At 44.0% G+C, this 72089-nt stretch overlaps 1 protein-coding gene across 1 annotated transcript; it reads right to left on the bottom strand.

Annotated features, from left to right (window-relative positions):
- Positions 1-30210: 30210 nt before the first annotated feature.
- Positions 30211-43826, bottom strand: CAVIN2 (caveolae associated protein 2). Its single transcript, XM_032763327.2, has 2 exons — positions 43300-43826; positions 30211-32064 (listed from the first exon to the last, which is right to left on the bottom strand). The coding sequence occupies exons 1-2, from the start codon at positions 43777-43779 to the stop codon at positions 31273-31275; spliced, it is 1272 nt and encodes a 423-aa protein (XP_032619218.1). The 5' UTR covers positions 43780-43826; the 3' UTR covers positions 30211-31272.
- Positions 43827-72089: the final 28263 nt, after the last annotated feature.

The following is a 72089-nucleotide window of genomic DNA, read 5'->3' as shown; positions in this document are numbered from 1 at the left end:
TACACCTGTGCTATATTGGTGCCCAAGTATGTTAAGTGGCATATGAGATACTGTTGACCACACTATGGTTCTGACTCAACTGAGTAGACTGGTTGGTGTGATTTAGAGTTGCTCCATTTCATGTCTGTGGTAACGAATAATTGCTCAGTAGCTCTGAGGCCCATTCCCATATGGAGTGCTGCAGGGGTCAGTTCAGCCAACATTAATCAGTGTATATGTGATGCTGCTTGAAGAACTGAGATGGGGTGACGTGTCCCTAAATATCATCTGCATACAATGAATACCCAGCTTTGGATGTCTGTCTCGTCCAATCGTGGTGATTCCATCTGAGCCCTGTCTGACTGATATTGCTGAGTGGATGTTAGGTTGGTAAAGTCCCTCCTGGGGGGACTGGAGGTGTTACTTTGGGATAAGGGAAATGGGTCACCATCATTTTGGCGGGGTTTCTGTTAATAGAGGGGTTATTCCTCATGTAGGCTGGCAGGGTTTATGGTTTGGGGATAGGTTGTTTCTGGTTTTTGTTTTTGTTTTTGTTTAAATGTGAACAGAATGTGAAACCCCATGTCTTGGCTGTAATTAAGAGTGGGTTTTTTTCATCTGAAGTAACAGAAACTGCAACCTTCCTAACTGACAGACATGGGCAAAGTGGGGTTTCTGCTGGCTAGGTTTCCAGGTTGCTGTGTGACTCATAAATACCAGCTTGAGATGTTCCATCTGCTAAAAAGCAAAACAAATAAGTAACTCTTAAGGACAATATTTCAGTACATAAAATAGACAAAGTCATATGAAGAATCAGCTATTTAAAATACATCCTATTTCAAAACAATAACAAAATCCCTTCATTAATTCTGGATCTCAATTTACCAGATCATTGCAGAAAGTGGTTAAGGTCCAGCCCTATATCCCTGGTTCAGCCAAAACTCCAAATGAAGCAAGTTTGGAGTTGAGGGCATGCAAGAAAATATAGAATTAGTTCCTTGGTTATGGCTGTAGATAGTCATCAATATTTGATGTGTGCTCAGTATGGGACGTTACGACCTGGTCTGTGACCATGGGGTTCTCAGTGCATGAATTTCTGACTCTGGTTACAATTCTTAAGGGGAGACGGGAGGAGACACTTAAAAACAACTTTAAAAAACTGCTTTGGCCAAATCCTGTGATTTGTGGTCCATCACTCCAAAATTTTGACAAATATTTAGATTTCTGGGGTTGGGTATTTGGGTGTTACCATAATATCTATAGTAGTTACGATTCATTTAGTAATGAGAATAATGGTTTGGAACAAATAGGAAAAAATCTTTGCAAAACATAAGGGCCAAGATATTCAAAAGATTGGGGCATAAAGTTAGGCTGCCAAGGCCTTATATTTTAGCATACATGGATTTTCAAAATTGCTGACCACCTGCCAGCTCTCCTGCACTTAGTGGGAGCTGCGGAGTACTTGACACATTTGAAAATCAGGTCATTCACGTAGGCTCTGAAAGAAGGACTTAGCAGCCTGACTTAAGAAACCCACTTCTGCAGTCTTTCCCCAGAACTGTATAAATCCCTAAGGCAATGAATGACAAGGTAGGTGAGGTAACACCTCTTACTGTACCTGGTGTTCCTAATATCCTGGGGCTAACATGGCAACAGCAGCAGGCAAACAAGGCAGTGAATGTTGTTGACATTTCCTTGGGGCCACCAATACATTTTAACTCTTTTAAAATGTTTTACATTCCTGACAGAAGTAGGGTCTCTCACTGCAGTTTATCTTGTCTTGATTTGCATTATTCACCATTCTTATATATTGTTATATAGTGCAGAGATAGGAAGTAATCCTGAAAAGATAGGAAGATTTTTTTTTTAAATGCAACTTGAAAGAGGTGAGCATCTTTCTCTGAACCTTTCTAATGTCCCATGCAGCCCAGTGGATCCTGGATGGAGCCACATGGTGGCATATCTACACAGCAGCTGGGAATAACTCTTGTAGCCTGGGTTGTGAGACTTGTGTTCATGGGGCTCACTAGTGTGCTAAAAATAGCAATGTGGACGTTCTGGCCCAGGCTAGGAAGCAGGGTGGGCTTCAGAGGCGGGGCACCGGCCTGAGGCTGAAGATCAAAGCAATACCTACACAGCTATTTTTAGCACATGAGTCCTACTAATGCAAGTCTATCAACCAGGACTGAGAGACTCTTACACAGCAGCAGCGGCGACGCATGAGGGGGCATGCCGCATCTTGTGCCCCCATATTTGCTGCTTGGCTTGTACTAAGCTTGGTCAAGTAGACTGAGCATGCTCAATAACACTGCTGAAGCCAGCTGCCTTCACTCTGCCCCTCCCATAATTGGCCGGCACGGGTTGTTTGCCCAGCAGCTGTGTAGACAGACCCCTAGAGAGACTGGTTCCAGAACATATCCCCCTTCTTTTACCCCCAGATCTTATGGAAACCCTTTGGCTGGTGCTTTGTGAGTCTGAAGTTCTGTGGGGCCTGGGGTTGCTATGCCAGGAGTAGGAGGGGAGGAGCCACACTGTGGCCTTCTCACCTTCCCCCTACATCCCATGAGAAGCAGATCTCCTTCCATAAGTTGGTATTAAGTAGTACTGCAGGCTCTGTGCTTGCACCAGCTCTTCTGAGCTTTTCCAACACTGACCAGAAGATCCATTTCACAACTGCTCAAGTTCAGCTGTGGTGTACTGTACAGTATATGGTGGTCATCCACGGTGTAGGAGTTAAAGGCACAGAAAGAAAAACATCAGATGGCTCTCAGAGGGAATTTAGATAGGCCTGAATATGCAGAACTGTGTGATCTAAACTGGTACTTATTCACACACCAGGGATTTGCATGCCAGTTCATCGTGGGATCTGGAGAAGGTGGCCCATCCAATGACAGAGGGGCTGTGTAGGAGCTTTTGCAGCCAGGTGATGGATGGCAGAGAAACAATGCGGGGTTCCCATCCTTTGTAGGGTTCCTGGGTCTGCAAGGTTGGGAGTTCAGGCAACCTACATTTCCTGTGCCCCTTTCCCCTGCAGACCACTGCCTCCCAACTTCAGAGAAACTCGCTTCTTGTCTCTGTCTCTCGTCTCCCTTGTTCAAAGGCTCCAATACTCAAATCCTATCTTTGCCATAGAGACTCAGTGTGGCCTGGAGCAACTAAAGTAACAACCGATGTTTGATGGGCATGCAAAGCAACCCAGGTAATTAAAAGAGAAACCAGAAGTTCTGGAGCTTCTACCTAAATTGGGATTACCTGGAGATGAACTTTGGTGTACCTGGATGGGAAGAGATTTTCAGAGCCATGTGCTCCCAGTCCTGAGAGATGCCCTTCCTCTAGTCCATGCTCTGATTTTAGCTGTTGTGACAGGGTGGCAGTCCATTAGGTGCACTGATTCTGAGATTTCTATTATATATTTATGGTGCCCAGGGTTCTTCAGGCCAGGGTACCCACAAATTTAAATCCAAATTCTTATTACTATATAAAACTGAATCTCTGCTATATGCTGTAGAATGAGTCACTAAAGATCTCATGATGCAAATCTCTGGTGCATGGCTCAGTACCAGTCTGGATCATATAGTTCTCTATATTCAGGCCTGTGTAATAGCAATTTGATGTTTCCCTTTTCCTGCTCCTAGCTCTTACATTGTGGATGGGCAGCACATACTGTACACCATGGCTGAACTTGAGCAGTTGTGAAATGGATCTTCTGCTCAGCGTCTGGGAAGCTCTATGAGACCTTCTGCGGAGACCAGGTGCCAATCTCATTTATTTCCTTCTAGAACTTAATTTACTTGTGGTGCAAAGGATATGGGTCTCACCTCCACTGCATGGGAGGATCAGCCAACTCAGTGGCACCTTCCCTCCCCACCCCCACCTCTAGACCCCCTGGAGGGCATTCTGTGACTTCAGAGTCCATGCAGGGGCAGGTGGCAGAGGTTGAGCAGGCCACATGAGCATTGGGAAGATGCAGGGCTCCTTAAGACCGTCAAAATTTAGGTGCAAAAGGAAGTACAACTTGGGTTTCTGTTACCCTTTCTGTGGATCCCTGCCCCCCTCAAACTGTATTCTCAAGAGCAGCCATGGCCAACGGCAGTGTCTGCTAAGATGGCTCCACTGGAGTCACCCTGCCCAGAATTAGGGGAGAGGCAAGAGCCAACATGGAGGCCTTTTATGGATCCCACAGGATTCACCAGATGCAGGAGCCACCTGCGTGGCAAACCCTGTCTCCGGACAGAATAACCAAGGAGGAATGCTTCATCAGGCCTCCAGGAGATTCCCCCTTCTCTACCCCCAAAACCTTTCCTGTGAGTTTACTACGGGATGGGATGATCCAAGCCCTGGACAAGAAAACTAATTCCCATGTTTGTTTGCACGTACATGCTTCAGTGTTTCTTCTTGTGACTGAGGCAGTGGTTTAATCATGACCGAGATCTTTTATAGAGATCCAAGGTATTAATGTGTTGGCTGCTTGAACACACTCTGTGCTACCCTATACATCTTACCCTGTTAAACACGGCCAGGGCCCTGGGAACCCAGCACTAGACTAGTAGTTTTAGTCACTTTCAAACAGAATTTGAAATGTAGCCGGCAAATGCACAGCCTCTGAGAGTTGTCGCCTGAGCATGGTAGTGTTAAAAAGAGAATTAATGATGGGAATCTTGCCACTGACTAGGAAACCACTGAGGAGCAGCTGCTGGAGTGTTACAATTGTTGTTGTTACTGTTTATCTATCATCAGCATGTAGGAAGATAGGCCCTTGCCCCAAAGTGCTTGCAATCTAATTAGGCAAGATGCAGACAAAAGCTTAGAAAAGGATGCAAGCTGGAAAGAAAGGGCCTGATTGTGTCCAGATATATTACAGGGGAGGCAGGCTACCTCCAGAGTACCATTCCCTGCATCTTCCCGGGAAAGTTCTTTATTGGGTGGGGTTTGTGGTATAGCGGGAGGAGGGATTGGGCAGGTTGGAGTTGGAAGGGATCAGCCATGTTTTGGTTGTGTGGGGCAGGTGGGATGCCCATCTGGGCAGGTAGTGCTCACCAGCAGAGATCCACTTTTAAAGGGACCCCTAGGGAACACAGCCAGGGGGAGCACTTGCAGCCTGATTCCAATGTAGCCACACTGGGAGGGAGCAGAGAGGGTGAGGGTGCAGAACCTTGCATGGCCCTGACCTGCTGACTTGCTGGGACACACAGGTCTATGCGTCCTGCCCCTGGAGGGGAAAATCAGGGAGGGGTTCCCAGTGGTTTTTGGTAGCTATTTGCCCCAATGCTGTAGCCCCTGCCTAAGATGACTGATTGCATGGTCATCATTTACCAGAAGCTTTTTGTGGGTTTTTTGGGGAGGGGAGGAGAGAGATTTTTTGCTCCCTTGTCTTCATCTTAATTTAATACAAATTTTTATTTATGTGGCAAACTGTGTAAATTCTCCCAGTTCTATTTTACCCACCATCCCATGTTGTGTCTGCCTGCGTGGCCCTGCAGCTCATTGCTGTTTAACCCGATGATAATTTTGTTGACGTGTGGCATACTTTGGAACATAGGAAATGCCAGACTAGATCAGACCCGAGGCCTTTCTAGTCCAGTCTCCTGTCTCAGAGGAAAATGCAGGAAATGCCAGAGTGGACAATTCTTTGTCTGCCCCTCGGGGAAGCTTGTTTTAACCCCCAGCAGTTAGTGAGTGGCTCATATACATACTGTATTTCTCTCTGCGGTACCTGGGGAAGTTCTAATGAGCATTTGTGTACTTATTTGGGGTTTCCTTTTAACTTTTCATGTACCTCAATGTATGTTGGTTAGCAATGTGACTGCCTTTTAAAGCAGAATGCCCACTCCTTCTGCTTCAGACTAGGGCCACGTCTACACTACGGGATAATATCGAATTAGCTAAAATCGGTTTTATAAAACTGATATTATAAATTCGATTTCATGCGGCCACACTAGGCACAGTAATTTGGCGTTGTGCGTCCATGGTCCGAGGCTAACGTCGATTTCTGAAGCGTTGCATTGTGGGTAGCACTTCCGTAGCTATCCCATAGTTTCCCACAGTCCCCCTGCCCCTTGGAATTCTGGGTTGAATCATTATTTGTCCGCGGGTGGTTCTGGTAAATGTCGTCAGTCATCTTTCTCTGGGAAACATCAGCTGACAATCCTTTTGCGCCGTTTTTCCCTGGATTGCCCTGGCAGACGCCATAAGCACGGCAACCATGGATCCCGTTCAGCTTTTTTTTTTCCGGCACCGTAGTGTACTGGATGCGCGGACAGAAGAGGCGATACTCCAGCGCTACACAGCAGCATTCACTTGCTTTTGCAATGATAGCAGAGATGTTACGGTCGTTCTGTACCGTCTACTGCCCGGAGAAAACTGGCAATGAGATGACGGTTATCTCTCCTCCTCTGTACTGTCCGCTGCTATCATGAGTGCCCTGGCTTGAAATTGGCTGGGGGCGCAACGCAAAAGCAAAATTGGGATTGACTCACTTGGACTGAGTCAATCCCTCCTTATGGTTTCTAAAAATAGAGTCAGTCCTGCTAGAATAAGGGGCAAGTGTATTAGAGACCAGTGTATCAAAGCACAGCTGCTCCGTGTCAGTCATTCACAGGGGTGCCCCTGACAACCCCACTCGTTGCTTCCCTCCTCCCCCAACCTTCCTGGATACTGTGGCAGTGTCCTGCCCATTTGTGTTATGAAGTAATAAAGAATGCAGGAATAAGAAACACTGAGTGTTAGTGACATAAAATGAGGGGGAGGCAGCCTCCCGGCGCGATGATATCCAGGCAGGACATTAGGGTGTGGGGAGAGGAGCCAGCATGCTGCTGCTATGACATCCAGGCAGTACAGAATCTTTTCTTTACACAGGAAAGGGAGGGGGCTGAAGCCCCAGTTCTATGATGAAGCTGGTTATAGCGTTCTGTCCTATCTACTGGGAGTAACCAGCAATGTTGGCCTCGATGTCAACATGTTAGATATTCATGAGGACGGTTACTAGTCCTATTGCACTGTCTACCACGGGGAGGGGGAGAGGAGAGGAGCGGATATGCTCTTTACTGCTGCAGCATCGCGTCTACCAGCAGCATTCAGTACGCATAGGTGACACTGAAAGAAGTCAAGAAATGATTTCTTTCCCTTTTTTTCACGTGGTGGGGGAAGGGGAGAAATGAGAGCTGTTTCCCTGAACCACGCAGACACTGTGTTTCAACCTACAGACATTGGGAGCTCAGCCAAGAATGCAAATACTTTTCAGAGACTGCTGTGGACTGTGGATAGCTGGAGTCCTCAGTACCCCCTCCATCCATGAGCGTCCATTTGAGTCTCTGGCTTCCCGTTACGCTTGTCACGCAGCGCTGTGAATCCTGGAGATTTTTTTCAAACGCTTGGCATTTCGTGTTCTTAACAGAGCTCTGATACAAAGATTTGTCTCCCCATACAGCGATCAGATCTAGTATTCTCCCGTACAGTCCATGCTGGAGCTCTTTTTGGATTTGAGACTGCATCGCCCCCGTGCTGATCAGAGCTCCAGCTGGGCAACAGGAAATGTAATTCAAAGTTCGCGGGGCTTTTCCTGTTTACCTGCCCGCTGCATCCGAGTTCAATTGCTGTCCAAGCGGTCAGTGTGCACTGTGGGATACCGCCCGGAGGCCAATAACGTCGATTTCCGTCCACACTAACCGTAATCCGATATGTTAATATCGAATTTAGCACTACTCCTCTCGTCGGAGTGGAGTACAGAAATCAATTTAAAGAGCCCTTTATATCGATATAAAGGGTGTTGTAGTGTGGACGGGTACAGCGTTAAATCGATTTAACGCTCTTTAAATTGATTTAAACGCGTAGTGTAGACCAGGCCTAGATGTTCTCTTCTGGAAGAGGCCACTAGTCAATTACTACCCATTATAATAAACCCATCTTCTTTATTTTCCTTCTCTAATGAAAGGAAGAAAAGGACTGCCAAGCACACAGTCACTGCTCTAAGCTAGGAGAGAGAGAATGCAGGGAGCTGATCCACCTTGATTCATTCTGGATATGGGGCAGGGGAAGCCACCATCTGTGTCAGTAATTGTTGGTGCTTCTCCGGCAGGGTAGAACTAGGTGGATGGGTAAAGTATTTGCTCTGTGCACTGCCAGTGGCAGTATGGCAGATTTGAGTCTCTTACAGGATGGCAATGCAAAATGTCTGTGTGGCAAAGTGTCTTCTTTCTATGTGATCCAAGGGACAAGATTGAGCAATGGGATGGGATTTGGCTTTGTATGTCACTGTAGCTGCTATATGTAGCATGGTAGAAAGCACCAGGAAATAAAAAGTGATAGGGGAAATTAAGGAATGGAAATAAAATGGGTTTATGTTCATTGAACAAGCGTAGGTAAGTCCCTGGGAAAAGCAAGGCTTTTGTTACTGTTCCTGTGAACACCTGCTTGCTTGCATTACATAGTTGTTTGGAGTATTGAAATGGTTCTGGCCTGGGCAGATTTGCATTATCAGGACAATTTCGACAGCAGCAGGAAGTTAAAAACATTTCCGTTTTGGTTCTAATTAGGTTGTAGTAGTCTTGACAGCAGCAGCCACCACTGGAGAAGGATTTTCTTATTTGAATGGAATATTCCAGGGCCTTCCTTACCAGAGGGATTTGATTGTCCATCTCCAGCAGATGGTGCTAGTGTACTATGGAAAAACCATTAAGCCTGCATAGGTTGGGGTTTTTAGGTATCTAGCCTATACATCTCAAATATGGGCTGCACAGATATCCTGTGGGTTTAGAGTGTTAGAGTGGAATCTGATTGTTTTCAGAGCGGTTTTATGGAGATAGTATTATTTTTTTACAGCTATAAATTAACTATCTGCTTCAATATGCCCTGTGCTCTTGGTGCCTCCAGGGATCTTCTTATCAGTTATGCAAGTTTCCAGTTTTATGACTCTGGCAGAGTACCAATGAGATCAAGAATGATTTTGTAAAGACACAGCATTATAAGTGACAAGAAAGTGCAATTCCTTGGGTACTAAACCCAGTGCAAATGGATTTGCTATTGATTCCCAGCAGCAATATTAAAGTTTTCTCTCTGAAGAAATAGCCACCCCCTTAACTAAATGTTTAGTTTCACAGCACCAAGCTAAGCTCTTACAGTTTATTTTTGTGTTGCTTAGCTAGAGTACAGTAATCCATGTGCAGTGAAGTCAACTGGCGTTTGTTATTAACTTCAGTGGGGCCAGGATTTCACGACAGGTGTTTATGCCAATTGTGACAGCCAAAGAAAATGGACAAAGGGTTAGGGGTGGGAAAAGTGCTCATCAGAAGGAGTTAGAGCAAGTTCCAACCATGGCACATAAAGAAGTTTCTCCAAAATATACTCTTCCAGAAAATCCTGGGAGATATAGCCACAGGTGTCCTCTTGCCTTTAATAGAAGCGGTGAGGTCAAATCCCAGGCAAATCTGAAAATGTATCAGTTTTTTATTATGCTCTTTAAAGAAGACAGATGTCAAATGGGCATGGAAACCAACATGCCATCTCACCTCTCGAGTTGTTCCCACATTGTATTGGGCATAGAGGATTTTAGTCTGTGGGGCTGTCAGCCCTTTCACTAGTACTAAATTCACTTTATCCAAAAGCACTCTGACGGCTTTAACATGTATGTGTATTAGTCCCTCACAGATTTTGACTTGGCATTCCGGTGAGGGGAGATTTTATCAAAGGAGGAGTTTCTATTTCTCAGTCTCTCACACTCCAAGGTAATGGAATACTTATATAATACACCATTTCAATCCTTGTGGTGCAGTGTGTATACAATGGGCTTCCGATTCCCAGCGTATAGCCAGCTTGAGCCTGGCTCTTGAGCAGATGTGCACGGGGGAAAGATGCAGAAAGTCAAGGAGTACCACCCTCTAGTGCTCCCACAGCTATGAGCCACCCCAAACGGGGCAGGGGAGGAGGTCTTGGCCACCCTTGAGAAGTGGAGTGCACACCCCAGTCTGCTATGGGGTCGGGGGGGAGAAGGGGTGCATCAGCTGTATTCCCAGGAACTCTGGGAGGTATTTATCCCTCTGACCTACCCTGCTCCAAAGATGCTCAGCACACCGCCTGCTTAAGTCTTAATAACATAATCTGACTTTTGGTACCCAGTGCCTATATACCCTAGGGACATCCCATGCAGCCTAGGGACATTGGCATTTGCCCCTTGAAGGGAGACTATCTCTCTAAGCTTTGCCTTTGCTCGAGGCAATCCTGAGACATGTTTCCTGCTGGGTTAGGGTTGCCAACCCTTCAGGATTGTCCTGGAGTTTCCAGGAATTAAAGATGATTCTTTAATTAAAGCTTTGTCATGTGATGAAACCTCCAGGAATATGTCAAACCAAAATTGGCAGGCCTATGCTGGGCCAAGTGACTTTGGTCAGCCAGAGCAGAAGGCATCTAAAGATCTGAGTAGCTGACAGGACAATCCTGTGAACTAAGCCCCACCTGACAGTAGAGAATGAAAGTTTGCGGGTAAACTTAAATACATATGTGTCTGAGCCATGTAATGTCCTATATAAATTACAATTGTGAATTGTATTCAATTCACCTCTAACCAGTGTCCTCGCTCTCTTATTCTTCATCTACCTACCGGGCAGCCACCACCTAGCTTTGTTATGAGTAGCTCAGTGTATCCTAGTAGTTTGGTAAGTGTTGCCTAGATAACTGGGAAATAAAGGTGGGAGACAGACAGGCTTCATTTTGCTTTGATTTAGAATTGCAATGATTGAGAACGCAAAGGACTTGGAATGTAGCATAGGGACAGGTTTGAGGCCATGAAAATTATTTGCTTCTAATGGGAACCACTGAGTGTAAATAACATTCCTATGAGATTTTTCCACTGGAAGCTAACACTTGACTGTAAATGTTTCCTCCTAAACTGACGCTTCCCCCCTCAGTATGATATTCAGCATGGGCGGCCTGCTGTCTGTTTACAGTACGTGGAGCAGAATGTTAGCGTTCTGCAACCTATCTCAGCTGATAGTCTTAAAGCTGAGAGTCCTTGTGGGGGATAGAAGGCACAATTATTAATAAAAAGAACCAGTGTATATCAAGAATACCCACAGGTGGAGAATACTGGTGGTTGAGTCTATTTTACAAGGTACTGTGTAACAGTAAGCTCAGCTGGGGAGTAATGTTGTTGGTTACTCCATCTTCTGAGGCTTTTGACTCAGCCATGTGCTATTGGAGGACAACATTGTCAGTGGAATTGTAAGTGCAATGCTTCAACTAGCAACAATAATAAATCTTACGTTTGTATTGTTTCCGTAAGTGGTGCTAAGGGCCTGCTGCCTGGGTTCCCTCTCCTGTGTTTTCATGGTGATTTAGACAGCACTGACAATCACAGCTTGCTAATCACCAGAATCCCCGGTAAAAATAGCTAGAGAATTTAAGTGTTGCAGGGTTTTCTACTGACTTTTAATAGCACAGCTACTGGTTTTCTTAGCTTTTCTACTGTGTGTGTGCTTTGTGCTGGTTAGTTCCATGAGTACAACATTAGGATGCTTGAATGGCATTGAGACACCTGAAAATGGTTAGATATTTGAACTCGTAAAATTGAGCTCCATCTTTCTTTTATGTTTTGGCAATTTGTTCAAACCTATTTTTGGCAGTTTATAGCTCCCCCCCTAAAAAGGAGAGGGAAATCCTTGGAAGCTCAACAGTTCAAATCTTGCAAAAAGGGTCAGTTTTGTAATGAGTGTATTATAGGAGTTTAACGTACCATATCACTCTTGTGCACGGTAGGACTAACAACAAGTAGGTTTGTTTTGCTAAGCACTGAGCACCCTAAATAAATAATGCCGATTAAAGATTTGATTCTGTTCCCATTGAAATCACTTCTGGACTGGACCTTAAAAATTATGATTTTTTTAAATATAAATGCTATCTGAGACCACTTTTTTTGACATAATTACTCTTTTTTTTCTGTCTCACTGAGACATGGTAACAATAGACATGCTGAGTGCCTTCTGGGAGCTGCTGAACACACTCAACTCCCATTCCCCCTGCATCTTTGTGGAGGTGCTTAGACGTTGCCTTGTACTGTGGGACTCCAGGACTCCAAGGTAGCCCACTTTCCCCCTCTTTGGTCATCCCACCCGTCCTTCAGCGGCCTATACAGTCCCCACAATTCAGCAATGGGTATTCAGTTTTTCAGTTGGTAAAAGACATCTGTTTATGATGGAGAAAACAGATGCAAAAGAATAGATGTACAGTATGTGTTCCATGGAATATCCAAATAATTCCAGTGGCAGCAGTGATGTGTGCTACTCATGGGGGAAGTATTATCCTGAATGGTACAAGGTTGAAGTGTGCAACTCTTACTGTGCTTACTGACATGAGTAATCCTCAAATGCTCCCCAATTTGAGTCAGGCTTGCATGATTGGGTTCCTAGTGTTTGAAGACAACACAAGCAGAAATTCTGTGTCATTGACCTTTTCAGGCCTTGACGTGCCTTCATTCAGGACAATTTTAAAATCTGATAGGCTTCGATTATTGCTGGGGGAGTGTCTGGGCCACAGGCAGTGCCATTAATAAGACATGACTTGTAATTTTTAAAAGTATGGAGACCACTGCAAGTCTTGCCCATATATTTTTCTTGCATACATTGGCACTGAATGACACAAACCCCATACATGGATCTGCAAGTTAGATGCTGCTTTATGCTGGAGCTTTGCCTGTGCTAGCTCTAATGAAATATATCTGTTGACTGTGGAGATTTATAAACCATGCATCTCTTTGAATTACACTCCTATATTAGTAGTTTTTAATTCTTCTGTGGCAGTTTTTGTAAAACAAATATACACAACTTCACAAACACAGATGTATGAATAATACCCTCTAAGCTGTTGGGAAGAACTGGATTTATTTTTACACTCATTCACGCCCTCTAACAGCATGATTGGCAGATGCATCCATGAGCAATGTCACAGAGTCCATGGCTAACAAGCAGAAAAGAAAATCAATGTTTCCAATTCAGCCATGTAATGTCCTATTTATTTATATAATACATTTAATGACTTTTAAAGTTTGAAACTGTATTTAGCTTTCCTCAGCTCCCTTTGATTTATCTTGAAGCTGTGTCAGATGGTTCTCTCTGCTGCTGGTACTACCTCTCTAATCTGCTTTTTGATTTCATAGGCATTTCTTATCTGCTGGTTGTATTCCATTTGACACGTCCAGCTCTTAAAATAAAAACCGATTGTTGAGACTTGGTGATAATACTGCTTCTCTGCTCCATTATAAAGGAACTTGCCACATGTGTGCAAAAAAAATTAGTCTTAAAAGTATCCACAGATCTTATAAGTTCCAAATTATGAAATACCAATGTTATTCTAAATACATTTAAGGCCAGGCCCTTGGCTAGTGTAAACTGATCTAACTCCATTGGTATCAGCAGAGCTGTATCCATTTATACCATGTGAGGCTCTGGCCCTTAATGCTTAAATGAAGTATTTAAGCTTTATTATTTTACAGAACCAAAAAGGCATTCTAGGCCCTTCACCGAAAATGGAAACACGCAATCTCTGCCCCCATGGACTTTATTAACTATGGGCCCAGGTTTGCCTCCCTTATTCATGGCAGGTAGTGTCCTGCTCCTGAGTAGTCCCACTGGTTTTAAGGTACCACTTATCTTGAATAATGGCAACAGACTTGGGTCCAAAGTAAAAGCTGTGGCAATGAGTGGCAGGACTAACAGGAGGCTTTGGGTAAGGAAGGGTGAAGGTTACAGTAATGTAATTATGTGGGTCGGGAATGTGTACATCCACATAGTACTTCAGTTCTTTTTGTTTGCTTAATATGTATGAAAATTGAGGAAGATATAAGAAAAATGGATATTTCTTGACTGATTTCAGAGTAGCAGTCTTGTTAGTCTGTATCCACAAAAAGAACGAGGAGTACTTGTGTCACCTTAGAGACTAACAAATTTAGTTGAGCATTAGCTTTCGTGGGCTACAACCCACTTCTTCGGATACATAGAATGGAACATATATATCTCCTCAATATGTGTTCCATTCTATGCATCTGAAGAAGTGAGCTGTAGCCCATGAAAGCTTATGCTCAAATAAATTTGTTAGTCTCTAAGGTGCCACAAATACTCCTGTTAATCTTAACTGACTTACTGAGGAAGAGGGAGTTTTCAGGAGGGGTTTAAATGAGAAAAAAGTAGTGGTTTGGCAAACCAACATAGGAAGTATGCTTCATGTATACAAGGTAATGTGAAAAGAGGTGAGGAGATGCCTGTGAGAGCTGTGTAGAATGGCTCAGGACTCACGACATTGGTAGAATGAGGAAGGTGAGAGCAACGTAGTAAAGGGCAAAGTTGGTTAAATAGGGAGGGATGGAATTAGGTAAGGCCTTGAAGATGAGTTTTAAAAACTTTTTCTTTTTTTTCCCAAGTGTTAAATCAGGGCCTTTATTTGACAGTCTGGTCTGAATACAACCAGCAGACATCCCAAACAGTGTCACTTTTCAGCAGGTGGCTCAGAGAGACAAACTCCAACTTAAAAATTTTAGTGTGGAATTTTGTTCATGCTGCAAAGTGTAGCTCTGCATGTGCACCCCACACTGGGAGCCAAACTAATAGTTTCTTTGTCCATATGCAGGTCAACAAGGCTGCTGGAATCTCTTCAATTCTAAAAGGCTGGTCTACTTTGGAAAGACAATGCAAAGCAGTATTAGCATCCTCGACCTTGGGCTATAGCACTGAATCAGGGTTATTAAGGCTCTTGCCCTTAAATAACATTATAGACCAAAGTTTCAAGGTGCCCATTATGTGCATGCCCTCTTCTATGCACACCTTTTGTGCTCCTGGGACAATGCCTCTTTTTAAGGGTGTATGCAAATAGGTTTCAAGTTAGGCCTGACAAGAATGGGTCTAAGATGTGAATGCACACAGATGTGGGACATGTGTGCAATGCAGAGATTTTGAGAATGGTCTTCAGAATGCTAGCCTGCTTTGCTGGGAATGTCCAGGGTTCAGTCACTGGGTCCCTGCTCCTTCTGACAGGTGGGATGACAAGAGTCTCACCACTCAAGGTTTTCCCTCTCCAGGGCTTTCTCCTGTGTTTCTTCAGTTTGATTCTTGCCTCACTTATGAAGACAACCTCCATGGCCATGTCTGGCTGCCATTTTGTCTCTTGATCTGAGAAAGCCAGAGCAAACAAAGTAAAACAAGCCATCTGCACCATGCCTCTTGTGCTAATGCTTTCCCATGGGGTCCTGCAGTCCTCTCTCACTGAGGGGAACCTCTATTAATGCAGTAGAACAAGGCGATGTCTTTTCTTTTTCTGGGGTTGTGGCAGACCCAACTAGCTATTCATCTTCTCTAAATGAGGCAAGAAACTCACTCACAGTGGCTCTCCTTTGAGGTAGCAGTGAAAGACAAACCCAAATTGCTCAGCTTCCTTAAGGAGGGAAAGAGATTCTCCTGTGGGACAGAGGCTCTTGCTAGAGTATAACAGCTTCTTCCTGGATGGTTCCAGTACAATAGAACCTGGAATTGGGAGTGGTACTGCTTAGGCTGTAGGGAGATAATTTACATGCTGCTACTTCCCATGAAGAAGCATGGATTTAGATTTGAGGAACTGTATTCACCAGGCAATATATCCTTGAACAGGCTATACCATTGGGCCTTCTGGTTGAGGCCTAACTGCTCTAGGAAACCACATAACCCGGGGTCTGAATGAGGCCTTCTGTTAGCACCATCCATGCTTTCTTTTCCTGACAGATGACCTGATTCTGTAACCTTAAGTCAACCGGGAATGCTGTGCCTTGCAGCAAGCAATCCCATTTAACTGTGTAAGGGGCCCCAAATCCTCAACTCACCTTGCTTTGTGGAAAGGGGTAGCATGTAAATGAGTTCCCCACAGCCTAAGCAGCGTCCCTCTCAATTCTAGGTTCCTTCCTTCTTGGCTCCCCAGAGAGTTACTAAGACCTTGGAATTCAGTGAACTCAGTGGTCCTTCTGTAGTCAGTAAGAGCTACTCAATGAGTGAGATATGCAGGACAGGACCCTGAGAGAATGTGTGCGTGTCCTCCTATCGTGCTTATGTGAACATTTGAAATATTTTTAAAGCAATTCAGTATGTTTTTTCTGAAAATTCACATGCTTGCTCATCTGTATGAGTCAAGTACATATCCTCTCTGAGGATAGGCTCATTATTGTTTGTATTGTGGTAGTGCCTAGAAGCCCTGGTCACATACCAGAGCTCCATTGTGCAAGTGCTTGATTGTGAGTGTCCTCTGATGGAAGAGGACAGTTCCTTATTGAGAATCTGAACTGCTTGTATTTTCTCAAGTTTATTGGAAAAAATGTATTTGGATCTACACAAACGACTGGCTCTATGGCCAACTATAGTAGTATAATTTCTTTCAGATTTTCTTCATTCAGAATTTTTGCAATTAAAGCCTGAATTAGAGGAAAAGAGAAGAGTAAACCAAACTCCAAAAGGGTCATTGCATAGACAGTACACTTGTATGGGAGTCTGAGAGTTTCACTTTGTGATATAAGGTTTAGAAAGTATTGAGGTAAAACTAACCAAATGTGTTTGGTTAAATGGGAAAGACTATAATTCTCTGGGGGAAACTTCTTCCCATAAGTTGGAGTGTCAGGTAAGAGTTTCTATGTAAATATATGCTTTGGAGCTGAATAAGGAAGGTAGCAAGTGGCTATGAAAATATTAAACTATCTTCGTATCTGTTATCCATAGGGACCTTCACTCTCCTTGTTAGTTCTTGTTATTAACAAACATCATCACTGTAGAGTCTGAAGTCAGAAAAATTTCCTTTGGAAGTTTGCAGATCTACTTTTGAAATATTCCAAACACTTGGGTTTTTATCATTATTTGACTATCCTTATTCCTGCTGAGTAGTATCTTACTCCATGAGCAGTTCCATTAATTTCAAGAAACTACTCAGTTTGAGTGAGGATAGCAGAAGGGGGTCCTTATTAAAACTAATGCGCTTACACTTATTTTGGAAAATGTCTCGACATCAGGTACCGCTGCATTTTACTCCTTTCATTACTGATGCACAAACAGTTTCTGAGCAATGTCCTCCTGGTTGAAAGTGGTAACTGAAAAGGGAAATATGTATGCATATTGCTCCTATTTAATTGTCTTCCATCAGACTACAGTTATCCCAGTTTTAAAATGGGAATAATATTTATATACTTTGCAGATAACTAAAGTATTTTATGGTAAAAATTAATTAAAGGGCAGTTTCACCACTGAGTTACACTGCTTTAAATCTGGAATAACAAAATAGTGAATCAAACCTAAAGGTTGTACAGAGTTTTCAAGAGGTAAAAAAACCAGCTATATAACTATGAAATACTGTAATAAATCCTATCTGATAGTTTAACCATATAACAATAATTATTCCTAGCTCTTATATGACACTTTTCATAGGTAGATCTCAAAGTGCTTTACAAAGGAGGTAAGTATCATTATCCTCATTTTATAGATAGTGAAACTGAGGCACAGAGTGCTTTGCTGGGGGTCACCCAGCACATCAGTGTTAGAGCTGGGAAGAGAACCCAGGTCTCTCGAGTCTAAATCCAGAGCTCCATCCACTAGGACCAGGGGTGGCTCCAGGCCCCAGCATGCCAAGCACATGCTTGGGGCGGCATGCCATGGGGGCACTCTGCCGGTTGCCAGGAGGGCGGCAGGCGGCTCCGGTGGACCTCCCGCAGGCGTGCCTGTGGAGGGTCTGCTGGTCCCACGGCTTTGGTGGACCTCCCATCAACGCCGCGGGACCAGCAGACCATGGGACCAGTGGACCCTCTGCAGGCACGCCTGAGGGAGATCCATCAGAGCCGCCTGCCGCCCTCCTGCCGACCGGCAGAGTGCCCCCCGTGGCACGCCGCCCTGCTTGGGGCGGCGAAATATCTAGAGCCGCCCCTGACTAGGACACCCTGCCTTGATAATTGAAATCTCCCTAAACTGCTCTATTAGGTAATCCTATGGATTTCTGAAAGAGTTCGCAGCCTATAGAAAAACTGTCAAAGCTACTGAAGACTAAATAATAGTGGCTAACTTGTGGAATACCGCCCCAAATCAGTGCCTGGCTAATCTTCTGGAGAATTAGATCTTCTGTGATAAAGGAGTTAGAGTTTGCTCTAATGGAGCCCATTATGAAACCCCAAAATCATTTTTGGGTTAGTCAAAATAATGTAGAGGAGGCAGTGAAGCAATGAGTGAGGGCCATTTAAATTAGATAGTCCCCATAGATATATTTGGACTGCCAGATTCCTGGACCCAAAATAAAAGGTCTTGTTTAGCTATGTTTTGCCTTAAGGCAAGATGTGGTAGAAAGGGCCTAGAACACTGCTTACTCGAACTATCTGGCATGTACTCTCAGTTTAAATAATGAAACAGATGGTGATGTTCTCCCGTGGAAGACTAACTGTCAGCATTTGAAGAAGGGCAAGGAATGCATTATAAATGCTTTCATAGTATTAGTGCCTTACTGTTAATGCAAACAGGCAGTCTCTTTGCTGATCTAGAATTCTATATTCTCTCCCTCCTTTGTGTGTGCAAGAAGAGCTCTTTTAAAGCGCATTTACACAGTGAATGTATTCTGGGACAGAGAAACAGTGTGCGTGCTCTCATTTTGAGCCTGACCCAAAGCTCACTAAAGTCAAGGGGAGTCTTTCCATTGACTTCAAAAGACTTTGGACTAGGCCTTTAGTCCTGAAGGCAGACTGACTTGAGGTCATTCTTAACTTCTGCTGGAAGGAGTTTTGCCATCACCAGGTCTCTGGCAAAAGGGCTGTGGTCCGAATTTTGCTCTCATTTACACAAATGTAAAGCTGGGTCGACTCCATTAGCTTAAATGGACTTATTCCAGATTTACACCTACATATATGAGAGCAGAATCTTGTCTTCCCTCTCTGGCTCCCACTAATTTGAGCCATGGTGAGGAGTGTCATTATTTTGAAAAAGGCAGCTTGAGAGTCTTGCAGGAAGAACTAGCAGTTTTAGTAAATGGTGGAGCGCATGACCTAGCTGGCATAACTCAAAGTGCACGGGATGATTCTCTCAGCTGGAATGCCAGTGTTGATACATACAAGAGAAGAAAATGGAAGAAGAGATGAATGGGTGGCTCTGCATGTCAAAAATGCTTACAGAGCCAGTGAAATACAGTGTATAAGAAGCAGAATGGTGATGGTGGTGAAATATGTTTGGTAACGATACAGGGAATGGAAAGCAAGCAAGAAACAGCTACAGCTACCCAGTACTACAAGTGAAACTTCTGTGAGGCATGAAACGACAGTATATAGTGTATATGGTGGATTTTTATTAACCAGACAGCTTTTGATCCACTTCTTACCAATAGGAAACATTTCATTAGGCAGCTGAGAACAACAGGGAAGCTTACTGCAAGTGACCACAAGCACTTTAATCAAAGCTCTTTTTTTCCTGGGTAGCTTTTTGCAGAATCTTGTCTAGCCCACCATCTACATGGCCAGGTCACATCTACTGGTCAGAGTGTTCAAACTGCCAACGCTGTTTCAATACATTTCTTGGCAAAATTTTCCAGTATTTGACCAGCTCTACAGCAAGTTGAATATGTTCTATGGAGAATAATAGCAAAATGCATTGAATGATTTATAATGAGCTCTAATACTAACAAATGGAAATGCCTCATTTACTTTGGGAATACTGAAGCAGCCTAAGGTCTCTATTTTCTCCATAAAAGTAATTACTTGCTAAACTTCCAGTACTTCCCTAAACCCAAGGATCCCAGGGCATCTGATAGGCCCTTTGCCTCTGCACTGATGCCATCCAGGTCCTTGCATTCTCTTTACAGCATAGCTATCACAGGAGCCATGGTGCCGGGGGCTAGACCCACTGGCAGCTTTGCCAGAAACCTCCTTAGGTGGGCCTTCCAAATGGTGGAGGGGAAGCCACATAATTTCCTGCTGATTCTGTATGTAGTAACTTAGGGTACGTCTACACTGCACGATTATTTCGAATTAGCTTAAACCGATATTACAAAACAGATCTAATAAAATCGGTTTAGCGCGTCCACAGTGGGATCACGAAATCGATTGTTTGCTGCGTCCATGCGTCCAAAGCTTACGCATCGATTTCCAGGAGCGGTGCCCAACTGCTGGGTAAGCGTTTTTGCCTCAGCTTATCCCATTAGTTCCCCACCATCCGGGTTGAGAGGCACAAGGTGCCCTGATTGGGGCAGAGAACATGGGGCCGCCCCGGGTGGTGCCTTGGGTATCAGCCTCTACCCCTCCTCTTTGTGAAGGCAGTCAGACAACCCTTGTGGCGCCTTTTTTTCCCCGGAGTGCATTTGAGAAACGCCATATGCACCAGCCATAGCATGGACCCTGAAGATCAACAAAACTGAACCCGGTAAATCCTGACCGGTGTCAACAACGCTCCGCGTACTCTCTGTCCAGCTCCAATCAGTACAAACCAGAAGGGTGACCATTTACAGTACTCAGGGATTAATTTTAATTTAACTTTCTTTCAACATCCCTGGGGGGGGCGGGGAAGAACCTGACGAGCTTCTGTTCCGTAGAAACCACGCAAAGATACACGGTGTATTTAAGCCACAGGACAATTGGCGCTCAGGGCCAAGAAATGTCAAATAGTTTTTCCAGAGAACTTGCTTGTGGAGAACTGGGTAGCTGTTTAAGTCCATTACCGCCCCTCCCTCCCCGTCCGATTGAGCATCGTTGGGAGTTCCTCTGCTTCCTTACGGGTTGCCACGCAACCTGCTGTGGATCCGGAGTTTAATTTTCAGAAACGCTTTGGCCATTCCGTTCTTTTAACGGAGGCTTCCTGATTAAAAACATTCTGTCCCCATCATACACAGGCGAATCAAGATTGCGTAATCTCCCGTAAAGGTCAATGCCAGGAGCTACTTTATTGCAATGTTTGGGAAACTGGCATCGCCACGCGTGCTGATCAAGAGCGCTGGAACCTCCGCTGAAAGCAGGAAATGTCATTCCTAAAGGTTCCTCGGGGGTTTTTTCTGTTTACCGGCCACTCCCGCATCCGAGTTACGGATTGGCGGACCAGAAGGCGGGTCAGTGGTGGCAACTGTCGGGATACCTCCTAGGAGGCCAATAATGTCGATTTCCGTCCACACGAACCCTAATCCGGATTTATCACTATCGTTTAGCGCTACTCCTCTCGTCTGGGAGGAGTTCCGAAATCGATTTAAGGAGCCGTTTAACTCGATATTAATGACGACGTCGTGTGAACGGGTACAGCGTTAAATCGGTATATCGGCCATTAAACCAATTTAAAGTCGCAGTGTAGACCTGGCCTTACACTGCCTTAGCGCCTGCCCCCCATCCTCCCTCTCGGGGGGTGGAGGGGGGTTGGGATTGGAGAAGAAGCCAGTGGCGCTTGGGTGATCCCTCCCCATTCCACTCCTTCTCTGCCCACTCAGTGAAACCCCAAGGAGAACAGACTGTGTCCCTAAGGGATGTGGTCTTTCTACTGAAAACTACATTTCACAAGGAAGACCAAGTTGCATACGGCCCAAATCATCTCTAGTGTTGCTCCAGCAGCTTCACTGGAGTGCTTTCAGGGATTAATTTGACCCTTTCTGTCGTAGATGGAAATCAGATGTAATCTAGTGCTTTTTGTGTATCTCAAGTTTTGTTTTCTAAAATTTCTCAGTTGTTTTGGAGGCTAAAGTGAATTCTCCACAAAGGGCACAAGACCTATCTGAAACTTTTCTTTCATTTTGTCTGGTTTTCTATTAGATCTAGCAACACAAGGAGACCACTAGAAACGTTAAGCAAAGGCAACAGTTTTTGTTTCCCCAATTTCACAAGTATTTACTAAAGGTAAAACAATTCCCTCCCCTTAAAAATCTGGGTCTGATTCTGGTCTGTTACATCGGAGTATATCAGGAGTATCTCCACACAGTTAGTGGAATTATATTGGTGTAAAACCAACATGAAATCCTGCAATCTAAACACAAGAAAAATTCTCATTGAGATTAATTTGGAAGATTTGGCCCTGTATTTTCTGTGAAATTTTCACAATGTGAAACTCAATAGTTTTGCCCAAAGCTAAGACCTTTTGTCACTAAAGTTATAAGAGAACTGATTATACAATGTAGGTAGCCACGTATCCAAATCTATATTCACCTTGGCCTGAAGGGGCTAATGTTTTAATGAAGCAAGAGCCTTTAGAGATCTATATTCTTTTGATGTTGATTTTGATAAATGCTTTTGGATTTTGCTGTAGGGGCTACGATCACCCAGCAGAATATCACACTGCCAGCATCCAATTTGGCTTTTTAACCTCGTCAGGAAATGGGGACTGCCTATTGTTTTACTATGTTGGGAAAGACAGTGAGGTACTGTGGTGATGTAGGCAGAATAAGAAAAGAGACACACACACACACACACACACACACAAATGTTTGTTTTACTTGCGTCAGTAGGAGTGGCTGCTAGCTCTCATAACAGTGAGGACACGTGTATCCTTAGAATTCTACAGTGAAGGTCAGCATATGAGTAAACTTATCTCCTTCCTCTGTCCTCCACCATAATCTCTCTTTTTGCACTTCTCTATTCCTTTCTGTGGTACAATGAGATCCCTCCCCCATAAGTGCTGAAAGAGAATCTCCTCCGGTTGGATGGGCTTCATGCCGACCATCTTTCTCATTAGTCATTTCAGCATGAATGTTCTTTTGGACGCTATGCCAGGAGAGTCTAGCTTCCCCATATAAGGAAGGGGCTGGGACTTGACAGCACTGGGCAGGCTGGTAAGGAGCAGGTTTCCTTTCCAAGAGTCCAAACTTTTCCTCCCTTAACGCAGAGCCCACCCTTACACAGAAAAAATGGCCAGCACTGTGTGTAATAAAGCCTTATTATTAGCCAGCATCCTATGAGCTGTTTTTAGAATTAGAGAAATGTACTACCAGCCTTCATTTCAGGAGAGAGCTATGTTGGACTAAAAGGCTTAAGGAAAAGCACAGTAAATTCCAGGGATAAACTAGCAAATATTAAAAATGGGGGTGGAGGGGTTGGAGTGGGGGAGGAGTTGTTTCTGATCCATGTGTTTTGGGAGTGACTTCACAAGTGAATGGAGCTGTGCCAGTGTCAAAGTAAGAGCAGAATCAGGATTTATTCTGTATAAACCAAAGTGTCCTATGTATACCTCAGTAGGGAAAGGAGCAACTAAAAACAGCAACTGAGAGAAGCCAGAAGAAACAGAATGTTTTCCAGCAAATATGTGAGAGTGCAACAGCTCCCGAGGGAGGCCAGACATGTGAGGGAAATGGTTTCAGCAGGCATGGATGCTTCATATTCTTATACAGCAGCTTTCTTAGGGAAGGAGGGTGTCAAAGGGGCTGAGAAAGGAAGAGAGAATTAAGACTGTATGGATTTTTGGTTTTACATTTTTATTTACTGTACCTATTTTTATTTGCAATGAAATCCCTTTGGCTCCATTTCAGTGACCTGATGGGACCATGGCATCGCTCAGCAACCCAGTGGCAATTTCCAGTTATTTGGGGCATGTCTCCCTTCCCCATGCTTTTTGGGGATCTCTCACTTTCCCATTGGAGTTCTTCTGTACTCAGTGTGTGAAGGAAGTTTAACTGTCTCAAAAATAGGAAGCCAAATTAGCAGCAGTTCAAGTAAATGTTCTTGAAAACTCAGTGGGGTTGTGTGGATATATAACTGAGGGCAGAGTCCTTTTTCTCCCTCTGTGCTGCACCATCAGTTACCCTGTGTTGAGGCTTTCTTTATTCTGGGTCTCATTTTCTGCTCCATTCCCCATTCAATGACCTCTGTGTTGTTTCCTTCCCAACAATGCCCCCTTTCTCTCTCCCACAGGCAAACACACACTTCTGTGTCTCAAGCACACGTCCCCCCTCTGACACATACTCTCTCTCTCTCTCATATAAGGGCTTTTCTTACTATCCTATTTTCTCTCACATACTTCCTCCTGTCTCTCCCTTCCCCCCAATCTGTGCTGTCATAAATTTGAGAAGTAATGAGAACACACAAAAACATCTAGCAGATTTATAAGATCCCACAACTCTCTTCAGTATTGTTTTATGAGGGACTTTTGTGACTCTACAGAAAAACCCAAACATTTTTCCAGGAGCTCCCTCTACTTTAAAATGGATGGCACATATATGGGATATATTAAAACTATTACATAGCTCATGATTTTATTTTAGAGATTAATCACAACATGAGGATATCCACTAAAACAAAAACTTTGCCTCTCCCCTCCCTCATGTAGCATATTTAGCTGTTATTTTAAGGGCATGTACAGCAGCATTCATGAATACTCCACACACAGATTCTAAACCTCAGAGCAGCCATTCTTTGAAAAAGCATGCTGCAGGGCATGGGAACAGAAATTCCCTTCTTTAAAATGTACATAGGAATAATATGCACAAAGGTCTTAGATGCCCTATCATCTCTTAAGGCTTTCAGTCAGCAGGGTAACCTCCTCTCTGACTCATGGCTTTGTATCTCCATCACTCCATCTGAGTGCAGAAATCACTTTCCTATAAAATTAGTTCAAAATGTTCAAATCTGGATGCCTTAAACTTAGGTTCCTAAATCCAGGTATTCTGGGCCTGATCTTCAGAAGTTCACAGCAACCCGAGCTACTGCTGAACTCTATGGAAGCTGCCGTTGCTTAGCATCTCTGGAAATCAGGCCATGTCTCTCTAGGTGCCTTCAGATGAATTTAAAAACCTGGATTTAGGAACCCCAATTTGAAATGTTTGGTCTTAGAGTGTTTCTTACACTTTAAGAAGTGATCTAGAAATAGCAGGGGTATTAGTTAGACACCACACCGCCTTAACTCTGCCCCTATGGAGATAGCAATAAGCACTGTAAATAATGAAGTAATATGTGCTTGCCACAAATCCACTTCACTACCCCTAGTCAGACATTTCTACTATACCTCGCTGTGCTATGTTGAGCAGTAATGATTTGGAGAGTCCTCAATGCTGGCTACCATAGTCCACATTAGCATCCCAAGAACCATCCCACGAGGGATGTCAAGAGGGACGGGCAATATAGGAATATTTTATCCTGTCCTAACAATCCCTTGCATATTCTCAGTGCCCACAACTCCAGATTGGCACTGCTGTCCACACTCCCACATACCCTCTTGTCCTCTGTGCTGCACCGTTACTCTGGAGAGAACGAACGTTTGTTTCCACATTGCTGGACCACCGGGGTCATTGAGGGATAAGCTAAGGTGATGTCTTAGGGACAACTTCTTATAAGAATGAAATGGCTTGGACAACTTTGAAGTCCTTATGGGTTCCCCAAGGTACTCTTCTTCACTCTCCTCCATATCTTTGGTATGGTTACGGTCCTGTGATCTCCCTTCCAAAAGAGGCAGTGTGAAGGTTGTATGGAGGTGTAGTGTGGGAAGCATTATCTTGACCCCTTATTTCCTGTTTTGCAGAGGTCTGAGTTTAGCCTAAAGGGGGAGGAGTGAAGGTGTGTGGTGCAGTTGGCATTACATTGACTGTGCCATTCTGGTTTTCTAACCTAGCTATGTATTTAGTTGTGGCTGGGTGTGGCCCATTTGTGACAGGTCTGAGTTGGTGTGAGCGTCTACATTCCGAAAAGGCATGAAGCAGAACTGGGTAATCTTAACTCCATGTTAATGAAGTCTTTGTGGTAATGAATACATTGTAAATGTTGGTGCTAGGATTTTGGTGTGACAAGAAAGCTCTGGTTTACACTCATATCCGCCTCTTTGTTCAAGGTTATGGCAGTTGACCAGTTTTGTTTTTCTGTTACCAATCCGCTTTCCTGCTAGGCCCCCAGTCCTACTCCTATTGGAAGTAAATGGGTGGATTGCACCGCAGGGTGTCTTGAATCCTTCACTCCAGATAATAGCAGATTAAGCTGAAAGAGGAATGTAGCTGGCAGTTAGACTCTCTCAAACAGTCCTATCACCTCGTTGATACCTCCACTCCACAGAGGTGCTCCAAGGAGTGTACTATTTACAGTAGGTTGTTCCTAAGCCAGATGGAAGCACAGAGCGCTCTACTCCTGTTGCTCTGAGACAGATATACTTTATTTCAGGCAGTATTTTGCCACCGTTACATGTGAGCAGAAATGTGGGAGGATTTAAAGCTACTTACTGACAGCATAGCATGCCTACAAGTTAACAGGCATGAAGTATGATATGTAGTGGTTTTCAGATGGGATCCAATCCAGCTGTCAGAGCCCAATTTACAAAGCATGTTGAGTCACGTTTTTTTTTTTTTTTTTTTTTGCAGATCAGTATCATTTAAAATTATTAAAACCAAGGCAAACGACTGTCTCTTTGTAGGAAAACTGAATGCCATGGGAGCTTAAAGACCCAGAGAATTACAATTAGGGTCAAATATATTGTTGTTTAATGTCTCGCTCAGTCTTGTCACAGTCACATAGCAAAAAAGAGTAATGGAGACCTCTTCCTTCTGTATGTTCAGACAAAGCAGAATCAAAAGCTGGTATGCCAGAGCTATAAATCCGCTAATATATTTTAGGAACTATAAAATGATTAAAATTATGCCCCCCACCCCTCCCAAAAAAAAGAAAAAGAGTCTCCTATAGAGAAATTATGACTCATAGTTTGTTCCCTTTTGTGTTGCTATGGAAAAGGAGGTAAGTGCCAAAGGTCATACAGTAGATGCTAATCCCTGATTTGAAAGAAAGATAACTAGTAAACTCTAGCAGATTCATTCTGTATTAGAGTGATGCACTTCAGTACGTGGGATGCTCACACAAGAGACACTGAAGGTTAAACTGATGGTTAAATCAAAACATACACAATTAGAAAAGTTAGTTGGGTGAATTTAGTGTGTACCTCAAACAGCAGCATGTACGTTTGAGTGGGAGGGGAAAAGGAAGGGGACCTGGTTGAAAAAAGGGCAGAGAAAGCAGAAAAAGAGGCATAAATGTCTTAAGGATTCTACATACATACAGCTAGATTCCACCTGGGGTTGGTGCTGGCACAGGACTCCAGCAATAGAAACTCCAAAGCAGTGGAAAGAAGCTACAGCCTCTCTTTCCACTAGCTTGGGAATGAGAGGGGCACGGACCAGAAGCAGGGTGTAGTCCCTGTAGATTCAGCATTTGCTGTCTCCAAAGGAACTCCAGCTGCGAACATAAACCAAGCACTAACAAAGGTAAGTGGTAGTACAACTGCCTGCCCTTCATTGAGATTAATCTTCCCATTAGCAACTAGGGGATTGAAGTGGCACAGAGAAGTGCAATTGCACCCCTGAATCTAGCCCATCTTATCTTACTCACCATTAGGGGGAAAAATAATTAGAAGGGATGGGTTTGCAAACCACAGTTGCCCTCCAGCACTTTCAATGATGAGGTATGGTAAGAAAATTGGCTGTGAAAATGACAGCTTGATGTTTCATGTTCATGCTCCATCAGTGGGTTCTGCAGCATGTTTGCTCAGGTTATAGGTTCAAAACAAGATTTTTTTTTCCAACTGCAAACTCAATTTATCTGAAAAATCGAGCTGTGTTCTCTCCTTTGTATGTAATTACCAACAGTAAAGACCCTGGAATCAGAACTTAGCTGGAAATTTTACTAATGATGCACCATTCAAAGCAGAATAGAGCTTGCTTTTCTGCAGCTGTGTTGGCTCTGCACTGCTGACAGCAGTAAAACTTTTTATTCTGTTGATGAACTAAGCGAATAGGATTAGGGAGATACAGAGCCATATCATGTTCTCATATCAATGGGAATTGTATGTATGGCTCTGGGGCATAATGTGACTCACAGAGCTCAATCTAAACCCACTGAAGTCAATGGGCGTCTTTCCACTGACATTAGTGGCTGTTGGACTGGTCCCATTGTCAGCAGGTATGTTCACTAACAAGGTGTCATTTTTGCACTAGCTTTACTGAGTATACCCAACACTATAACTTTGTATGGCCATCAATTAGTGTTTGCATTATAGAGGTTACGAGGCCAGATGGAAAACCGTATTTTAATTTTTTCAGCGTAAACAGTGTAAAAATACCATAACCTCTGGCATGTATATCTTTCTTTTTGATCAACAAAGCTTTTGTAGGGCAAGCCATCAATCTAGTTCTCCTTATTTGATAATAAAGGGATAGAGGAGGCCCATATCACCATGTCTTTTCACAGAGGTGTCTTCTTATAGTGTCCAGTACCAGAGATAACGAATGAAGGTCGAAGGGATGCTCCTTGCCTTTTCACCCAGAAGTGTATAGGAATGTCAGCAGTTTTTATTGCACTGGAAATAGAAGCACTAGCAGCTATAGGCTGCCATTAATGTAAGTATTTCTACCATATGGTCCATACTGTACTTAATCTTTGCGCAAAACTCAAGTTAAGAAATCTACATTTTTTGTACATATCAAAGGTGTCCAGAGAAGCAGATACACCATTGTTTAAATAGATAAATACCTGTCATCACAAAAAAGAAGATTCACACCCCTGGGTGAAATGTGTAAGTTGTCAGGTTGACAATCACATATTTAACTTTTTTTCTTGGAAAAAATATGCTGCCACTGCAGACAATTGGCCATGAAAGTGTATTATAGGGCCTAATATTCATTTTCAGGAGTCAAGGAAATCAAAGACAGAAAGAGACTTTAAGATAGCTTGTAACAAAGGAATTTCTCTGAGTTATGGGATGCAATAAAGCAGATAGACAACAGAATAAACTTATGAATTTTATACAAAGATAATTTGATGTTGGACCTGTTGGTCTTTTAAACGTATAAATATATAATCTTAGGAAAAAAGTTTAATTCTGGCCCTACGACTAATCCCTGTGTATACGATGTTTCTTGAAATAATTATTTGTACTAATTCTCTATTGGGCTGATTTTTCAAAGGTGCTGAACACGGAGTTCTTACTGTATGGGGTTTTAAAGCTCTTAGAACACAGGGCATGTAATTAAGTCCAGTATCTGTAAAACATGACAAAAAGTGTCTGACTGCCATTTTTTTCAGTGGTACTGTTTGAATTAAAGCTTATAAGGAGAAACAAAACAGACATCTTTAGGTTCCCTAGCTAGCATTTCACGGCTGCAAGAAGTTGACAATTGTTCCATAAAGGTTAAACATGTATACTTTGGCTTGTCAGTAAAATTAAGTCTACTAAGGCTACGTGGCACTCTAGAAGACACAAATTTATCTGTGTGACTAAACAAAATGTACAGTTCAATACAATTATGCTTGTAGGAGTATTTAAAGTATTAAAAGTCTAGTACAATGCAATAAAAATGCAGATGGAGCTATCAAATTTATCAAGCTGTCTGAAAACATTCAGATGCTTTAGCAAGCTGGCAAGGTGATGTTTGAAAAGTTAAATTTGAGAAATGGTGCTTGGATTTCTAAATAAGAACAAGGGAACAAGAAATAAATGTTATTGGGTCAATTGGGACACAAACCAAGTAGTAAATGTATAGTCTTTAATTTTGTTTTGATACCAACCTCTCACATTTCTTTGCCCAAACACTGACATGCTTATATTAGTTTGATTTTTTTTTATTTACTTCATCACATCTGTAGTTAGTTACAATATTGAATAACTGAGTTACATTTTGGTTAATACAAAATAATGTCGTGGCATGGATTATGTCGTCACTCTTCTTACAGATGATAGGTCTTGTATGATACTATATAATAAAGAGCTTAACTTTTAACAGTGCCTGTTTAAAATCCGCTATGCTTATAGGCTAATTTTCAGTGCGATTTACTGGTTCAAGAGATTGCTTCCCTCCATGGTGTGATCTCTGGTAAGCATTCTGTAATGTGTATTTTTTCTTAGAAAACCTTTTAAATCATTTGTAATATTAAATACAAGGAAGAAAGCAACATGTTAGTGCAATGTTATGTAACAAGAATTCAGTATTCAGGAATCAGAAAACAAAAATGCATAAAAATAACATGGATGTAAGGCAACTAAGGGTTTTATCTTTTTTTTTTCATTTATAAGTAGCTGGAATGAAAATTCAAAGGGAATGAAATTTCTTTAACCCCTCCTTTTTAATGCCTTTTCAAAATTTGCAACCTGTAATTTGAGAATTTTTGTGTGTGAAAGTTGTAAAGTTAGTGGAGAATCCAACCCCACAAATTGTATAAATTGGCCTCTTTGCCAAACAGTTAAAACCACAACACACTGTTATCCTTCAACATCTTGACCAGAAAACACAAAAAAACTTTACCTTTTTCAAAAATTATCCTTTTTCAAAAATTATAGTTATCCCTGTAACTATTCTGTAGGTATAGCATTACATATATGAAAATCTTTATATAGATAAGTTATGTTATTTTCAAAATATTCTTAGGTACATGTGCAAAGATGGAAAATATACTGCTCTAAGGAATAAGTAGAAATTTAATTGTGTTATTTGAGTGTATATTCTTTATGCTGGCAGTAGAGATTTTTTTCCTTTTCTTTTTCACATTCTCCCCTTCTGCTCTTTCATCATATCGCCTCTAAGTTTCTATCATATCATCCCTAGTTTCTATCTCTGTCACTGTTTTTGCCAAGCATTACCTAAGATCTCACGGTAAGTACTATAGCTAGTTACACATTCATCTTTGTCAGTTATCTATTTCTATAAACTGCTGTAAATTAAAAAATCATGTCTCCCTTTGCCATATAAACAGTTGTTTCTATTAAGTGACTAACAAAAGACTCTGGGTGAAATCCTGGCCCCACTGACTCATTGGCAAAACTCCCCTGATTTCAGGAGGCAGGATTTCACCCTTTGCATATTCTGCTCTTCTAGTCAGAATGTAAAATGTAGCCATGCCCAAAATAAAATATACACGTATATACAACAATTACTGAATCCATTAGCATATCCAGGACATGGCAAGGCAAGGTAAGCTAAGCTAGAGTGTTCAGTGACATTAAGTTTATATATAAACTACTACATAGCTACGAAATACTGCAATAAGAGGGAAAAAATATTTCTTGATTACTATCCAAGCACTTCCCTGATCTAACTTAAAAATCCAGTTGACCAGCCTGCCTCCACTGGTCAGGTTCTTTTCCTGATATCTCCAATTGCAACTGACTGCAGTAACTCTAAATTAATATTACCAGCTTTTTGACCTAGTATAGGAGTGGCGCACCTTTGTAGGTTGCCTGCATAGTAGACCTTGTTTACTCTGTATCTCAATACTATGCAAAAGGTTAGCACTGCACAGAAAACAAACTTAATCACTGTCACCCGATACATTGTATGTGTAACAGAAATATACACTGCTTCTTTGCTTAACTAAACCTGTTTGCATTTCTGAACACAAAGGAAAGCTCAGATTTATTATGCAGTTTGGTCTATCTGGAGAACAGCTGCTTGAGTTGATTCTTCATCAGATTGTTCTGTTTCCCCACTGGTTGGTTTGTTTCTTTCATCATACAGTCTCTGGCTAGAAACTTCTAGTGCTGTCCCATATTCTTCATCATCTTCAACAATTGAGAGCTCAGTGTTGCTGTTCATCATCATGTCCCCTTCTCTGCTTTCTTTCTCCAGAGAATCAGCTATTGCTTTGCCTTCCTCAATTAGAGAAGTTGGAGGTGTGATATCCGAGAGCCCCTCAGTAAATGAGGTCTCCTCCTCATTCGCTGCCTGCTCACTGCTTGTAGTTTCTGTTGGTTTGTCCTCATTTTCAGCAGGGGTCTCTCCTTCATGGACTTTCTTCACGTTCAGTGTGAGGGGAGACACTTTGAAAGAGGAGCTCTTTGAGGAGGAAGATTTCTGATGATGTGGGGTGAGCGATTTCTTAATCTTCTCCCGTCGTTCAACTGACACAATTTTTGTGCTGATCTTGTTCATCTTTTTCTCAATATTTTGGCGAGAAAATGCTTTCTTGAGGCTGTCCACTTTCTTGAGGCTTGATCTTTTTATCTTCTCAGCTCTTGATTCTCCCATTTTTTCTTCTACGCTGTCATCTAGACCATCTTCATCATGAGGCATTTCATCATCGGATGACAGCTCCACCGTATGCAAGGTTTCTTCCAGAGTTTTGTTCTCATCCACAGGCTCTTCCTTTCCTTCTGTAATACTGGGAATGGGTTCTTTCACAAATACATTGGCAGGAATCTCATTTTCCTCCTGAAAGAGTTGACAATATTTGAGTTTCATAGTTCACAGGACACAAATTTGATAAACAAAGCATAACCCTGCACAATGTTACATTGTTGGTTTTTTTTTTTTTTTTTTTTAACAATGAGATGAAGGAAGCTGAACATTTTTTATGTTTTGGTATATTTAGCCAGCAAGAAGCCACTCAAAACCCTCTCAACCATTCTGTTGTACAGCTTAAGGCAAATGAGCTGCCAACTGTGAGATTTCAGTTTCAGAGGGCTCAGAATATATAGATATAGCATATGAATCAATCCTATTCTGTCATTTAAATTAGATAATAAGGGTTTAACCACAAAGCTGTAAATCTAACGCTAGAGGAAAAGGCTGGGTTGTGGTTAAGGCATGCAACTGAACACGGGAAGTTTGGGTTCAGTTCTTGGTTCTGTCACAGACTCACCACATGACCTCAAGCAAGTCATATAACTTCTCTGTGCTTCAGTTTCCTTATCAGTAAAATAGGGATATACTGCTGACCTATGACACAGGTACAGCATGTCTTATTTCCTTAAAATATTATGTGTTTTGAGATTCTCAGATGGAAAGTGCAATATGCATGGAAAGTAGGATTAATTGTGTTTTAAGAGAGAAAAATACATGGTTGGTAAAAGTTGGTAAAGTATGTTTGTAAAGAATGGACCAAATCCACTGGTGTAAATTGGTTAAGCCTCATTGATTTCAATAAGTTTTACTGCCACTGATGATATGGTTCAATACTGAGTTCTGTTTAACTTCGATTGCAGTAGCTTGAACACTGCTGTAACAGTTTGATGGAACTGGATTTTGCCCACCTTGATTCACATGAGAACGAGACCTTTGGCACGTTGCTCTCACCCTGCCCATGTCACCACCTCCTCTGAATGGAGCAGTGCCCTAGAGAGTTGAGCTCTGGGAGGAGAGCAGGAAGCAGCAGCAGAAGGAGAGGCTTGGCTTTTAAAGAGGCCCTGTGGGCAGCCACAAGTGCTCCACAGCTAGTGAGAGGGCACAGGGTTTACATATGGAGGAGTGCAGGCCTCCTGCAGATCCCTCAGGGATCCTTTGAGCTGTGTGCAGTCTAACCCCAAACCCTTTCTGAGTGGGTTGGAACCCAGCCTCTCCTTTTCCTTGATGGAGTATCATGGTAGAAACTCCGAAGAACTTTGCGCTAGTTTCCCTTATTCCTCTCTTGTGGGTTTTACGGTAGGAGAGGTGATCCATCCCATGATGATTAGAATATGTTGTGTTTCCAATACAGAAGGAATGGTACTGATTTTTATTTGGGGGGGGGGGGGGGGAGAGAACGGGGGATGGGACATATAAACTAAACACATCTATGAAACTTCTAAAAAATGAAATTAAAAAATCAAGCAAAAATTAAAGGAGACTGACTAATGTAATGTCATAGAGAATAACAGTAGTTCTTTGCATCAAGCATTTGAGCAGGACAACAGCTGCCTATTTTTTTTTTTTTCAATAACCAAGAAAGGTCAGGGAGGGATGTATTCCAGAAGAAGTTTCTAAATAAAGATCAGGCTGAGCAGGGGAAAGAGCTGGAACTGGAAATTAAGGGCCACCTCCTGCAAATAGTTACTACTGAGTACAGCGCTTGCAACCCTGAGGAGTTCAAAAGGGACATCTCCCAGTAGTAAGCACTATGTTTGGTGGCAGGTTTCTGCAGGATTGTGTCCTAAGAAAGAAAAGCAAGCAAACCTAGAATATTCCTTTTTCTTTTCCTACCATTGTAATATTTGCATGTTCTGCATTCATATTACTTAATCATTTTTAACTTGGCAAAGCTTAGGAGATACCCCAGTCACCCCAGATTGTGGGGAAAAAATTCAAAAAATCTTTTAGATATAAAAAGGGCTACGTGCCAGATGCGATGGTCTCAGGTCTGTCCTTAGTGGGCAAGAGACTACATTTAAGGGGAAAAACACCACGCAATTCAAAAGCTCTGTTCATTAGCATGGGATGTGATTCCTAGAGAAAATGGTCTCTTGAGTTAAGATTTCTGGTGAGGCTGCACAGGAATGACTGGATGAATGCATTGCAAACACCAAACTTTATTTTAAAAAAACAAGCCACATACAAAATGTAAAGTCATATTCTTCTGCTGCTAGTCCACTATGTAGCCTTCCTGGAAACAAATTATACATATACCTATGGACAGAATTTTAAACAAGCGTGCTTCATGCGTGAGGAATATTCTTCAAGCTTACAAAGGAAAAAGGATGCAAAACACTTTTGTGAGATACTTGTACATTTCACTTTTCTGTTGTTTCTATTGACCTTGAACTAACAATTAATAATAAACTTGTACAAAGGACACTCCGAAAATGTTCTGTACTTTCCCACAGTGGAATCCTAATAAAACGGTCACTCTTGCTACATGTTTACATATAAAGATTTTGTTCTGGTGCTGAGCACTGGAAATAAGTGGGCACAGTATGTAGTCTTGTGATTTTTAACTTGGTTTACGATGACCAGAAAGTAACTATTTATCACAGCAGCTTTAACAATCCAAGAAAGCTCTTACTGCAATTCAAATATTTATAATGTTCTCCAATTTCATTACCGAAATATGGACTATATGAGTGGCTACAATTGCTCATTTGACCCCAATACAACTATTTGGAGAATCAAGTATGAGACAGCAAGTATAAAAGTTTACTAGTCTAACTGTCCAGATTCTTTCCAAATCTGGACAATTTGAAGTTTTGTGTACAATTCTGTATGGTCCAATATTCAGGTATAAGAATATGAATAGAACAGATTTCAGCAGTGGCCCCCAACCTTTTCGTCTGGCGGGCACCAGATGAAGGACCGTGGCGGCAGTGGAGCACCTGCCGAAATGCTGCCGAATTTCTGCGGCATTTTGGCGGCGACACATCTCGATGATGTAACTTGTCGGCGGCAAGCGGCGTCATTGAGAGGCGTCACTGCCGAAATGCCGCAGAAATTCGGGGGCGATGCCTCTCGATGACGCCGCTTGTCAGCACCACGTTGGGGACCCCTGGATTACAAGGTTTCAGACAATCACTTGCAAATTACATTGATTAGAATGTATTAAGCTTTGCTTTAAAAGCTGAACTATATAAAATAAAAGGCCCAAATCCTGCCATCCTTGCTCAGGTAGAATTCCCTTTGACTTTCATGGAATTCTGTCCAAGTAAGGATGAGTGGGATCTTAAAAATATGTAATATAGCAAAATGGTGTCACGTGAAATTAATCATATACTGAGTCTGATCCAGAGATGAACCAACACTGTTCAGTTCAAGGTCAATTCAATGACATTTCTAAACTGTTAAATCAAAGTACTGCAAATTCTAAAAATATTATAAACATTTTATTTTAATATTAAAAAAAACATGGGGGGGCCCCCTGAAACATCCAGTTTTCAGTAGATAAAAATTCATAGCCTCTATAATGCTCCATAATAATCAGCTAATTATTCATTTAAAGTTACAGAGGTGGGATGTACTTGTGTCTGAAGCACAGGTGTGGGAATCAGGAAGTCTGGCTTATATTCCCATCCCCTCACAGATTTCCTGTGTAAATCAACCTTTGTGCCTTTGTTTTTCCACCTGTAAAATGGAGGTACTTTCCTCTTTGTGAGTGTTGAGATTTGGCTCATTTGTGTTTGTAAAGCATAATGGGAGCCAACAAAAATGCAAATTATTATAATAGAATAAAATCTTTAGAATGAAATCTGCTTTGCTGCTCAATACTGTATTAAAAATCATTACTATGAGCATGTTAATAAATGGGATATCTTTAACTTTGACTGCAGTCTACCCAGAAGTCCTTCTGAGCTCCATTACCTTACTTTGGTTGTGTTAGGTAGGTTGCAAGACTGTAGTTCAGCCAGGATGAGTACACTTTAAAACTCCAGCATGAAAGTACCATCTATTAATTTTTCCAGATAAAATTTAAGCATCTGATCTCTTAGACTGGATCAAAATCAGGAGAAACATGCTAACCTATTCTGAGATGGGATCAAAATGTATCTCCCTTCCATCCCCCATCTTTAGAAAGCTAAAACAAGGCTTGCATTTTTCCAGATCAGTCATTACTATACACAACTAAGGAGTGGCCTTTCTGTATTCTGTCTAATGTCCTCAGTTGGGACACAATGGTGCAAGTGCTCCATGGATGTGGAACTGCCACTGAAGTCAACAGGACCTGAGTAGTTTCTGCAAGATCAGGTCCTGGATCAGCATAGAACAGTTGTCACCAACCAGTCGATTACTATCAACTGGTCAATCCTAGAGGATCTCCCAGTTGATCGTGATCTCCAGTGGCAGTGCAGTGCAGCTGCCTAAGGCCACCCTAGCTCCACACCGCTCCCAGAAGCAGCCACTGCATCCTCTGCACATGCTGTTTCTGCCTGCAAGCACCACCCCTACAGCTCTCAATGGCCAGGAAAGCTGTGTGTGTGGGTGTGTTTGCAGACGGGGGCAGCGTGAGGAGCCATGTACTCCCTGTCCCCTCACCCAGGGGTGCGTTGGCCCCTTCTGGGAGCGGTGTGCGACTGGGGAAGGCAGGGAGCCTGCTTTAACCTTACTGTGCCTGCCGCTGACTGCGAGCCACCAGAGGTAAGTGCTGCCCGGCGGGAAGCAGCACCCCATACCCTCTTCCAGAGCCAGCATCCCATATCCCCTTCTGTGCCCCAGCCTTGACCCCCAGCACCCCTGCACTAGGCTCAGCCCAAAGCCCTCTCTCACACTGCAAACCCCTCAGCCCTAGCCCAGAGCCTGCACCCCCAACCCCCGCCCCAGCCTGGTGAAAGTGAGTGAGGGTGGGGAAGAGTGAGTTGCCCTTAGATTCCAAAAGTGATCTTGGGCATAAAAAGGTTGGAGATCACTGGCATAGAGGTTTTACACAGTCGTTTTGGGGGCTCTTGTTTATGGGTATATATACACTTCTCCTTTGTAGTAAAAGCTATGGAAAAGCCTCACATTCGTAACAATGTTCTATAAAAATTTGAACCATGTGAGTGAGTATTTGTAACAAATGCTAATGAGAATTTTTTTTTTCTTTTTTAAATCACCCACCCCTGGCGTGGCTAGAATCACCACTGAAGACAAAACACCTTTGCACGCGCTGTGTTGGGGAAGATAGGAGCATTTAGCTGGCTATATTTAGAGAAGACTATGTAATAAGAGGACGTCACATGCAGAGGAAAACCTTGCTATTTTTCAGAGGCCCGTTCAAGGCTTACCCATCTAATATTCTAAATGGATGTTTTGCCAAATGGCAGAGCAGATTTCTGTCAAGAGTAAGTTTACTACTGGTCAGAAAAGCTCTAACTCCTTCCACTTTTCCTCAGACCACACCTGCTCTTTGAGGTTGTAGATGGGTGTGGGCACAGTACTAAGCGGGACGTTGTAGAGGCAAGTTCTCTAATAAGTTAATAGTTTTCAGCACATCATCCATAGCTTGCTTACTTTTCCTTTGGTTCTTTACTTTTGAACACGAAGGTGCTTTTTCAGAAGGCTGTTTGTTATGCTGGTTGAGGCAACAAAATGCAAACACATAGTTAATTGCCTGTGGCTCTCTCTTGCTCACTTCATTTCAGGATCAAATATTCACTAACTGCAGTGACGGGAAGGGGCTTGAATACCCTGTACTTGAATACCAATGTACTGACCCCTAGCTATAATTTAGCATATTTTTCTGTCCCATCCAATAGTAAATGAGATTTTATTGAAACACTAGGCCATATTCCTCTTTATTTTGGATTTTACTACATCATCCCCCCTTCACTCTGTCTCAATGCATGTGTGACAGCATGAAATTTGTTTCGACTCCATGCAGTCCAAAATCGTGTTGGTCATGAGGTTCCAACAAAACAGACAGGAACAATGCCAAAGCTTAACAAGGTTTAAAAACAGTCACTTCAGTGTTTTAGACTGCTGCACCACTTATGGTATTTGTAATAATTTAGATATGACAACATTAAAAATATGGAATCAGTTAAAGAAATATGCAAACTAGGTACAATACAGAAAGTCTAGGGAGGAAAAAAAACTATTTGAAAATAAAATATGCAAATTAATAGTTTTCTCACTGTATTTTCATATTGAGTGTATACATTAAGGGAGATCTGATGCTAACAAGTCAGAGCCTGTCCTCAGAAAATGCAAACCCTTAGCTCAATTATGTCTTCCTTACACACCCAACGCTCCTGTTAAAACAGCAACAGGGAGCAAACTCAAATTCAGAACTGAGTCCCTAATCTGTGCTTTTTATTTTCACATGAAGTTGTTTTTCTTCAACAGGAGACAGTCCTTGATGAGACACACACAGCATGAAAGTTAAACTTGTTTTTAAGTAGCAGAAAATAAAACCTAAGCTAAACAAAATTGCCCTACATCCAATTCCTTTTTAAAAACAAATCTGATATTAATACAGTATCATAGCAGCAGTTGCTTCTTTTGCCCAGAGGTCCCTGACCACTGTCATACACAAATCCACCCATCCTTTTGGGCTTTTTCCTGTGTATGATTCTTTTGCTGGGGGGCAGTCTAGAGGACTAATAGGTCTTGTCCATATTAAACATCTATTAAAGAGACCACACCGCTTTTGTGGAGATCTGCAGACAGGTAACACAGTTATTAGCACGCTCATGCAGAAGGAAAGAAAGAGGCAACAGAAAAGCATCATGGTGAACATTTGGGATCCTTGCCAGGGTGTGGTCAGTCTGTTCCCTTGAGCTGAATACAAGTTCACAAAGAGAACAGCACAGCCTCTGGGGTGGAAAATCCCAGCCCCTCCCATCTTCGCTCCTGGGAGAGAATTCCAACCTCTCCCAACAGCTCTTTCACACCAGCCACTCAAATGTGACAGGCCAGGAGATGTTTGCCTAGGACTTTAGTCCACAAGACACGCAAGTTTCTCTTAACACCTGGTTTGTGTTACTGACAAGAAGTACTGCAATCTCTTAGCAATGTGGTTGTAGCTGTGTTGCTCCCAGGACATGAGAGACACAAAGTAAGGCCACGTCTAGACTACGCGCCGGATCGGCGCGTTAAAATCGATTGCTCGGGGATCGAAATATCGCGTCTGGTCTGGATGCGATATCTCGATCCCAGAGCGTGCTTAGATCGATTCCGGAACTCCAGCTAGACGACCGGACTTCCGGATTCGACACAGCGAGCCGCGCAGATCGATCCCGCGCGGTGAAGACGGGTGAGTAAATCGATTTTAGATATTCGATTTCAGCTACGCTATTCTCGTAGCTGAAATTGCGTATCTAAAATAGATTTAATCTCGTAGTGTAGACCTGGCCTAAGTGAGGTAATATCTTTTATTGGACCAACTTCTGTTTTGGAAGGGTCAAGCTTTCAAGCTTCACAGAGCACTTCTGATCTGGGGGAGGTAACCAGAGTGTCTGAGCTAACCTCAGGCCAGACTGTTAGGCATAAGAGGTTCACGTATGCTGTAGAACAGTGTTTCCCAAACTTGGGAAGCCGCTTGTGTAGGGAAGCGTAGTACATCCCTGGCCCGCGCTGCTTCCAGCAGCTCCCATTGGCCTGGAGCGGCGAACTGCAGCCAGTGGGAGCCGCAATCGGCCAGACCTGCGGACGCAGCAGGTAAACAAACTGGCTTGGCCCGCCAGGGGCTTTTCCTAAACAAGTGGCATTCCAAGTTTGGGAAACACTGCTGTAGAAGACCATTTAAAATAAAGTGGGCAATTAAAAGTGAGCAGGCAGCAGGGTGTGTTACAAATTCTTGTAATGAACCATATAACCAGTGTCTCTGCTTAGTCCATGGTTTTTAGTATCTAGCATAATTCTAGTGTCAATGAATTTCAGTTCCCAAACTTGTCTTTTGAAGGTGTTGTGCAGGTTTCCTTTGGGGATGAGGATTGAGAGGTCTGATGTGGAGTACCCCCTACGCTTATCGTTCTAATCCTCAATTGCCCACTTCAATTTAAACTAAATGGTCTCCCTGCACCATGTGTGAACTCCTTATGCTTAACCATTTGTCCCACTTTGTAGTTAGCTTATTCACCCTAGTTACAATCCCCAGACCTGAAGAAGAGCTGTGCGAAGCTCGAAAACTTGTTCGTTCCATCAACAGAAGTTGGTCCAATAAAAGAGATACCTCACCTACCTTGTCTCTCTGTTCTCTTGGCAATACATTTACTGATGTTAAATGTGATTTTTTTTTTCTTTGCTAAATAAGGGCATTAGGCCTGATTCTCCTATAATTTACAACAGCTTTACAGCAGGTTAGCTCCACTGATTTACACTGGGATCAGCTAGGGGTTGGTTCATGTAAATGAGAGGAGAGTCGGGTCCACTGTATCATTAGAAGAGAGATTTAGGACACAACACCCTTCTGTACAAAAGTATCTCTATGAGTGATGGGAACTGCACAAGCTGAATTTCCTTCTGTAGTCACTCGCAAAAATAGGCCTATATTGTTCGGTTTGCTTTTGAGACCAATAATGTATTTTGGAACCTGGTATTAAAGAAGGGCTCAGGCCAAAACCTCCATTGTGAAGGTTCCTGAACTTTTCAGAGGATTTACGGTAATTTGGCAAATATTTCCTCTTAAGCCACTGCCTTGTCCTCCTTCAAATTCCTCAAGACTAACCTTTACCATGATGCCTAAAAAGCACTACCAGCTGCCCCCAGCAAGGCAAGAAGTGAACTGAGCCAATATCTCACCATTACCCCACCCTTTTGTCTGTTTCTTCCACCTGTTGTGTCTTTTCATAACCCTAGAATGCACATTCTCTGAAGAAAGACGTCTGTTTTTTGAAATTTTTTTTATAGCCCTTAGCATAATGATGCCCTGATTCTGACAGAGATCGCTGGATGCTACTGTGATATAAATAGTAATAAACATCTGGATCAAATTAAAGCCTTAGCACCAAACCCACCACACATTTAAAGGTTTAAAATCTAAATTCAGTGTCTCAAAACCATCTTTTGGTATCTGATCCCTATGAGATAGTACTATTTTAAATTTCAATAAAATATCTTAAATTCTTTTTAGAAACCTAGGTACTGCATCTCTTTTAATACATCTGGCACACAGCTTTTTAGTTGCTTTTGAGGTGGAAAAGACCGTGGGCTGCAAAAGCCCTATACGTGCCATGATCTCTTCCTCATCTGTCTTTAAAATACTAACTTACAGCATCAAGAGAATAATAAGCAGCAAGGTGGGGACTTTCCTAGGGGAATGGGCTGCAGATTAATTAATCTGCCAAATCTTTAAATCTACTACTACCCTGATTAAAAATATATATATGAATGAGAAAGTGGACTATATAATTAGCATGATATTTAACAGGATAAAAAGCTGAAGCAGGATAAAAAGCTGATTAACTAGCTGAAGTGAAATGGGATTTTCCTGAAACAAAATTTCAGTGACACTTTTAGAAGTAAAAGGCATGTCCCGTATTTGGTTAAAATTCATGTTGTGTACAATCCACATCATTGCTTAAAAAGGAGAAAATATGCAAACTGTTCGTTCATGCCACTGAAAGGCTGAGAAACAGAAAGCTGAGTTTTACAACTCTGTTTTTAATAGATTGCTGAATATGCTGGGATCAACCTAAGAATCAAAGTTGGCATTTTGTCGAGGGCAACAAGAGCTATTAATATTATAAAGTATTCTACTTCCTTGATCAAAATGGGCAGGTTACTTTTTCCCAGTTGTGACCTCAAAGAGTTAACGATTGCATTATGTGCTCTCTCTGAAAGTTTCCACTAGCTCCTCTTGTGCTGCAATGAAAGCACAACAGCAGCAATGGATTCCTTCCCCTTCCTGTGGAAAAGTGAATATAAACTGGTTGGTGACATGCAAAGTTTTCTGTGCATGCTTTCTTAAGAACTGTTGAATACATATAAGTTACCAGCTGTACATGCTAAAATACAAACATATTGGCCATGAATGTGTGCTCACACTGTGTTGGTGTGAGGAATTCTGAAGTGGGAAATGTGTGTATGCATGATCATGTAGTGGTGCAGAATGGTAATGAATGTGGCTTGTGTTATGTGTGGCACTGAGATGCAAAATGTATTTATAAAGAGCACCCTACTTTCATGAGTGAGTGAATCAGTGTTCTTGCTAGTTAAGCACCAATAGTAGTGATAGAGAATATATACTGCCAGGGGAATGTGCACGTGTTGTATAAGGGAAGTGAGCATAGTTCACCACAGCACTGGTCTGGAAAGTATTTGTGTCCATGTAAAAAGGATGTGTTCTACATAGGTGATGAATTTGAGCATTCTCTGTGTGTGGCCCTAGGAAGATTGAGATGAACAGTGTATTTCCATGAGAAAGCCAAGTGTCTCCCATGAGCCATCATTAGCAGCACTGACCAGCCAAATGCATGTGGTTCCAAGGGAAATTGCATAGGTTACACACATTTAATTCAGTAGGGTGTTCTCCCAGTGGGAGCACCTGCAGCTCCGAAAGTGTCTGGCAAAGGCATGGCTGGGATGAAGCCCCTGCATTGCACAAGGGTGAGGAACTGGTGTGTCCACGCCTGGCATAGGGTGGACAAATTCTGTGCAACTCCATGTGCCACATTTTTCACCAGGGAACGAAGGGAACTAATCTCTGTATACTGTGAGCAGTATAAAATCGGGACATCTGGTCACCCTAGCCTTCATCTACCCTTAGACCCCCATTGCTAGAGCGGGCCACACCTTCTCAGCGGCCCAAGGGTAGATGAAGGCTAGGGTGACCAGATGTACCAATTTTATAGAGCAGTCTTGATTTTTGGGGCTCTTTTTTATATAGGCACTATCCCTACCCTGTTCTGATTTTTCACACTTGCTATCACCCTATCACTGGTCACCCTAATGAAGGCTCCACAAGCCCTGGCTGGAGTGGCTATGGCAGAAAGAGCAGAGGTAGTACTGCAGGGGGCGGTGCACTGGAGAGAGGGCACCTCCAACCACCTACCCCTTGCAATGGGTCTGATCCCAAGGACAGGGCAAGAGTAGGGTGACCAGATGTCCTGATTTTATAAGGACAGTCCTGATATTTGGGGCTTTGTCTTATATAGGCACTTATTACCCCTCCATCCCCTGTCCTGATTTTTCACGCTTGCCATCTGGTCACCTTAGGCAAGAAGTAGGAGAAAGGCACCATCCACCACTGGGGCGGGGTGGGGTGCGGATAAAGGGGCCAAATCCCTGGCAGTTCAGGAGAGCAGCGGGTGGGGAGCAGTAGGGTCCAGGCGGCAGCAGCGGACTGACCTGGAAGATGAGCACTTTGAAGTGGTTGCGGCGCAGCAGCTGCGCGTGGTTGTTCTCCAGCCGCTTGACCTGCGCGCACTGGCGCTCCATGCGCTCCCGCACCTCGCGGGTGTGCGCGCTGACCTTGCGCGACTTCTCCAGCAGCTTGCTGACCGCGTTGCTGGTGGAGGTGTGGTGCTTGCACAGCTTGCTCAGGTCGCCCTGGATGCCCTTCACCGAGCCCTCCAGCTCGATTTGCCGCTGCTCCATCTTGAGCTGCTTCTCCTGCACCGAGTCCAGCATGTTCACCAGCTTGTCCAGCAGCGTGAGCACGGTGATGGCGTTCACCTGCGAGCCGTCCCGGATCGCCTCTCCCGGCGCTGCAGGCAGCGGGCTGGGGCTGCCCGAGGGCTCTGGGCTGGGGCTCTGCTCCAGGTGCTCCTCGGGGCTCGGCGGAGCGTGGGCACCGCTCCTCTCGGCCTGCACCCCATCCTCTCCCATGGCGGGGCGCACAGCAAGGGCCCCCGGTTGCCTCCTCCGCAGCGCTCCTGGTGCGCGCCTGGCTGGAGCCCGCTGGGACCCGCAGGCAGCAGCCGCTGGACACGATCTGCCCAGCGCGCTTCCACCCTCTCTTAAAGGCTCCCACTCCCCACCCAGTGGGAGGCGAAAGTTCGCCAAGTCCGGGCTCCGCGCAACTTTGTGCGGCGCACACACGCTTCCTAGTCCCCTCCCCAGCGAGGAAACCAATCCTGGAGCCGGGTGGGATTTGCCTTCGCCAGGGGCAGAATCTGGCCCGCCAGCTTTTCCGCTGCTCATGCAGGTTTAACCCCGCCCCCCTTCAAGCGGAATGTCATATTTCAACCATGACTTCATACAAGGCAGAGAAAACCCGCCCCGTGGCCCAGTTCCATCGCCCTGCGTTGACTGCAGCGTGTAAACTTCTACCGCCAGCTGTGCGACGAGTGGAACACAAGAGCTTGCGTTTTCTTCCCCCCCCTCGCCTCCCTTTTTCCTGGAGACCGAGTGATTTTAATGGAAAATATTGTCTGCCTTTGTTCTGGGCTGACTGATGGGTTTCAGCCCGACCCGAGAAAGGCAGGAGAACAAAGTTTAAGGCACCTTTAGTTATGTTTTTGTAAAGAGAAATATCTCAGTGGGTTTATGAAAGCCACTAAGGGGTGTGTGTATGTGTATGGGGGGGGGGGGGGCGTAATACGTAAATAAAATCCAACCATACCCCTTGCCTGAGGCTCCAAGCAATGAAAGGACCCAGGATCAGCTGTGTGAAAAATATTTCAAGTGTAACTCAGAGAACTTCATAATAGTCTCATTTCTATAATTTTTAAAAATTATGTAAAGATGGCTTCTAATGCTGCATCTGCATTTTTTGTGTCCACACCTGCAGAAAAAAGTGATTGAATTTAACCGTGTAGCTATTTGATTGTGCTCCCAAAGCAAGTAGTTAAATGTCTTATCTTTTGTGCCCACAGTTAATTGGAAGGGCAAAATAAGAGGCTGTCCTGAAGGCTTTTAAAAAATACAGGGGCCTTGATCTTGCAACTGAATGCATGTGAGTAGATCCCTGGGCCCTCCTGCAGCCCCACAGAAGTCAAAAGGCCTCTGCATCAGCTCAAGGGTCCACATATATGGATGCCGGAGTCTTACGTACATACTTAGCTTTATGCATGTGAACCCAGTGGGGCTGCTCTTGTGTGAAAGTGTTGTCAGGATTGGGTCTTTGACCTTTATGTGAATTTAATGTTTATGAAAGGTGCTGGCTTGACAGCCCTGGAGGTCTTCTGTGTACCCTCAGGAGAGCCACAGCCTGGAGAGGTGCAGTGTACCTCAAATGTATTTCCAGCCTGACCTGGACAGAATGCCTGTAGGGGTGTCTCAGCTGTACTGTATAGTTGAAACTGACATTGTGCCCTCTCATTAAAGTTAGCGGAAATCACTTAGCTAAAATCCTGTAGAAAGCTTTGGAAATATGTACTGTTCTGATGTATATATTTTCAAACATAAGTGATCAAGGTTAAGCAACTTTGAAAGTCACCTATTTTGCCTACAGATCTGTGATCTTCATAATAATAATTAATATCAATTAAATGTCATGATATAATATAGACACAATGTGGATAAAATGCAAACATTTGTTGATTTCACTGCATCATACTATAATTTTCATTATAATGGATTTGGATAGTTTTGGTTTTAACCTTGTATTCATATAGGATTTTGCAATAACCTAGTAAAATACATTTACAAGAACCAATACACTGATAACAGAAGCATTTACATTGTTTAAAAGACTCACACAGACATAATATGGTATGGAAAGATTTTCTTACTGTTTTATCCCTCATTTTAAATGTTCATACTAGTGTCAAAAGGCAAGAAGATATTAAGTAAAACTGATTTTAAGTTAACTAAGAGCTAAATTTTGCTTATTTGGGGTTGTGTGAGGATCATAAAATCATAGAAGAATCATAGAAAATTGGGGTTGGAAGAGACCTCAGGAGATAATCTAGTCCAATCCCCTGCTCAAAGCAGGACCAACACAAATTAAATCATCCCAGCCCGGGCTTTGTCAGGCCAGGCCTTAAAAACTTCCAAGGATGGAAATTTCACCACCTCCCTAGGTGACCCATTCAAGTGCTTCACCACCCTCCTAGTGAAATAATGTTTCCTAATATCCAACCTAGACCTCCCCCACTGCAACTTGAGACCATAGCTCCTTGTTCTGTCATCTGCCACCCCTGAGAACAGCTGAGCTGCATCCTCTTTGGAACCCGTCTTCTGGTACCTTTAGGCTGCTATCAAATCCCCCCTCACTCTTCTCCAGGGGTGACGAGTTGTATGGGCCTGTGGTTCCCATGCTCCAGGAATATTCAAAGCACAGGGACCCAGCTCCACCAATGTTTGGGGCCTGGTCTCTCTCTTGGCCATGCCTGCCGCCCCTGCGTGTCTCCTCTGGAGCATCTCCTGGCCCTGCCTGCCGCTCCCAGGAGATTTAAAAGGGCCCGGGAGCCCCTGCCACCACCACCGGCAGCGCAGCTGGGCTAAAGCAGCTTTCTGCCCTCCCTCACTCTGTGTGGTGCACCACTCCCAGAAGTGGCTGGAACTTCCCTGCAGCCCCTGGGGTGTGTGTGTCTCTGCTCGCTGTCCCTGCCCTGAGCACTGACTCTGCCATTGGAACTGTGGCCATTGGAAGCTGCAGAGAGGGTGCTTGCAGGCAGTGGTGGGTGGAGGCCCCCGGGTCCCCTGCCTAGGAGCCACTGCCAGAGGGTTGTGCGGGTTGCTTTTGGGAGCCACCCAAGGTAAGCGCTGAACCCCTCATCCCCTTCCACACCCCAACCTCCTGCCCCAGCCCAGAGCCCACACCCAGCACCCAAACTCCTTCCCAGAGCCTTAGGCAGATGTGTGTGTGGAGGGAGGGGACTTGGACCTATTCTGGTCACCACCAAATTTATACAGACCTGCCGCCCCTGCTCTTCTGCAGATTAAACAAGCCCAGTTCCCTCAGCCTCTCCTCCTAAGTCGTGCCCCAGCCCCCTGATCATTTTCATTGCCCCCTGCTGGACTCACTCTAATTTGTCCACATCCTTTCTATAGTGGGGGGCCCCCAAAACTGGACACAATACTCCAGATGTGGCCTCACCAGTGCCGAATAGAGTGGAATAATCACTTCCCTCAATCTGCTAGCAATGCTCCTACTTATGCAGCCCAATATGCTGTTAGCCTTCCTGGCAATAAGGGCACACTACTGACTCATGCAGCTTTTCATTCAATGTAATCCCCAGGTCCTTGTCTGCAGAACTGCTGCCTAGCCAGTCGGCCCCCAGCCTGTAGCAGTGCATGGGATTCTTCTGTCCGAAGTGCAAGACTCTGCACTTGTCCTTCTTGAACCTCATCAGATTTCTTTTGGCCCAGTGCTCCAATTTGTCTAGGTCACTCTGGACCCTATCCCTACCCTCCAGCCTATCTACCTCTCCCCCCAGTGTCATCCGTGAACTTGCTGAGGGTGCAATCTAACCCACCATTCAGATCATTAATAAAGATATTAAACAAAACCGGCCTCAGGACCGACTCCTGGGGCACTCCACTTGATACAGGCTGTCAGCTAGACATCGAGCCATTGATCACAACCCCTTGGGCCTGATGATCTAGCCAGCTTTCTATCAACCTTGTAGTCCATTCATCCAGCCCATACTTTTTTAACTTGCTGAGTACTGTGGGAGAGCGTATTAAAAGCTTTGCTAAAACAAGTAACTCCAACCGGCTCCCAGCCCAAGCCATTATCACATAGAAGCAATCAGTTCAGGCAACGCTCTTGTAATCCATGACGTTCCTGATCACCTTCTCCTCCAAATGCTAAAAGTTCCTAAGGACCTGCTCCATGATTCCAGGACTGAGCAGTGATGAGCGCCAAAAATAACAACCCGGTTCCCTCCCCCCACCTCACAAGGGTGTGCTCCCGCCAACCCCCGACTCTTGCCTCATACCAACCCCCGATGTCCTTGACACCACCCCCACCCCTGCCCCACCACCCCCTTCCCGCCCCACGCCCTCCCCCCATCCAATCCCTCCTCTCATTCCTGATGGCCACCTGGGACCCCTGCCCCCATTCAATCCCCCTGTTCCATGCCCTCTGATGGCCCTGACTCCTATCCACCCACCCCTGAACTCCCCTGCCCTCTTCCAACACCCCCTCCCTGCCCCCTTACCACGCTGGAGGCCGGACTGGGGGTGCTGGGCCAGGCTCGGGCCACTCGGCTGGGAGTGCCCTACCGGAGTCGGGGCCAGGGCTGGGACCAAAGTCGGGGCGCCTGGCTGGGGTCGGGGCCATAGGTGGGCCAAGCCGCTGGGGCTGGAGCTGGAGCCAGACCGTGTCACCAGAGCTGGGCCGGGACTAAGTCACGCTGCCCAGCAGGAGCCGGGACTGCGGTGCCGGGCTGTGCTGCTGGGGCCGGAGCTGGGCCACACCGCCCGGCCAGGACTGAAGCCGGAGCTGGGGCAGGGGCATGCCACCTGGCCGAGGCCAGGGAGCTGGGCCGTGCCGCCCCTCCCTGGAGCCCTCCTCGCTCCCCCCCCCTCCACCTGCGCAAAGCCGCTCTTCTCAGCCCTCCCAGGCTTCCTGCGTACAGGGGAGGAGGCAGAGGTGAGCTGGGGCTGGGGGCAGGGCTTGGAGCTGCTGGAGCTTTATGAGTTGTTAAATTTAAAAGCCCCTTTAGAACCAGTTGTCCCGCATGGGACAACCAGTTCTGAAAGGGCTTCTAAATTTAACAACTGGTTCCTGCAAACCCGTGGGAACTGGCTCCAGCTCACCACTGGACTGAGGTGAGGCTGACCAGTCTGTAGTTCCTCGGGTTTTCCTTCTTCCGTTTTTTTAGAGATGGGCACTATATTTGCTTTTTCCCAATCATATGGAACCTCCCCCGAGTGCCATGAGTTTTCAAAGATAATGGCCAATGGCTCTGCAATCACATCAGCCAATTCCCTCAGCACCCTCGGATGCATTAGATCTGGACCCATGGACTTGTGCATGTCCAGCTTTTCTAAATAGTCCTTAACCTGTTCTTTCACAATTGACAGCTGCCCACCTCCTGCCCATACTGTGTTGTCCAGGACAGCAGCTTGTCCAGGAGCTGACCTTGTCTGTGAAGACGGAGACAAAAAAAGCATTGAGTACTTCAGCTTTTTCCACATCATTTGTCACTAGGTTGTTTCCCCCATTCAGTAAGGGTCCCACACTTTCCCTGACCTTTTTCTTGTTGCTGACATACCTATAGAAAAATCTTCTTGTTACTCTTCACAGCCCTTACTAGATGCAACTCCAGTTGTGTTTTGGCCTTCCTGATTACACCCCTGCGCATGCTCAAGCAATATTTTTATACTCCCTAGTTATCTGACCAATTTTCCACTTCTTGTAAGCTTCCTTTTTGTGTTTAAGCTCTGTCATAAACAGATGGTTAAGGGTTAATGTCTCTTTTACCTGTAAAGGGTTAAGAAGCTCAGTAAACCTGGCTGACACCTGACCAGAGGACCAAAAGGGGACAAGATACTTTCAAATCTTGGTGAAGGGAAGTCTTTGTGCTTTTTGTTTGGTTCATTGTTTGCTCTTGGGGCTAAGAGGGACCAGACGTACACCCAGGCTTTCCCAATCTTTCTGAATCAGTCTTTCATGTTTCAAAATAGTAAGTAATAGCCAGGCAAGATGGATTAGTCTTATGTTTGTTTCCTCAACTTGTAAATGGTGTTTTGCTGGAAGGATTTTTTCCTCTGTTTGCTGTAACTTTGAATCTCTGGCCGGGGTGGCGAGGAGTCCCTCTAGTCTATATGAATCTGAGTACCCTGTAAAGCATTTTCCATCCTGATTTTACAGGGATAATTTTTATCTTTTCTTTCTTTAATTAAAAGCTTTCTTTTTAAGAACCTTATTGATTTTTCCTTGTTTTAAAATCCCAGGGATTGAGTCTGAACTCACCAGGGATTGGTGGGGGGAAAGAAAGGGGGATGGTTAATTCCTCTTTGTTTTAAGATCCAAGGAGTTTGGATCTTGTAAGCCTCTCAAGGCAACCCAGGGAGGGGAGAGTCTGGGGGGGGGAAAAGAGGGGGGATGGTTAATTTCTCCTTGTTTTAAGACCCAAGGGGTTTGGGTCTTGGGTTCCCCAGGGAAAGTTTTGGGGGAACAGAAAGTGTGCCAGACGCTAACTTCTGGCTGGTGGCAGTGTACCAAATTTAAGCTAGTAATTAAGCTTAAAAGTAATCATGCAGGTCCCCACTTCTTGAACTCTAACGTTCAAGTGGGGAAAAAACCTTGACAAGCTCACTGAAGATTTCACTGTTAAGCCAAGCTGGTCGCCTGCCATATTTGCTATTCTTTCTGCACATTGGGATTGTTTGGTGCTGCGCCCTCAATAAGGCTTCTTTAAAATACAGCCAGCTCTCTTGGACTCCTTTCCCCCTAATATTATTCTCCCAGGAGATTCTGCCCATCAGTTCTCTGAGGGAGTCAAAATCTCTAAATTAAAGGCTAAGGGTGGGATTTTAAGTAGTGTGTAAGGGCACCCAACTTCTGTTGAAGTAAATGGGAATTAGGTCCCTAACTTGAAAACCTTCCCCTAAATTCTCATATTTATTTACACGACAATATCTAATTCAGTTCTGTATGTTGTAAGGGCTGGATAATTGACAGCGTGCTGCATTCTGTTCTGTTATGTCAGATCTCTGGATGAGTATCTGGTTCTGGGTAGAGTTTTGATATCTGTATTTCTGGCATTTCCTGTCCTGCTTCTTCTCAGGTCTGTGTCAAACCCATGAGCAAGACTTTAGGGCTCAGTCCTGTGATGTGCTGAGTGCTTTCTAGCAGTGCCCTGTGCTGTGCATCCTAAACAGACTTTAATGGGAGCATCAGCACCTTACAGGACCTGCCCTGTAGCCAGCATTTAACCATACTTGTTGCCATTAGTGATATTTGTATCTCATTGTGGTGTGTGCCTCTGACATTCATCTATTCCTGGCCATTTTGTTAGAGGACATGAAAGATCGTAATAATAGTGATTGAAAATGCAGGCTCCAAAACATATGTGGGCCTAAATCTCATTTACACTGAGGGCTTATATTGCCCTTCAGGCCAATGTAAATATCTCTGCTTTTCATATACTATTCCCGACTGTCGCAATCACAGACTTCATAGAGGCCAGCAGCACCAGAGTGTCCAGTATACCTAAACCAGTGCGGATTGCCATGGTTTTTCGTCATGACGGAAATGATTGGTGAGGTGTAGTGTGCCTGTGAATAAGTGAAAGTCATAGCACGAACTGGAGTTTTGGCTATGGCATGTCTCCAGCTAGAAAACTAGAGCATGACTTGCTTTCAGGTTGCTGGAGGGCGTGTTATGTCACAGAATCCTGCCATCCTCTTTCAAGGTTTGCATAAACAGTTCCCATTCAGTTTTGTTCCGTTACCCAAGGTGACTTAGATACAATGATGATTGTTTCTGTACAATATGAGTAACTTCTATTGAAATATTTATGGGCTATGTGAAGATTATTACCCATGTTTTGTCTTATCAGAATTTCCAAACTGCATATGCATAGGGGTACTTGGGGCTTGAAAAATGTACTAGCCACTCACTAGCCAGAGGAGTACCCTGCTAGGCAGGACAAACACGAAGTTCGAGTCTCTGCCAGCGGGGTCTAGGGGCAACAAACTTCTGAGGAACCCAGCTCTTCTATCTTAACTTCGGAGAGTGGGCTGGGATCTGTATCAGGCTGCTGTCCCTGGATCCTGTCTGGGGGCTGCCATTTCTGTACCAGCCTCAGACTAGTAGGTGTCCCTCCCACACCTGGAAGAGAGAAGGTGCTGTCTATTTCCTTCTTTATGTGTCTCCTCCCTACTGAGTGGGAGGCTAGTCAGTGCTGTTTCACCCCTCCTCCAAGATCTGGGTTCCCACTACTCTATCCCTCCCTAGAAGCCTCTTGGCTACTGCCACGGGATCAGATTTGTACTATTCTGCTCCTCTGCATGGGCCTCTTTGCTGCTGCTACACAGCTCATTCTTCCTCCTCTTTTCTTTTTGGATCATTCTTCTCCCAGCCAGCTGTGTGAAACTGAAATGCCAAAGGCCTGTGTCATTCTTGCCCACAGAGTGCTGAGTAGCGGCAGTGACACTGAATTGAGTCCTGGTTATTTTCATAACTCCAATTTGCTCCTTGGCAAAGCTAGGAGCTGCAGCATAAGGTCTTTCTGAAGAGTCAGGAACACAACACGACATTAGTGCATGTTGGAAGGTTATTTTCACAAGCTAAAGTGCTAGAAGCTTAATTGTTTTTTGTTTTGTTTTTGTTTTTTTAAAACAAATCTCTAAACTCTGGACAAATAGTTGTGTTTAGGAGAAACACTTGTCAGGGAAAGCTTCCCATTCACCACTGGCAACTGAATTTTCCAAGCTCTGCATCTAATCAGGATTTTGATTGATGAATATACTGTCCCTGCATGGTAGATTTTTTGTATGGATCTCCAAGATAGCAGAAAAGTGGGTGAAATCTCATGTATGGGCCTTACCAAATTCAGGGCCATGAAAAACTTCCCTGGCCGCAGGAAGCTCTGTGACTAGGCAGCAGCCCTGGAGCTTCCTGCAGCACAGAAGTGAGAGTGGCAATCGCACAATCCCCACCCTCCCCCAACAGCTTTGCAACCCCCCTCCCATGACTTCCTTTTGGGTTGGGACCCCCGCACATTACAATACCATGAAATTTCAGATGTAGACACCTGAAAATGTGAGATTGACTAATTTTCAAATACTAGGACCTTGAAATTGACCAGAATGGACCGTGAATTTGGTAGGCATGTACAATGCAGTTCCCTATTGATTACACAGCTGCAGAGGTTTTGTTTGCATTGTCTGTTCTAGTCTGGAATATAAATACCAGGTTATTGTATGTGTGAAATGTCCTAGTGATTAGAAATGGTCAAAAATGTGAATTTATTTTCACAAGAAGATTTTTTTTAAAATTTCCCTTTAGTTTCCTTGAAAAACTTTTTTTCATTGACAAGTTTCTGATCAGTTCTATCATCAGTACACTAGTTTTATTGTGTCATGCATAAGCAGCGCTTGAATTAGCCTCAAGACCCAGCTGGGTACAAAGTGCTTAAATTACTTAGAATTGGCCCCATTAGAGTATTAAGCTACACCTATGTGTTGAAGGGGTTAGATCAAGGCACATTTTCTTTCTTGGGGCAGGGACTGTCCCTTGTACGTCTGGGCAGTGCCTAGCACATCATGGCTCCTATTGCAAACAAACAAATAAATAAGTAATTTTGCAACAGAACCCAAATGCAGCATAAACATTTTTCTGTTTCGATTACTAAGGAGCTGTAATGTCAAATAGAAATAGAAAGCAGTACTTGTGGTTTTTATTAGAAAGTGAATTACTTTGCTTTAAACTTCTTTCTTACTAGTTTTATGTGCTCGTTTGAGAAGAGACCTCAGGGTGTGTGAACGGAATGTTTTCTCAACAGTTGGAAAATGAAGGTCAAACATTGGATGTGTTTCAAGTTCTGAAACAATACCACCATCAGCTTTCAAAGCTGCCTGTGTGTGTGTGTGCGTGCGTGTTGGAAAAGCGGGGGAGGGGAGGTCACAAAAACTTTGCCTTGAAAGATTTCCAAACATTGGGCCATATCCTTCAGTCCTTGGCGAAAAGCCCGTTGAGCTTGTGCCATTTCTCCTAATGACCCGAGATAAGGATGAGGGGAGCCTGATCCTGCAGACACTTAGTCACAGGAGTAGCCTTTACTTGGGTCAAAATCAAGGCTTGCCCTACGTACCACACAGGACTGGAAGAGGGGTAGGGTTGACAACAGTCTCTTATTTTTTCATCTCTGTACAAGATCAGGAGTTGGTGAGTACTGCAAAAAGCAGCAAGAAATGCCCCTGGCGAATGTAGGTGAGTGCTGCTTATTATTATTATTATTATTTATTAATGATGCTAATATTGGAAGGAGGGGTGGGGGTGCTAAGAAAACAGTCCCTTAGTTTTGAAATACAATGTTGGCAACTCTAAAATTGGAGGGGGGGGGAACCTGCATTGTGGGTTGTAGCATGAGGTGGGTGGGTGAACCAGTCTCTAAAGGAGGGTGGAGAGTGGGCAGGTAGGAACAGTGAATGGTTGTAGCCTTGACTCTATCCCAGCAACATACTGGCCAGTGCATCTGTGCTGGTGTGAGAAGGGCGTGATCTGTGCCTGGTAGGGGCTGGTGGAGCTGACTTTATCTCCTGGGGCACGAGGGAAAGTGATTCTTTCTGTGACTCTCTGAGTTACAGTTCTGCTCCTTGCTACTTACTCAGGGCAGACTGTTCTTACAGCCCTAGTGAGTACCCCACTGAAGCCCTTGCGATCATGTCAGTGAGGGTTACTGTTATGTGTAAGAGTAAGCAGGGCAAGATGCTGAGGAAGAACTACAGGATATGGCTCAGTGAGTTTTGGAATCATGTGAAAGATCCTTCTGTTTCAAGCACACGTAATTGAAATCTGGAGACCTGCCTCATTGTATATTGGAACTGATTTGGACGTATGTCCTGATTTGACTGTGACTTGTTTGTAAACACTAGATTTATAACCATTACTGCATGACAGGCAAAGAATGAATGCAGGGCTTGTGATTTGGAGAAACAGAGCATATTTCCACTGCACAGTATGAACTATTAGGATGTATGGGATGTGAGTCATCTCTTACTATTGGAAACTTGCTTCAACCCATGCAGAATAGGTCAAATTCCTCCTGGGGTGTGTCTCTAGACTCTAATAACTGCAGTAATAGGGACACATTAAACTGCAAGGAAACAGCTGTATGTTTATTTTACTTCAGTTCTCTTCAAAATATTTGATATTTTTTAAACCTGTACATCACTTATGAAATAGTTTTCTTGCCTTAAAATGCTGCCTTTGAAGTCCAAGATCTTGCAGATGTTACTACCCAACTAGGTCCAAATCTGCCATCGCAGAAAACTCCCATCACGTTCTGTATAATGTTAAAAGCTAGGTTGAAGACTCGAGATCACTTTGAATTCTATCCATTATACTGTAGTAATTTTAATATTTTATTAAAAGGCTGTATTTGCAGATCAGAAAAATGAGAGATTTACTGGGACTGTAGCAAACAGATCCTTAAATCTATAGCTATAGCAAATACTCATGTATTTCATTCTCTCTAGTGGCTTAAGCCAGCAATTGTTCTTCCCCCAGGGCTGCAGGTTATACTTAGACCATGTACAATACTGAAACTAACTAATGCTTAGTAAACCTTGCTGAGCAATTTTCAAGTTAAGGTGAAAAAATATGTAATATATAAAAAGAGAATGATTTGAGAGATCAGATGAAACCCTGCAATGGCCGTGATGAAAAAGGAAACGATGAAAGATAAAAATAGATGCTAGTTATTTTAAAAGCTAATGGATTCCGGCTTCAATAGATTATTTATGGCATTTTAGCAAAATCTAATGATCATTGACCGTGTTGTTCATCTGACAAATGAATTAGAAAAGCAGCTTCTGCTGCTTTTTTTTTTTTTTTTTTTAAAAACTATCAGTAGATGGCAGGAGATACCACAAAATTCAGTTGAAGATAGAAAGGAAGCCACATAACTTTCTTCCTGCTGAGCCTTCATTATAAAATGTGGCTCACAGGGTACCAAGGCATTCACATTGATGCCTTGGGAAAGTTATTTATGAACATGGATCTGAGTTAAAGTCTTTCACTATATCACCTCCAGCTTAATCTGGAGAGGTTAAATTAAATATTAAAATGATAGTCTAATATTGGAGTGAATGTCTGCTCTGTAGAAGGTGCACCTGGAGATATGATTCATCACCCAAGTTGCAAAGATTAATTGGGCATTATAATTGTGTTAATGGATTCTCAGCACCATGTAAGTTTTTATTTCTAGAATAACATCAGGAGCAACAGTGGTATCTGCGTGACTGGGGAGATCAGATATTGTCAAGTTTTCCAGTAAGATTGTACTAGCAAGAACTACTCTTTCAACAGCACTCTGTTTTCTAATAATACTTGCAGCTTCGTGGACCTGATCCAACACCCATTGAAGTCAAGGAAAATAATCCCATAGACTTTAGATCATAACCCATAAAATGACATTTTGCAACCCCAATAGAAGATTTTTTGTATAACACTATATTTCATCTTTACCAATAAACTGTAATGAATAGTGGAAGAATTTTTGCTAAAATACAGATGCTCTATTCATAAGATACATGTAAATTGTTACCTACATTCTAGAAATAATAATAAATTTGGAGCCAAAGTAGCTGTTACCATTTTTTCTTCTGTAGAAAACAATGTTAGTAATATTATCACGAAACCCATGAGAATTACTGACTTAAATATGTCTAACACATTTGAGAGAGCAGTTTCAAGTGCCTGCATTTTCTGGGGGCTACTGATAATATCCACACTTGCTGTTACTTCTGTTTCTCAGATGAAAACTTCCAAGATGCAGAGCTGTGAGAACGTGAGCAATCTGTGTGGTGAGTAAATGTACTTAAGAAAAAAAATCTCACCAGGTCTGCCAAACTTGGAAACGTCTGGAAAGTATGCTACGACTGTAAAATATGCAGACTCAGATGGGAGTGGACATATTTTAAAAGGAGTGACAGAAATGATACAGTTCTGCCTTTGCCTGCTTTCTGTGGCCATTAGAAGAATGCTGTCTAATGTCCAATTACTGAGATAATAGATACTGGGTTTTAAAATAGTGAACATTCTCTGCCCTCCCTTCTCCCAGGTGCAAGATTCCTCCCTGAGTTTCACTTTTGACAGGCTTCTTTCCACATCAGTTATTTCTCTGGTCCTCTTAATTATCCTGGCTGTGGAGGAAAGATATACCCATGGCCCATCCATTAGCCCCAGCCTGGAATGCCTCCCTAGAGGTCAGAGTGCAGGGGAGCCCCAGAGGGACATGGAGTATGGGAGACTTGTTTGTTTGGGGAGACTTGGCTGGGATTCAACACTAATTATCCACTGTTGCCTTGCAGGCAGCAACTGTTCTAGGCCTCTTTTTTGTTTACCACATGTTTCTGCTGACATATTCCCAACATTCATTTTGCATTTTTACCTTATAGCCGCTTTGTGCTAATGGTTCCCTGATTGTGTCCCCTGTCAGGCCCAGATCCTTCTGCTCTGTCTCATGTAGGGTTTGCTCATTTAAGACACCATTTAAGGTGTCACAGTTCATGGCAACTGCACCTATATTTCCCCCAGTGGGCCAGCAAGGGTGCCAACTCTCAGCCTTCCAGCTTCCTAGCCGCTGCCTTTCTGGGTGGAGACCACTGTCTCTCCCCCTTCTGACCAGGGTATTTTCGGGCTGCACAGTTCCCTGCCTTCACTGTGTTATTCCCAGCTCAGATTGTTAACGGGGGTAATTGCTCCAGTAATAAGTTACCACGCAGCACTGCAATTCCTATGCAAGCCTACTTTATTCTTAAGGTAAAAAGTTTTATGGAGAAAACAATAATTGAACCTAAACGCATGCTATAAGCTTATCAGACGTCGCCCCAACTCTAACATGAGCTCTAGCGGGACAGTCCTTCAGCACCCCACCCTCAGGGTTTCCTTTGTGGTCACAAATTCTTCACAGCCTCAGCTCAGAACTAGCAGTCAGTTTTATGAGGCTTCAGTAGGCCCAGTCATTCCACAGGGATTGGCCCTCCATGGAACAGGGAGAAGGCCCTGGGCCAATTTAAAACCAGGCTATTTATAAAAAAATCCTGTCTTTGTCCATTAGTCCCTGGAGAATCTGTTTTGAACTAGTATATGTGAACCTCTTCAGGGCAGTGCTTCAAAGGGTTGATAATGGAAGAAGTATATTAGCATCTCCTCTCCCTACCAGAGAATGTACATACAATAACATGTAGACAATTTAATTTTTATGCAAAGTACCCCAAAGGTGTTAACCATAATTCAATAAGATTTAACTTAATTCAGTGAAGTTCATTCAGGAGATAGACTGACACTTTCCAGCAATCACATAAGGTACAGCATATCCTAGTTTGTTTAATCCCTAACCCCTTGGCGATATGCTGACATGTGCTCATAAGCCAGCTCTCCCCTTATGTCAGCCTCTGTAGCTGATCTGATCCATTTCACCTTCCTTTTCACAAACCCACCTAGTTTTATGCCATACCTTGTTACTTTTTTCTATACCATGTTAACATTCAGCTAAAGAATAGCAACAATGGCACTGCTATACTGTTTTTCCTCTAAGGTGTTGAACTTACTGTGACATTCATTCTCTTCACAGCGCTTATGTGTTGTTGTTATACCCAGTTCACAGAGAGCAAAATTGAAGCCTAGAGGAACTCAGTGACTTGTGCAGCAGTTAAAATATTTTGAAACAGGAGGCAGAACTCCCTCCTCACCTACGCAGGAGCTCCTGGTGCTCGTTCTTTAACCCCTGCCCTGGCAATGGCTGGATTGGAAGCAGACTCCTAGGAACTTTGACTAGTCTGAAATCACTGGGGAGACTGACTGGGATTCTCAAGGGTTATAAGGGATTTAGGTGCCCAACTCCCAATGGGACCTGGGAGCTGTTGCAATAATTGAGCCTATAGATTTACTCTAATTGTGGGCTCAACTGTGAAAAGTGAGTGAAAGTTCATAAAGTCACAATGCTCTAGAACAACAAATGTTGATGTGAGAAGAAGTGAAAGGGAGACAGACTGAGTTAGTGCAAACAAAAAGGCCTGCTGCTATAATTCAAGGACTGTGGTAAGTTCACGGCTGTTAAACAGGAAAAATGTTGGCCTGGAAATCAATGAACCAAAATGGATGTGCCAGAAATTGGGTGTAACGGATGTGTTATGGGGCCTGGCTCCGCTCCTGCCTTCTTCCTACAGAAACTGCATGGACGCCAGGGCTTGTGTCTTCACCGCACCCTTTTTATTTTAAGTTCCCTCCACCATTTCTGCAACAATCCATTTACTGTACCAACAGCCCTTTCGCCAGGACCTGAGGGGAACCGAGGTCTCCCTCCCCTGAGGCCTCTGTGTAACGGAGCTCGCCTAGCCCTGGTCCCCTCTTCCCTGCCCCTCCCAGCTTTGGTACTTCCTGCCTGCTGCTTTATCAGTCTTGGGCTGATGTGGTACTGGGCTCCTTAGACCATTCATGCAGCCAGCCTGATTGTCTCATTACCCCCATCAGTTTTCTCAAGGGGAACATATTAATATCTAAGTGATCAGAGTGCAGGCGCACCTGTTCACACCTTGCACTCTGTCACAGGGAGTGCAAAATAATGAGGGGATGAGCTGTTCCACCTGCCACTCCTTTTTGGGATCCTTAAAAATAAATGACTGCATGGAGGGGAGGGGGATTATCAGAGGCAAAGTGAAGCAGGGCTATTGTTGACTGAAATAAAGAGAAGGAGTGATTTCCACCGTCATGACTGCACTCCTGCACCATTTCCTGGATCCCGGGATTTACCATAACATCATTGCGCTTTTGTGGTCCTGATCCTGGAAATGGCCTGAGCAGACTGAGGCAGAGAGAGGGACACAGATGACATTGCCACCTCTACTGTCTTTGACTAAATCCTGAACCCCATCTAGGGTGTGAGACTTTGTCCCCTGCCCCCATCCCCACCCACCTGGTGTCCTTTGTCTTCCTCACCTTACTTTTTCTCTTTCCTATCCATTGGCTTTTTTCCATCCTGTCTAATAAGAGTCTGACTTAGCTGGCCAACACTGTATATTTTGCAACATGTTTGTAAGCTGGTGACCAGACAGAGGCATCTAAAAGCAACGCCCGATGCTGGTATGAGTTTGCCAAGCCTTGGAGTGGCTGATAAAACTCTGCGCTGTATGTGTGGCTGTTCCATCAGTAAGACTGCCAGGGAAAGTCAACCCCAGAGACAGAAGCTGCATTTTCTATCTTTGCTGTTCTTTTATTTCCCCTCTTGTGTATGTTCATCTTGTTTTGTCTTCTGGGAAATGGGACTGGACTTTAACAAGCGCTCCAGCCCATCACTGCTAATTTTTCTCTTTGCCCCTAAAGGACTGTTATTAACATTTAAGAGACTGGCAAACAAGGTATTTTTTCCTTTTAAAGACTCTCTGCAGAGCAGGGGAACAACAGATGTTGTTAAAATGAAAGCTTTACTTAATACTTGATGTTGCAAATGCTTTTACTGTTTTTTCTTCTTTTGCTGAAGCTTAAATACAAGGTTAAAATGTTTAATGAAGTGTTTGCCATGGCACTAAGCAGGCTGAGGTCGCTGTATATCAAACCCTGAGGCTTGTTTAACACTGTTTAATGTGGGACAATGACAGTGTCATGTTAACCCCTTTGATGCTTTGGGCCCATTTATTCCAACAAAATCAATACTAAAGAGTCAAACTCTTTTATGCTAATTTAATTGCATAGTTGTAAGGCCGAGCAGAATGTGGCCCATTATTTTAAAAAATAATGTCCTTGAGCCTCTCTCTTCCATTTCTTAAAGGCTAGGTATATTGTGCCTGCAGGGCTGGTGCAAGGATATTTTGCAGTCTAGGCGAAACTTCCATGTTGCCCTTCTTCCCCTCCCCCCACCCCCGGAGCATCGCTTATTATAAACTTTTAAAAATGAGTACTGCATAATGCGGCATTGTTCATTAGAATTAATACACGTTTGGCTTAAAAGTTTATTTATTTCATTATTTAGTCTACATATTTAATGAAAATAAATGGCCTTGGCTCTCATGCATGTGGCTAGAGTCCCTTCTGCACTCCCCCGCCCCAATGGATCTGGAAAGGGCTGTTTTGGGGATCAGAGCACAGAGCTGGGAGTTGGGATCTGGTTTCTATTCTCCACCCTGGCACCAACTCACTGGATGACTTCAGGCAAGTTACTTCCCCCTTCTGGGCTTCAGCTCTCCCCCAGCACTAAGGTGTGAAATGGTTCCTTGCTCCTGGGCTGGAAAGTGCAATGCAGGAGGGAGGGAGTGTCTGAAGGCCTGTCTTCCCCACAGCTGTGAGGCAAGGACAGAGTTCCAGCCTCTGTCATGACTGTCCTGGTTGCTTTACTCTGCCCCATGCCAATCGCTGCTGAAGGTCCTTAGTCAGAGAGCTCTGGCCCAGGGCAGAGGCGCCAGTGTCATTCTGAGCACTTGTGGTTCCAACGATGTCTGTGGGAACTCCAGGGTTCTCAGTACTTCTGAAACTAAGGGCAATTTATTTTGAATGCTGGGCCAGGACTGAGCCTGCAAAGGCAGGTCCATATATACCCCTCAATCCACAGCAGATCTCCCATCAATAACAATACAAGCAGTCAGGAGAATGATGAGGGGCAGTTGGCCCAATGCTGGGAGTGGGGAGGATATGGCCCTAATGTGGTCACTAAACTTCTACCTAGTAAAGTTACTGGTGCATCTGCTGTCATTCAGTGGGAGAACAAAAATCTCTTGGGTGCTGCAGCCTACTCAGGGTTCAGCTGCACTTAACCTGAGTTGCTTGCACACTTGCAGTGGTTGTGCACCACTCAACTGGTCACCCATGTTACATGAAAATCTGGCTCTAATGGTGTTGTAATTAGATTTAACAGTTACTGCCGCATTTCCCAGGCTGGCTGCAGACTCAGGCAGACAGAACTATGTCAGCTAGATGCCCATCACCTTTGGAAGCCATAAGGGCTCAAGACAGCCGTATTTCTTCACTGAAAACTTGCAGTGTGCTGCCCCTGAATCCCAGATTAATCCCTTGTGTGGGCAGGTGCAGAGCTTGGGCTTGAAGCCCTCTAGTCTAATAGTCTGAGCCAGCAGAGCTAGGAGCCTCAATCTCCTGTGTTCAAAGCAGGACTCTGACAATGACTCCCCAGGTGGCCTTGGGCAAGTCACATCCCTGTTCTCTGCCTCAGTTTCCCCCAAAATGGGGATCTATTTACCTGCTCTACAGAGCTGTAAGGATGGATTGGGATGACGTTTTGGAAGGTGGCACATGCTGAGGATGGTTACACTTTTGCAGCTCTTTAACCCTGTATCCTCTGGCAAGGCCATGATCCACCCCCACAGGTGGACCGATGGCCATGGTCTCCCCTTCCTCTCCCCCATTCCTGTCCCCTCTCGTGCCACTGCATTGCTGTCAATAGGGCCAGCTGCAGGTGGGCTGATGTCACCCACTGTAATCTGCAGCTGGCAGCCCTTGGGCAGCAGCTGCTGCTGTGGCAGGGGGTCCAGGACTACCAGAGCCAGAGGAAGCAGGCTAGAGAGTGATGTGGCAGCTGGGGAGGAGGCGGCTCCGGGCTGATAGGGGGGCTGTGGATGGGCAGTGACGTGACGCATGGCAGAGGGAGGCGGCGGGGCCCGTGGTTGCAGAGGACACCCGCAGAGGTACGTGCTAACAAAGCTGTGAGCAGCACTGCTTTTTGGCACCCCCAAATTTTGGTGCTCTAGGTGGCCGCCTAGTAGCCTAGTGCTTACACCGGCCCTGTGTGTCTGGGTACTTGTGAACCTGCCACAGCTCTGAGAAAAGTCCTTGGGCTGTTAAAAACTTCTGGCCTGATTTATACCCTGTAAAATCTAATTGAAGTCCCACTGTAGCCAGTGTAATATAAAAACTATAATCTCCTCTGCTATCCGCCAGCATGGTAAAACCCCTAGGAGGGATCAAGGGAAAGGAAGTCTCAGTGAGAAATGAGTTGCAAGGCCCACTCACAAGCTTGGAGAATTCTTATAGATATGTGCAGATCCCAGGAGCATCCATTCAGGGGCATTCTGCTTTTGTGCCGGCTTGGGAACCCCTGCCGACCCTCCAACTCTCTGCTAATGTGAATCCTTTGGCATCATGGAGGAAGTTCCAGGGGAAAGGTAATACAGACCCAGGTTTATACCAGTGATAAATATGCACCCTTGACCACTCCCCAGAAACACAAACAGCACTTCCTCCAGATTCCAACATCCAGGAGCAGAAATCCACTTGGTGATTTCCTTTGGCACCACATTGCACCATTAACTTAAGCCATCACCTGGCTGATATTTGAGGAAGGTATTTTGTATGTAGTTATTTTTTTAGTTTAATTTTGTTGTATTTTTTTACTAAGCGGCATAACAGGTTTTTTAACTAGTGAGAAATTTTGCTTTGGAAAACATTTTTTATATATATATTAAAATCGTTAAACATGTTCAATTTATCAGGGTCATTGCAATACAAGTCAAGGGCTGTTTTCATGTGAAATCAATGTGTGTGAATTATATGGACAGAAATGTGCAGTTACTCATTGATCACATGATGCTCAGGATAATAAATGTTTTATGCCAGAGCATTACTGATAATGTATTAGGCAGGGCGTAACAGGTAAACTGATATTATATGGAAGGAAAGAGGGAGTGTTAAGTGGGGAAAGATGAGCTGTAGTGACTATGGGCTTCACCCTATTTTCATTGAAGTTAATGATAAAACTAGGATATGTCTACACTGCATGTAAGCCCATGCTTGAACCCAAACTCAGGGCTAACCCCCCTCCTTTGCATCTACACTGCAATTGCACAAACCCAGGTTCCCAGGACCCTGCAGGTCTAGAGGCTCTGAGCTCAAGTCAAGGTGGGACTCAGGGTCTGAGTCCTATTGCCTTGAAGCGTAGCCACAGCCCCGCTTGACTCAGGTCTTGAGAGTCATCTGGAAGTATCCCACAATTCCATGGGACAACTTCTTTAGCCCTCTCCATTGCAACAATCTGCAAACCACTCTATTGAAAATAGAAGCCCCACACCCTGGTTGGCAATCAGCAGCAGCTCAGCGTTAACCCATTCTGTTCCGATCACCGATCTGAAAGCACACTATCAGAGAGCCTTCTGGGTTCGCAATGGAGAGCGAAGTGAGCTGCTTCCTGGTAATGTGCTGAGTGGGCAGTAAAGTTTTCCCACAGTGCACCATGTCCTAGGCTAGGGCAGGGATGGGTCTCAATGGACTCTGGGCTATGGTTAGTTTGACTGGAGTGGTGCACTGCAATGTGGATGTCAGAGCCCTAGGTTTGAGCACAGGTCAGAAAATTCTTAATCTAGGGTTAAAATACAATGTAGACACTGAAGCCCAGTGTTCCCTAACACGGGTCAGCTGATTCTGTGCTTTCACTGAAGCATAGACATACTCCTATTGACTTCAATGGTGCAGGTTCAGGGCCAATCTGACGCCATCTAACTGTAAAACATTCACTGAAAGTTGAGGCAGGGATGTATATGGGGGACAGGCGCAAAGAGCTCCCAAGAGAGAAGGGAGAATACCCAACAATGGCTAATGTCCCCTTCAGTGCGAGCCCTGAGCTATGCATGAGAGTTCTTTCCAAGTGTAGATTTGGAGAAGAAATCTTGCCCATAGAAATGCAGTAATCATGGCTAGAACTGGTTGTTTAAACTTCAGGTAGAAGAATGAGAAATAGCCTAAAATTATTATTTATCTATTTATTTGTCATGTGGAAGCACCAGTCATGGACCAAAACCCCATTGTGGTCGGTGCTGTACAGACACGGTACAGTCCCTGCCCCCAAGAGATTACATGATGCACAGTTTGTATGCAGCCTCAATTATAACTAATTAGAAAACGTCCTAACAATTCAGGTCTTGGTCAAGAGTTAAGTCAGCCAGTAACTGTTCTGAATTAAAAAAAAAAAGAAATTGAAGAGACCTGTATCAGTTAAAGCCCCTTGCCCTCCCCCCTGTCCTGATCTGGCCCTTAGACAAGACTATTTGCCACTTTACTGCCCAGGGGGTCACCTACATTGCTCAGTGTTGAGAGCTCACACATCACCTACTTGCATGAAGGCTGGCTCGAGCCAGCACTCTCTGCTTCATGCTTTGAGAAACACCCCAGTTACAAAATAGAAAGGTGTCGAGTTCTTTTTCTTCACACTACATGTCAGGATCTATTTTGGTTTGTCCCAATTTGGAGGAGGCAGTAAGTAAGGTACAGAAAAATAGCTTGAAGTTAATCTGCCAGTCCCAAATGCTGCCTTGGATTTTTACAAATTTGAATTCATTCTGGGCCACACTCATTGGCACCATCCACTGTTTGCTGCTCAGCTGATACAAAGCAGCTGCAAAACTAGGATTAACTGGCTAGTTAACTGAATATACAATAGTGTGGCATTGCCAGAATGGCACAAAGCAGGCAGATTGTATTGGTGAGTGTGGCCTACTCTTGGTCTCCAGGAATTACTTCCTTTCCCATGATTTGTGAGTCTGAAGTTATTTCTGATATCTGTGAATTCTGCCTGTCATATGATTGCTTATTGGATGTTGTAACATTGTTATTACAGGTAGAAAGGGATTTTACATCAACTCAGTGAGGCAAATTCTGGATCACTGCAGAAATGGCCTCCAGATGGGTGCATTTTAAGTTTGTGACCGCCACAGTGTGCACAGATTCTCACATGGAGCGTGCCCTCAGGCATGCTCCCCAGGCAGATTGGTTCTGCTCCAAACAGCAATAAGCTATGTGAGGAGAGATGTATAATTGGCATTATCAAGACAGGCAAAGCATATGTGTGAAGATCTCACCCGTGGCCTCTCCCCAGAAGTTTTCTCTGTGTCAAGGGGCCTGTGACAAGGGGCTTCTCGACAGATTTCAAAAAGAGTCGGGATAGTAAACTGCTGTGTTTCCATTGTGGCTGCAGATTTTCTGGCATGTGCCGAGACACATCACAGTCAGAACTGGGCCCCAAACCTTATTGACAATGGAGTGTTGAGCCTGAAAAACACAAAATTTAGTCCGAAACAGTGTAAATAATCCAACATTGTTAACAACATTTAAAACATGACTGTACCCAAACAGTGTCTAGATTTGATTGCATTCCTCTGTCCCCATCCTTTGAATGTCACTTGCTTTTAAAAAGAGTAAGTGTTTGTGGCAGGATCTGTGTCTTTGTATTTATACAGTGATTAGCACAATTGGGACCCGATCCTCACTGTGGGTTCTGGGTGCTGCTGCAGTGTAAGTATTAAATAATAATAATGATATTGCTTGGGCTTTTCAAAAGAACTCACCATTGCCCTAACTCCGTTCCCCTTGAAGTCAGTGGGAGTTTTACCCTTATGCCAAGTGAGAGCAGAGTATCCATATTTGGAGAACAGGAGGAAACTGAGCTGGAGGGTTCTTCAGGAAACTGTTGTCTTTGCTAATTCTATTTGGGTGCATGCAACATTTGGGGTGCAGTGACAGTTTTAGGTGCCGGTAGATTAGATGGTTGTAAATCTCAGCACATCACATGAGAGCCAATAAATAAAGCCTCCCCTTGAGTGATAAATATTAATAATTAAATTTTTAAAAGTTAATATCAGCTGTTAAAAAAATCACTCTTGCTTTTTCTTCCTGGCGAGAGCTCTATGCTAAAGACTCAGAGACCAAAAACTCAACTACAGTGGTAGAGGCGACGGGAAATCACCAATATGGAGAAGTAGCAGCAGAGATAAACTGATAAACAGCACCAGTAATGTGGAATAAATTTGTCTCTATAATCTGAAAGAAGAACAGGTAGTTGACTTTGTAGAGACAGTTTCACTAGGGGCAATGAAGCACACAGCTGCCTCAGGAAGCTGTAGGAGCAATGAGCATGCAAGAAAGAGAGAGAGAAAAACATGGGAGCTGTGTGCAGCAGACCTCCAGCAAGGAGAAGTAGAAGGCAAACAGGACTGAAAGCAGGCCAGGGAGCGGTCTGTTTTCTTACTGCACTATAATCCAGGGACAAGGGAAACACCAGTATGAAGGAGTGCTGCTGCAGCAGGATGGAACGTAGGCAAAATGCGCTGGAGGTCAGTCAGGGCACATTTAAAAGGTTGATAAGGTCAGTTCATGCTCACTGGTGAAGGCACCAGACTGTAGCACACAAGGACTAATAGGTCACTAGGTGCTGGTCTGGCTAAGTCCCAGCTGCAGGTGTCTGCCACACTGTAGTGGTTGGGTCTGAATCGCCACTCTATTCCACCAGCTGTAGTGCCCTTACACTCAAACGAGTCACTCTGGTGTGTAACAGGTGCTGTGGAGTGGGCTGGCTACTGCACTGCTGAGAGTGCAGTACCATTCGGGAAGTTCTGGTGGGCAAAGCTTCTCCAGCTGCTGGAGCCTCTAGGATGCTGCTGCTCTACTGCAGACAACAGAGGGAGCAGTTACTCAACAGGGATTCCCAGCCTTTGTGGGGTTAATCCAGGGCACCTCGTAACAACCACATGCTACAGGACTCCTTGGACTGCCCTTGTATTCCCGTCTGCCTCTGCCCCTGCTTCTCCTGTTCCAGTGAGAGGTGGAGTGGGTGTCTGTGCTGCAGGTATGTCTGAGAATGGGAAGGTCAGGTGGGAGGATGAAGGTTTTTAGTGGGGTGCAGAGGGGCTCAGTCTGAGCCTGAGAGGTGGGCTTTTGTGTGGGCAGGTTGGGTTCAGCTGGAAAAGAGAAGCCCCCTGAGTCTGTGTTAGAGGGGGTGGATCTTAGGGGGATCATGTGGGAACAGAAGGGTTTTGAGCAGGGGCAGCCAAAAGTTCTGCTCCATGGAAACTGAGCTGTTTGTAGTTTCTGAGCTTTGGAGAGAAAAGGGGGCAGTGCTATTCAGCTACAGGTGGGAGTTTTTGAGCTGAGGGGGTTCAGCATCTAGTGGTGTTGGGAAGGACCCTTGAGAGATTTGGATGGGAAGGGGCCTCGAGGAGGAGGTTGAGTTGGAAAGAGGGTGAGGAGGAACTTGAGGAGATCTGAGCTAGAAGGGTTAGGTTGACAGGATTTGAGAGTGGACGAAAGGGGATGTGTGTGTGCATGCAAATAGGATGGATTTAAATGAGGCTGTCACTCTGCGTGGGAAGGAATAGGAGAGGGAGATTTGGGGTTGGGGGCAAGGAGTACTATGGTATATGCAGCCCTACTTACCCCTACATTTAGTCACTAGCTGCTACTAGGTCAGATCCAATATTTTTCACAGATTTCTTGGTTTCGAATCAGCCCTGGAAAACCACAACAGCGACATGTATCTTACTCTGCATCCTGCATTAGAACAATGTGTATCTGGTGCAAAGTCCATGCTGGCTCCTGGAATCCCTCTCACAGCCATTGGCCAGCTCCAGCTCCAGCTCCTTGCAGGCTTTGATAGACAGCTGGTAAAAAGGAGGCTAGTGCATGTGCATAAATGTTAATAATAACAAGGACAAATCATCAGGTGTGAGCCCGAACCCTCGCAAACTCTGGGTGTGCCAACGTGTGCAGCTTTGGTCTATTTTTATGAATAGATATAATTATTAATAATATTTGTCTCCTCTATGGTGCCTTATAGCCTAGGCTTTCATTGAGTTTTACGGCTGTTCATTCAACCCCCCCTTCCTGACACTCAGTTTAGAGACGAGGGACAGAGAGGCAGCATGAATTTCACCGAGAAGTCAAGTGTCACCCAGAGGGTGAAATCCTGGCCCCAGTGAAATGGCTGGCAAAACTTCTATTGACTTCAGTGGGGCCTGGATTTTACCTAGAGAGTCTGTGGCGGAGTCAGAAACAGACGCCAGTGCTCCACATTCTGTCTGGTAAGCGCTGGGCCGCCCTCTCAAATAGTTATTTCAGACCAGAAGTTCACAGCAAAGTCATAACAGAACACCTAACCCATGTAAACAGTTAGACAAAAACCTCTGCTGTAGGGACTGGCTGCAGCAAAAATAGACCCTGTTTAAGGGCTGGATTAAGACAATCTGGGGCTCGAGGCACACCATGACAGAGATTCCCCCCCATAGTGCTGCCCCTGGTGTGGCAGGGGGTTTCCATCCCTAAGAGGCAGGGGCAGTGCCCCTTTCTGTCCTCAGGAAGGGCAGCTGGTCTTCTACTCCCCTCAGGAGCAGCAGAGGTGGCAGCATGGGTCCTTTCTCCCCACCTCAGTTCTTAGCCCAGATGCTTGGGTGAGGCCTGCTGCACTTCTCCTGCCCTACACACAGTCCTCTGGTATTGTCAGGGCCCCCACTATTCCTGGCTCTCATTAACACCCCCATTGAGAGGCCTGGGTGCGTTCACAACTCAGAGCTATCACTTCAGGCTCTTTGCAGACTCAGGCAGCTAGGGGCCTAAGTGTGAGCCTGTAGTGCCTATGCCATAATGCAGTCGTGGCCTGAGTTGGATGCAGTGGTTGTAAAGCTGTGTCCTTTATTGGCTGATGATTACAAATCAAGACTGTCAGCACTTTGCCACTTATCTATCAACTAGATTTCCCACTGTTTAAGATTTGGGAAACTGATAATCTAGATATGTCATAGGACTATGTTAAACTTTCTACAGTTGGTATATATTCTGATTCACTAAACTAGTCCCATATTCAGGTTGTAAATTGTATTAATATTGTTATGCTAGGGGTTGGGTAATCATGTTGAAGCTCTTGGGCATGACAGCTGCCTTCTATTCCAGCTAAATGAGAGAACATTTAAGTGCCCCCTTATTTAGTGATAGCTGAAACAATGGAAAACCACCGCCCAAGGATTAGGCCACATGCTAGCCTGGTCTATGCAGTCCAAGGGGTTCCCTGGAGGTCCGATGACATATGCAGTAGTAGGGGGTTGACTGGATTGCAGATGTGTGTTTGGGTGTGTGTGACAAACAGCAGAAACGCCAGAGAAGCACACAGAGAGGGCAGGAAGGAAGTCATGACACAGCCAGAAACGCAGTTGTTGAGTGATTTTAAGAAAACTGGACAGAGAAAACTTTTGGGAAAAGCACTAGCTGAAAAGAGGCTTGAGACTGTGTGCAAAAAAACTTTCTGCTGGTGTTTGATTCCTACTGTGTTCAGGGATACAGGACTTTGTACATTTTTTGTAGATAAACAGGATTGCAACAAAGAAATACTTGACTCCATCATCAACTCCTTCTCCTAATGGAAACAATCCACAAGATCCCAAATTTGACTAGCTGCTCAGGTCAAAAAGAAGTAACAAAACAATAACAATATTTTAAGAGCTAAAGCTGTAGTGTCACTACTGAGTGAAAATTGAAAACTTCTGAAGAAAGAAAAGATGGGAGGGTCTGACAGGAACTGTGTGACCTTAAAAGAACATCAAGCCACAATTCTACTCTGGTGAAAATGATATCCAGTAGAAATTAATATTTAAAGAAGAAATACTTCCTCTTTATAAGCCAGCCTAAATCCTATTGTGCACAGGAGACCTCCTTTTGTTGTTTGCCAAATAGCAATAAGAGTTGTAGCCAAATAAAAAATAAACCACATACATGATAGGCATTACCAGTGTCTTGTCCTCACACATTTGAAGAGCACAATAATAAAACTTGTTTTTCATTTAAAAATGAATGAAATTTCCAGGAGAGAGAGAGAGAGAGAAAGTATTTTCCTTTGATTAAATAAAAAAGGGTATTTGGGCCTCCCAGCTAGAATATTTAGCAGCTTGGACAAAAGCAAGTTCAGAGCACCAGTGGATACAAATTGAGCAACATATGGCTAGTCAGACCTCACTTGCCAATTGTATTCACCCAGCAAGTATGCAGAGAACCATGTAGGATAAGCAAACCCATTAAATATTAGTATAATGAAGATATAGGGCGGCAGTAAAAGAAAATGAAAAATCCTAGTCATGGCACTTCATGGGAACCCTAGCTTCTCTTTTGGAATGGAGACCCTTGTCTGGGCTTGAGCTGCAGTGAATTCAGTGCAATTGGATGCCTGTGCCCAGAAGAAGCCAATCGGTTTCCCTCTAAGGATGCAGGGGCTCTCTAGAGTTGGGCAAAAGTTTTTCTGACTGGAAAAAAGCTTGTTTGAAATAAAATGAAAATGGTTGCCAATCATTTTCATTTCCTTCAAAACATTCCAATTGTGTTGAGGAAAGCAAAGTTTTCACTTAGTTTTGAATAGAAACATTTGTTTAATTTTGCTATTCAAAACCTAAAACATTATTGTATTTTGTTTTTTTTAGGTGCTCCTGGAAAAGTGTGCATGTGTAGGAGGGAGAGAAAAGGAGAACCATTCCCCCCTGCAGAGTTCTCTATCCCAAAAATAGTTTGGGTTTTGAAACAGAAACAAAACTTTCTGATTTCAAATTAATTGAAAATTAGGAACTTCTGTGGAAAATGTTGAATGCAACAAAATGCTCAATTTTTTTTGGTGGGAGTATGGGGAAAATGTTTTTAAGGACAATACCTTTTTTACAGACCGGTTCTAACTGGGATTCATATCTGGATGAGCAAGGAAGTTGATCTGCCACGACAGACAACTTTTGCAGAATGCTGCCATAGTATCATTTGGGATGCTACTTGCTTTGAAGTCTATTTGAACAGACAGAAGATTTTTTACTATAATCCAGGGAAATTATTTTCTTTAAGAGTGGTAGGCTGAGGAAACTGTCCTGGTTTCATACATTCCCTAAGATTGTCAGTACTAATAAAAAGGCTAAACAAAGAGATTAATCACCAATGCAAACAAAATATTAACTGCAAAGAAGAGAGAGCAAATGTAAGAGATGCATTTTCATTAGGTAATCGGGGAAGACTCTGGCCTCTTTCAGTCTCCATATCCTGCAAAGATCTGACCATTTAGTTCTCTTATATCCTTTACATTGGATAAGATATAATGGATACTGGATCTGGATAGTGGCTTTCCTTCAGTTTCTGAGGCACCTGTCATGTTGTGTGATGCCACTTTACATTTGTTAAAATAACGTTCCAAGACATAACATAATGCGATGCAAAATGAAGCGTTATAAATGTGACATGGCGTGTCTAAAACAATTCTTGCTTTGAGTGGATCAGTTATCCTTTAAAAGCTGGTATTTAGGATTGTCCTTAGATAATTCAATAGCTCCACATCTCTTGTAGGAGCAATGTCAACCCTAGTTACCATTTCTGCTTAACAGATATGATGGGAGAAGATGGCATGAAAAGGGATGAAAGGAAAACAGATTCTGACTACATATCCTGGAGCACTTTTTCAAGCAAGTGATCAAGGGAAGTTTTTGAGCCCAAGCTCTACAGTCCTGTAAAAAACAGTAACCATCAGAGAACAGCTGGGCTCTGAGGTATGGTTTTTGGTGTACTCCTTCTTACTTTTTAGTTTTCCTTGACTGTTTATGCCACCATCACTGTGAGTGCGCTGACATCATGGAAGACAAATGTGTTAAATTGATTCTGCCTGAGTGGGAAGGGAAGTGGAGTTAGAGTACAAATTGTTGCTGAAATCGGGAGAATGCACCTTGGAATTTCTGTGAACCCAAAGCACATGACCGTCTCCCTTTTTTTTTCCATATTCAAAACAAACAAACACCAAAACAAACTGGATCGAAGAGAGTTCTTTCTTGGACTCAGGAGCCTAAAAAGCCAT

Source organism: Chelonoidis abingdonii, chromosome 10 (assembly GCF_003597395.2).
Source record: "Chelonoidis abingdonii isolate Lonesome George chromosome 10, CheloAbing_2.0, whole genome shotgun sequence".
Lineage (NCBI taxonomy): Eukaryota > Metazoa > Chordata > Testudines > Testudinidae > Chelonoidis > Chelonoidis abingdonii.
Note: the sequence above shows the minus strand (reverse complement) of the source record. Positions and strands in the feature narration are given on the sequence as shown.

Coding starts and splice junctions, on each gene's coding strand:
- CAVIN2 (XM_032763327.2), bottom strand. CDS start 43,779: ATGGGAGAGGATGGGGTGCAGGCCGAGAGGAGCGGTGCCCACGCTCCG. Junction 32,065..43,299: donor TCAAAGTGCTCATCTTCCAG/GTCAGTCCGCTG, acceptor CAACTCTTTCAG/GAGGAAAATGAGATTCCTGC.